At 46.2% G+C, this 71,413-nt stretch overlaps 1 protein-coding gene, 1 long non-coding RNA gene and 2 other non-coding genes across 5 annotated transcripts; all 4 read left to right on the forward strand.

The window, feature by feature from the left end:
• The first annotated feature begins 16,313 nt into the window (after nucleotides 1-16,313).
• KLF4 (KLF transcription factor 4) lies at nucleotides 16,314-21,305 on the forward strand. 2 transcript variants are annotated; one of them, XM_025888407.2, is made up of 5 exons: nucleotides 16,318-16,995; nucleotides 17,110-17,230; nucleotides 17,885-18,878; nucleotides 18,978-19,142; nucleotides 20,209-21,305. In XM_025888407.2, exons 1-5 carry the CDS (start codon nucleotides 16,991-16,993, stop codon nucleotides 20,382-20,384), a joined length of 1,461 nt encoding a protein of 486 aa, XP_025744192.1. In that variant the 5' UTR covers nucleotides 16,318-16,990; the 3' UTR covers nucleotides 20,385-21,305. The 2 variants fall into 2 exon arrangements, with proteins under 2 accessions (XP_025744191.1, XP_025744192.1); XM_025888406.2 differs by having other exon boundaries at nucleotides 16,314-16,995; nucleotides 17,885-19,142.
• Nucleotides 21,306-24,849: 3,544 nt separating this feature from the next.
• LOC141369966 (uncharacterized) lies at nucleotides 24,850-29,577 on the forward strand. The gene is made up of 3 exons (XR_012373572.1): nucleotides 24,850-24,921; nucleotides 25,114-25,186; nucleotides 29,526-29,577. It is a non-coding gene; the product is annotated as an uncharacterized lncRNA (long non-coding RNA).
• On the forward strand, nucleotides 28,122-28,229 carry LOC112836807 (U6 spliceosomal RNA). Its single transcript, XR_003211574.1, has one exon. It is a non-coding gene; the product is annotated as a U6 spliceosomal RNA (small nuclear RNA).
• Nucleotides 29,578-52,346: 22,769 nt separating the features above from the next.
• Nucleotides 52,347-52,419, forward strand: TRNAK-CUU (transfer RNA lysine (anticodon CUU)). Its single transcript has one exon. It is a non-coding gene; the product is annotated as a tRNA-Lys (tRNA).
• Nucleotides 52,420-71,413: the final 18,994 nt, after the last annotated feature.

The following is a 71,413-nucleotide window of genomic DNA, read 5'->3' on the forward strand; positions in this document are numbered from 1 at the left end:
CGCTTTGTGTTACAGTCTGTTGTTAAGCCAGGTCAGCCAAGCCCTCACTGATGTATGCTTTATTGTGAAGCCCTTGACCTTAATTAAAAGCCTTCGCAAGAGACAGCAGGCAGAAACTGGCATTTGTAGTTAAAGCTGTTGCCAAAAGTCTTTGCGTCTGACATTGTCCCTATGTGGGCTTTCAGGTGAGAAGTGGACTTGAGGCTTGGAGACCCAAAATCACAATAAGGCTTCTTCCTCTGTGATAATGAGAGCTATGGAACTCAGCTTGTTCCCTTTTTGCCTTGGCTACCAGGAAGCTGAGAAGCAGATCTGATGTTCAGTCATAGCCATTGCATTGCATGCTAGCTTCCTTCTTTTTTCACGAATTTGGTTTTCTATTTCTATATTAATGTTATAAAGGAAAAGAAAGCATATCATTCATTGTGAGTTACTTCAAAGTCTCTGCAGAGTGGCAGAGAAAAGTAAAAAGTAAACATAATAAGAAGCTATTCATGATGGTTTCATCCATAGAACAGATCTGATATTGAGGAGCAACAGGAAAAGGTTTTGCTTTTAATCTTAGATCTTTTTCATAAACTATTTGACTCTTACCATGTGCATGTTTTAGTTGATACAGATATAATTTTTTAAACTTAAAAATTAACTTGACTGTTAAAAACATAATCGTTTCAGTTCTAACCCTGCCTCCCGCCCCTCCCCCCCCCGCGCCAAGGAACACAGCCTTTGTCGTTCATATTCTCTGAATCTCCCTTCATATAGCGGGACATTTTGTACAGAACTGACATTACCAAACGTCTGTTAAGTGGATGAGGAACAAAGTTCACCCAAGTGAATTTAGAAGCCAAAGAGAGAGCCCCCAGGCTCTGGATCTGTAGACGGTCCTGAATACAAAGCCTGGCTCCAGCTGGCCATAGCCCTGAGGGCAGCCATTACTCAGCTCCATCTCAACCCCAGTTTCCCCATCTGTAAAGTGAAGCTTTAACTACTACTGTTTCAGGGTTGTTTTGAGGATTGTTTCAAAGAGAAGATGCTTAATTAGGGCAAATTCCCTACTGATGAGTATTTTACTTTTTTATGGGCAGAAAATACATTCTATATTTTTAAACAGGCAACTGACCACCAAAAGCTTCATCTCTGGGGAGTAGAAGAGGAGGTATGTGGACAGACCGTCATTGGATGGACAGGGCATGCTCTTCAGAACCAGATAAATGGGAGAAAATGAAATTTTTTTTTTTGAAGATTTTATTTATTTGACAGAGAGAGACACAACAAGAGAGGAAACACAAGCAGGGGGAGAGGGAGAGGGAGAAGCAGGCCTCCCGCGGAGCAGGGAGCCCGATGCGGGGCTCGATCCCAGGACCCTGGGACCATGACCTGAGCCGAAGGCAGACGCTTAACAACTGAGTCACCCAGTCACCCAGGCGCCCCAAAAATGAAAGTTTAAAAGCGAGAGAATCCAAGCCCAGAAGCAGAAGGATGAAATGGCCTTGAACTGCTAGTCAGAGAAACCAGTTTAGATAGAAAAGATTCTGCTCAGTTGCTGAATGTAATATGAGTGATGGGAGAAAGAAGTAAGCTTCAGTTTTTAAGATCTAAATTGCCCTAGAGTTAAGGCAGAACAGTTTTTATAAAAATGAAGTACAAGTACCACTCCCAGGACTCAAGAAGACTTTAAATGGCACACAGAGAAACACTGAACATTTTAATTGTTGTGCATTTATTGTATGATATGTTATAAAACATTGAGCTAGTACATCCAAATTGTGATACTACACCTATTATTATTAAATATGTTTTAAAGTTTTAAAAATGAGTGGGTTTAAAGAAAATATTAATCATACTATGACTGGTAGAATAAATCTATGACAAAAAATTTAACATAGTTCTAGGATCACTGAAAGCATATACAGTACAACTTTAACATGTGGGTCTTTTTTTTTTTAAGATTTTTTATTTATTTAACAGAGAGAGACACAGCAAGAGAGGGAACACAAGCAGAGGGAGTGGGAGAGGGAGAAGCAGGCTTCCCGTGGAGCAGGGAGCCCAACGTGGGGCTCAATCCCAGGACTCTGGGATCATGACCTGAGCCGAAGGCAGACGCTTAACGACTGAGCCACTCAGGCGCCCCAACATGTGGGTCTTGAGTAACCATCTGATTTAAGGGAAATCATGACACTGGGCCCCTCAATTTTTCCCCCCAAATGACTTTTCCTGAGATCACCAATCCCACCTATTCACTCCACTTTGCCTCCCCCCCGTCCCCAGATTTCACACCATTCCACCTACATACACTCTGCACAGTCGTCCCGTCACCATGCTTTGTGCTGCCTGAACCCCACTCGGGAGATGTGGGGTGCCCTCCCTGCCCGGGACACCTCAAGCAGAATCAGTCCCTCTCTCTTCTGGGCTCCCGGGCAACCTGTTGCATCCTGCCTACTATTATGACACTTTGCACCTTGTACTACAATTTCTTTCAGGGGTGTGTCTCCTAGGCAATGTCCTGTTCATCTCTGTGCCCTAAGTCCCTCGCCTGGGGCTTTAAATAACCTGAAAATTTAAATAATCTACAAATACCATTGAGGCCATGCTAGTTCTCGAAATTTAAGGCCTAAATACTTGGTCTTAACCATTCATCAGGGATCATAGTTCACAAGGAGAACATGACTTTCATCTACACTCCTTGGACACCCCAACCAGACCATCTGCCCCTCTTACAAGCTCTCCTACACCATGCATCCTCTTTCATCACGGTTTTCTACAGTTTGCCATTCCCTTTGTGATTATTTGATTAATGTATTTCTCCTGGCAATAGACTATAAGCTCTGTAAGCTCGCTCTGGGGAAGGGTCACATCTATCTTTGTTCACCCTTGAAGTTCCCAGTGCCCAGCGCTGAGCCAGACACATAGCTGGTGCTCCCTAAAAATCAGCTGTATGAAGGAGTGAATGAATTTTTCTCCCTACATACACACACACATACACACACACAGTTGGTCTTCTAGCACTTACATTGTTGGAGAGATCATTGAGTGGGCAGATGGTTGACACAGAGACCAGTGTAAACTCTCCTGTTTGTTTTTCAGGCAGATTACAGCGGAAACATGATGCTTGCCAGCGAGAAGGGGGAGAAATTCAAAATGGTAAACGGAGCAGTCTCCGCACAGGACTCTGTGAGGGCTCGACAAACAACACAGAGCCAAAATAAATTTTTTAAAAGTATACTCCAGCGAAAGAGTATTGACCGAGTGCTTTCAAGAATTTCCCCAGCCATCAAGAAGAAAAACTTTTAAGGACTGGAACTTCGGGAGGACGAAGGCAACCAGGGAATCCAGTCCACACACCGATAGCTTCGCGGAGCTGGGCAAACACCCGGGACCGCAGAAAGAAAGGAGAAGGAAAAAATCGGGGTTATGTGAAAATGAAGGCAAAGCGGCTCTAAGAACTGCTTTGGTTTGGGCAGACACCAGATGTTTTGAAAGATCAAAGTTCCTTTTCAGCAGGGCTGCGGGGAGAGTGAAGACGAAATGTCTCAGTCCTGAGAACTAGCAGGTTCCTTGCTTTTTTTTTTTTTTTTTTTTCATTTCTGAACATTGCAAATAGGTAAGGCTGAGGCCATCCAAAGTCAAGAGCAGATCCAACCCTCCAGGTTAATCCTGATGCTTTTGAGCCACAAGGGACTTGCCCCTTCCGGCCTTGGGGTTATAGCGGAAGAGGCCAAAGGCGCGGGCTGAGGGAATGACTGACCCAAGCTCATGAGTGTGGTAGCCGAGCCCAGACCAGAGGCCAGGCCCTCTCAGGGCTCACGCCCCTGCGCGCCCACCCTGCTCTGTGGTGACACAAGATGGAACATGGAGCCTCTGCCCCTCTTCAGCCAGTTTGCCAAACAAAGCTGACAGGCTGCAGGCTTTGCTTCCGGGTCAGCCACTTTAGCACCAAGCTTTAGCTCATCTATGGTCTATGATCTCTGCGTGGGTTTTCTATCCCTCAGGCATTCCTGAGGCATCTACAAATGGTGCCAATTTGGAAAACAAGCCAGGAGTCTCTTGGTACCACCTTTTCTTAAATATCAACTGGTTTCAGGCCACCTGAACTGATCCTGTCCCAGGGGCTCTTGAATACCAGACCAGAGCACTTTGGCTGGTCCTGGAGCTCTTTGAGGGCAGGAACCTCTTTTTATTTCTCCGGGGAGCCCCAGTGCCAAGGCTACCGTCTGGCTTACAGTAAAACAGCAAAATGGGAGGTTGTCCGCAATAAAAAAAAAAAAAAGAAAAGAAAAATGCGCAGAGTCTGAAATCGAAGCCAGAAAGAACTGTGGTAGACCCCTCGGCCAGAAGCTGGCAAAGGTGCCTAACCCTGCGGGCCTCAGTATCCTCCCCCAGAAAAGAACACAAATACCAACTACCCTCCAGAATGGCTACGAGGGCAGAATGAGATAGCACTGTGTGCAGAACCCCAAATGCAGGAAACGCCCTCCAATCACAGCCCTCCATCCATGTGGAGGCAAGGAAAGGATGAAGTCAGTCAAATGTTACGTTGGTTCTTTTCTAGGAGACAAGGGAGAAATAAAGAAAAGGGAACAACAAATGTAATCGCCCAGCCTCTGAGTGGTCAGACTTTCCTTGGCTCTTTATTGTCAGAGCTTCGAGCCCTGGGTGAGAGCCGGCCCAGCCTCATCCCCGACTTCTGCTTCATCTCCCAGTGAAGTCATAAAGATGGGCTTACTCTCTGTCTATTGACACAGAGAGCCTGTGAGTCACAAATTCAACAGGATGACTTTGCTGCAGAGTGATTGACTGGAAAATGTTCCCTCATCTGAACTTTTTTTTTTTTTTTCAAGCAAATGGACATGCTTATTTTTGCAACATGGAGTGCAGGCCCTTTATTTATTTGACGTTGGTCCCTGTGACATTCCAGCCAGCCCAGGGAGGGCTCACACGTTCATGATTTGCCTTATGAAGTGACATACATTTTCCTCCCTCCCTCTCCTTCTCCTTTCCTGCTGACTATTATATCTAAAGCAAACAGTCCCAGCACAATAGTTAGATTGCACTTGAATTTGGTGTTTACTTGACATTTACACACTGGCCATGCTGGACTGTTCAGTCGTTCCAGCACAGGGGCTCGGCCAGCAGGCATTGTGCTGGACTTGGGCTCAACCCTGGGCAACAACAGGATCCCGAAACAACAAGATGCCGCCTTGACAGTCGCTGATGCTGCCAGTCTTTACTCTTAGCCTGAATGAGCACTTGCTGTGGGGAGGAAGGATCAGAGGCTCTTCAGGCTTCCCAGGGAACATCCCCCTTCCCCACACAGGGCCCACTGGCCTCGCTGATACCACTCTTCCTCCCTTTAAACCTGACTCCCGTGCTGCCACAGTATTCACTCTAATGAATCTCATCTAGTCGCCAAGCTAAATCCCCTGGGACTAGGCACAGATTACTAATTTGATTAGCTGAATCTCTAGTTCTTCCATTTCCTTCTGGTGTAACGGAGTTAATAATACCTACACCTCATGGCATAATTGTGGGCATAACCTCTGCAAAGTACCTGGGGCAGGCTGAGGCTCTTAGAAGGTGCTCTGAAAATGCAATTTCCCATCCCTCGCCTGAGGTGCATGCTTCTGGCTTCAGAAGGGAAGGGGCTCTAGGAAGGGCAGGTTATGGTGTTCGTCTGTCCAAGCAGTCTGATCCAGGGAACACTTGGGCTTGGCCGGGAGTTGGGACAAGTGTTTTGGGGTCACAGATCTGCCGGTGTGTGGCATGGGCACGTCACCTCCACTCCCTAGGCCTCTGCTTCCATATGTGCACAGTGGAAGCCTCTGACGACATTCTAACACTGTACAATTTCCACACCTTCGGAATCTGAAGGAAACAACTAACTGCCAAGAGAGGCTGACTAGCCCCAAAGCTGGTATACGTCAATACCAGTGTTTAAAAGGAGTAGCAGAGGAATGAGATCCTAACACTCAGTGCTGCAAGCGTGTCAGGAAAGCAGTACCTTGCTACTTTGCAGATGGGAATATAAACTGCTGATGGGAATGGGCATTTTTTTTAAAGATTTTATTTATTTATTTGACAGAGAGAGAGTGAACACACAAGCATGGGGAGCAGTAGAGAGAGAGGGGGAAACAGGCTCCCCACTGAGCAGGGAGCCCGATGCAGGGCTCCATCCCAGGACCCTGGGACCATGACCCGAGCCAAAGGCAGACGCTCAACCATCTGAGCCACCCAGGTGCCCCTGGAATGGACATTTTTTGAGGAACAACTTGATAATATCTGATGATGTTAACCTAATGAAACAATTTCTACAAATTGAGCCTAAGGAAATAAGAGAGTATGTCTAAGGGTGCACCTAAGAATTTTGTAATAGTGAAAAAGTGGAAACAATCTAAATGCCCATCAAAAGGGGTTGATTAATACCAGTATTAGGAAAACTATGGTGTGTTTAAAAGTATAAGGTATATTTATATATTAACATGAATAGATATCTATGGTATATCGCTAAGTGAAAATCAAAGCAAATTTACAAAGCTGTGTGCAAATGATAACACATGTTTGAAAAATAAATTTTAGTATTTTTTATATAGGCATAAAAATTCTGAAAATGTGTACACCAAACTGTTAATCACAGTCATATCTGGATTGGTAGGATGTTTATTTTTGTTTTTTACTTGAAACACATTTATTGATTTTTTTAAATAGCAAGCATTAATTTTTGAGATCAGAAAAAAAAATCTAACTTTAAAAAAGTAAAATAATAAGAGGCACCTGGCTGGCTCAGTCAGTGGAGCATGCAACTCCTGACCTTGGGGTCTTGAGTTCCGGCCCCACGTAGGGCCAGGCGCTTACTTTAAAAAAAAAAAGTAAAATAGGGCACCTGGGTAGCTCAGTCATTAAGCGTCAGCCTTCAGCTCAGGTCATGATCCCAGGGTCCAGGGATGAAGCCCTGCATCGGACTCCTTGCTCAGTGGGAAGCCTGCTTCTCCCTCTCCCACTCCCCCTGCTTGTGTTCCCTCTCTTGCTGTGTCTCTCTCTGTCAAATAAATAAATATATATTTTAAAGATTTTATTTATTTATTTGAGAGAGAGAATGAGAGAGAGAGAGTACATGAGAGGGGGGAAGGTCAGAGGGAGAAGCAGACTCCCTGCTGAGCAGGGAGCCCGCCGCGGGACTTGATTCCGGGAGTCCAGGATCATGATCTGAGCCGAAGGCAGTCGCTTAACCAACTGAGCCACCCAGGTGCCCCTAGATATATTTTTTTTTTTTTCCTTTTTTTTATTGTTATGTTAATCACCATATATTACATCATTAGTTTTTGATGCAGTGTTCCATGATTCATTGTTTGTTCATAACACCCAGTGCACCATGCAAAACGTGCCCTCCTCAATACCCATCACCAGGCTAACCCATCCCCCCACCCCCCTACCCTCTAGAACCCTCAGTTTGTTTTTCAGAGTCCATCATCTCTCATGGTTCGTCTCCCCCTCTGACATACTCCCCTTTTCTTCCTCTCCTGTTATCTTCTTCTTTTCCTTTTTTCTTAAAATATGTTGCGTTATTTGTTTCAGAAGTACAGATCTGTGATTCAACAGTCTTGCACAATTCACAGCGCTCACCGTACCACATACCCTCCCCAATGTCTATCACCCAGCCACCCCCTCCCTCCCACCCCCAACCACCCCAGTAACACTCAGTTTGTTTCCTGAGATTAAGAATTCCTCATATCAGTGAGGTCATGTGATACATGTCTTTCTCTGATTGACTTATTTCACTCAGCATAACACCCTCCAGTTCCATCCACGTCATTGCAAATGGCAAGATCTCATTCCTTTTGATGGCTGCATAATATTCCATTGTGTATATATACCACATCTTCTTTATCCATTCATCTGTCGATGGGCATCTTGGCTCTTTCCACAGTTTGGCTATTGTGGACATTGCTGCTATAAACATTGGGGTACATGTACCCCTTCGGGTCCCTACATTTGTATCTTTGTGGTAAATACCCAGTAGTGCAATTGCTGGATCCAACGGTAGCTCTAATTTCAACTGTTTGAGGAACCTCCATACTGTTTTCCAGAGGGGTTGCACCAGCTTGCATTCCCACCAACAGTGTAGGAGGGTTCCCTTTTCTCCACATCCCCGCCAACATCTGTCGTTCCCGATATATATATATTTTTTAAAAAGGTAAAATAATAAAAGGAGCAAGGGATTTTTGGTTAAGTATGGCGTGCTAAACACGTTTTCTGATGCTCCCTCTGAAACCCCATTTAAGATACGCTAAAAGAATTGAAAAGGCAAAACCAACGAGGACAGAGGGTGGGAATTGGGAAGCAAATGGACAAGTGACCACAAATTTAGATCACAGAAAGTGGAAAATAAAGCAGACTGATTTCAAGGTACAGATCCCTTGGAAGGGTCAGGAAGTGGAGACACAAAGTTACTCAGAAAGTAAAGTGCATATGGGAATGAAAACAGAATTATTGCTTCGGGGGAAAAAAAAGGAATTATTTCTTGAAAGCCTATATAAGCAGCAGTTGGAAAATCCATCCACCTACCCACCTACCCATCCATCCTTCCATCTATCCAAGCAGTTAGGCCCTAAGATTCCTCCCTAACCCCGTGCAGCTGGGTAACTACTTTTCCCCCAACTTGGGCAGAAGATTAGAGGTTTACTCTCTGGAGAACTTGATGTAAGAACTCTGGATTCAGGGAAGCCCCACACAGCTGAGGACAGGAACAAACAAGGATGACTAAGGGGCAGGCTACATAGAGCCCTGATACCACAGGCCTCCTTCCCAGTGTGGGCTCTCAGAACACTGACTGTCTCACTTACTTAGCTGCATAACCCTGGGCTGGCTAGTCACTTAACCACTCTACACTGCACTGTCTAAAACTGCAAAATGGGATTCACTTATTAAACAAATGTGTATGGAGCACCTACGATGCATTTTATAACTGTACTATGTTCTGAAATCAGAGTAAGTCAGGCTGGGTCCTCGGCCCCGGGAAAGCCTACATACTAGAGCACCAGGGGCATCATCAGCCTCACAGGGGTGATGTGAGGGGGATATGACTTACTGTATAAACAGGCCTCGGCACAGTACTGGCTACGGTGTCTCACAGTTGTGATGTTAATTATTAATTTGAAAGTTGTTACTCCCTCTGAATCCTGAAGGGAGAACACAGAAGATCCTTCTAGTACTCTTCCAGGAAAGACAAGGTTAGAATTTTGCCAGCATTATCAGCCAGTACATAATTCTTCAATTATGAACTTGACCTTGAAACTCTCCTCTGCCCAATATAGCTCTTGCCTGGCTTATGAAGGGTCAACTGTCACTTGTCTTTCTAGATTTTACGCAGCCAAAGAAGCCCTTTGCAAGTAATGACGTGAACCCGTGCTGATACACGGCTCAACTTAACGACAGCATCTTTGTGAGGTTTCAGCTGAGGATGCTCCTTAGTTGTAGCATCTGCAGTGATGCTGGGCGATTTGGAGGGAAATAAGATACTGTGGGAAAAAAACATTTTAGTCTTTTTTTTTTTTTAAGGAATCTCTACGCCCAAGGTGGGGCTTGAACTCCGGACCCCGAGGTCGAGTCACGTGCACCACTGACTGAGCCAGCCAGGCGCCCCAGCGTTTTAGTTTTCAAATCAAGATAATGCATCAGCTCCCCATGTTGGGTATTGCAGAACCCATTTCAAGTTTATCAAACTGGGAGAACCGTGTCAGGTTTCATGGCCAGAGGGGAGAAACAAACACTCATGGTAGCTTTCATAACCAAATCCTCAGCTTTGTGAGGCAGGTATATTCACAGCCCCATGACACAGACCAGGAAAGTAGAGTGTAGCTGGGTGACATCACTCGCCCAAGGTCACGCAGCTAGGAGGCGGTAAGAGGCCTGGAACCCAAAATCTTGGGTGGCAGCCCCAACCATCTCCCCCAGAGTAGCTGCGCTCACTACTTTGAATTCAAGCCCTTCCTTCCTCTCCCATAACCCCGTGAATTCTGCCAAGCCACCCCGCTTCACTGAGTTATAGCAAGAAGGTGCAGAGAATTCAACTCAGATATTGACACTGTACTCTGCATCCAGATAGCCCAAAGATAGTGGCCAGTCCTTTAAGAAGCCCGAATGAGTTGCTATTTGAATGGAAAACTGAGTTTGCTGAATGAAACAGAGAACATTGAAATTCAACAGTTCAGTGTTTCCCATAAACACTTGGCTCTGAGAACTTTGTTGGGTAAATGTAGCAACCAGAAAAATTCATCAGTTAACTGACAACATAGATTGAACGCAGTCTGAATAGATTACCTTCTTGAATCTCTATTAAAATGCTGGGAATTCCTCTCAGGTTAGGTAACTATGCTAGGGTTTCCTCTTTCAAAAAGCTTCCGGTCATCCCTTGATAGAAGAGCATGTGTCTAGATTTGAGCTATCGACTGTGAAAAACGCATCAAACACAATGAGATACTTAATGCTGCCAGAAATTAATTTTGATCCTTTTATTTATTTATTTATTTTTAAAGATTTTATTTATTTGAGAGAGAGAGAGAGAATGAGAGATAGAAAGCACGAGAGGGAAGAGGGTCAGAGGGAGAAGCAGACTCCCTTGCCAAGGAGGGAGCCCGATGCGGGACTCGATCCCGGGACTCCAGGATCACGACCTGAGCCGAAGGCAGTCGCTCAACCAACTGAGCCGCCCAGGCGCCCCATCTTTTTTTTTTTTTTTTTTAACATTGGCACTAGCCATCCTCCTAGCACTATCCCCACCAGCCAGCCAGTACATTAAAATTGATTAACAAACACAATGTTTGTGAAAGAGAGTCAACCGCAGGGTAATGACATGCATTGTTATTATTATTATTATTTTTTAAATCATTTCCTTGGCTCAAAGTACATAATGTCAATTGGCAAAAATAACCTATCCTCTTGTCTGGCCCACAAACTGAGAAGAAAATTAAACACAGAATTGTTTCTTGTTTGCGTTTCTCAGGGTGTGAAGCAGTCATTATTGAACCCTCAAAATCCCTACACTTTCCATAATGCAAAATTTTTACCTCCATTCTGATTTAAGCCAGGGAACCATGTTTTTTGCAGAGAAACAACATTGTCCTACACTAAGAATCTGAGGTACTGAGCCTTTCAAATTAAGAAAATAGAACAATAGAATATTGAGACTATGTCTTAGTTTCTCTCAGTGCTAATTCTCTCCAGGAAAGAGTTTAACAAGCCAGGGAAATTTGGTGAACCAAGTCAAGGAGAAAATTCCAGCAATAGGTTTTTTCTGCTGATCTGCCTTGTTTGCTAGTTCTTTTACTTTTAGATGCTGTTTTTATTTTCAAATGCATATAGGATCAGAAGATTCTTCTGGTGGCCTTAAGAACAATCATGCTAGATGAAGAATGTAAACATTAGAACCTAATTTTTTTGTTAAGAAAAATATCACCACCATGTATTTTACTCTTAAAAGATATTTCTCGGTACTAAACAGAAATAACCTAAAAAGAGGCGGGTTTGTTTGTATCTCCTTAACGGCTCAGAACAAGAGGAGGACACTGAAAACCTGAATCTAGCCAACTGCCACCAGTTCAAACAGCTTTAAGATAATCCCATTAAGTTCAGAATTTCTTTTTGAATAGCTTAAAGACAGTAGAGCTTAAAATTTGGGGGCTAAAAATGTAACTTAAGTGATCAAACCTAAAGGTTCATGAGAAAGATTTTAAATTTCTGAGAATTGATTTTTAAATGTCTGTGACTCATTTTCTGCTCTAAAAACTTCAATACCCAATGTTTGGGTTTTGAAAGGCAATGGATTTGGCTACAGAAAAGAGTTGACTCTTTCTCCATTTGGTTTTGGTTTGGCTTTTGGTTATTTTTGTTTGTGTTTTCTAGTTTATTTTATTACAATGCCTTGGCCAGGACTGTTCTCTCCCTGTTTGTCTGTTTTGTGAGGGCAGAGTAATGAAGGACTTTATTTTCTGTCTCCTTCATAGCGCTTTTCAAAGGAAGAAAAGAAGGGGGTGGAGGGAAGAGAGGGATTGGAAAACAGAAAACCAAGCCAGTGAACTCTGAACCAGAGAGAAACGTTACGGACGAGATAGGAGAGAGCAGGGTTTCCAGATGAATCACTACCAAGGCAGCTTTGCTCCTTTGATTCGAAAATGCATACTCACTGGGCATTTGTCCTAAAGATGCCACAGTGGGGTAGGAGCCCCACGAACAAGTCACCAGATCACGGAGTCCCCTGGGTAAATGGCATAGCAGAGTCACCACCCAGCTTTATTGGAGCTCAGAGGGAAGAGGACTAACCTAGATGGGGACGGGCAGACCAAGGGACAATTAAGAGGGGCTCTGCAGTTTGAGGATGATGAGGGCCACCGAGGGAAGAAGCCGCCTTTCAGACAGAAAAAGAGCCAGTGGAGAAAAACACATTGTGTATTCAGACTTGAGAGAACATCCAGTTAAAGTTTAGGGAGGGTGGGGTCAGTCTCTAGAGATGAGTTTGCAAAGTTTGTCGAGGGCCCTAGTACGAGGAGTGTGGTACAGGAGACTAAGAAGGGATCTGGGATAAAAATGGATTCCGTCTAGCAGGGAAATTCCAGGAGGGCTCTGGGGGAGGCGGTGGAGAAAAGGGACGAGCAGGACAACAGCTGGGGGAAGCCACCGTAATGATTAAAAGCCATAAATGAGGAGGGCTTGAACCAAGGCGGCGCAATGTTGTCAAAGGCAGCGGCGTCATTTAGGAATGGAAGTGGTTGAGCTCTGGGGAAGCCTAAATGCCCAGGCCAAAGAAAATGAGGAGAATCTAGGTTTCTGGTTTGGGAAGCTGGGGAACGGTGATCAAACAACGGAGGAAAAATCAGGATAAGACTCTGGGTGGATGGAAGCTCTTGACAAAAAAGGGGATTCAGAAGCCTCCAAGGGAGAGTTGAAAAGAAAGACCACGTTCCTGCTAAAGTCCATTATTCATTCATTCAACAAACACAGAGCATTACTGTGTACCAGGCAGGTACTGTACCAGGACGTGGGGATATGGCAGTGAACAAGACAACAGCTCCTGCCCTCATGAAGCCTATGGTGCTCTGGAGAATACTGGTGACAGTAATACCTATCATTCACTGAGCGCCAGGGCCTGTGTTAAATACTTTACTTGGATAATTCCACTTATAATCCTCATCACTTTAAGAAGTAGGTACCATAACTATCCCCATTCTATAGAAGAAGAAACAGGAGCGGTCAAATAACCTGAACAGCTAAAAGCAGCAGAGCCAGAACACAAACCCAGCCAATTTCGTGCTAAAGCCCACTTTCTTAACATCTCACATGTGACCGAGGTGAAAAAGAGGCTGGTTTCCAAGGAAAGAAAGTGGAGGCTGAGAAAAGCCTTGCCACCTTCTGAAAAATAAAAAACAAACAAACAAAAACCCCAGCTATTCCTGAGTCCTGTGGCAGTTCTGCAGATACCCCAGGCCAGGGCGCAGCCAGGCCCCCGGAGGAGCTCTATTTGCCCAGATCTGGTGCTCAGTCCTGGGTGCAGAGTCCTTCGTTTGAAGCATGTTGAGCCTCTTCAGTCTATCACACCCCTCCAAGTCTCCATGCCAATCCCCTAACACTGACAGCTTCCATCACATCTTCCGCCAACTAATGCAGTTTGTGCTTGGAAAAAAAAAATTATTTTATAACTCCAAGGACATTAATAATTAACATCCATATCACAAAACTTGTAATATCAGTTTGCTGAAATAAAGTCCCCAGTAAGTATGTAATTCTTCTTTAAAGGGTGTCTTCTATTATTATTATTTTAGAGTGCAATTTAGTCATCAAAGGTTTACTCAGCCTCATGTTTATAAATTATACAGGGCAGGGATTTAACTCTTCTGGACCTACCTGTTCTGAAAAGAGGGAGGGTCATAACCCTGTTGTCACACCGGGCACCTGCCTTGAAAGGAGATGATTTGTGAACTTGAAGTTCCTTACCACTTTTAGAAATCCAGGGCAAATATAGAGATCTCACTTTATGATGCAATCAGAGTAATAACCAGATCGTTGCCTGCCACAAAGTGACACCGGCTTTACTCCTCCTGAAGGCTGTTTGGAAACTACAAGTTCATCTTTTTAATTGAATTTCAGAATCTTGTCTTGATTTGATGACATAAGAATAGTGTCTTTCCAATTCATCTGTGTAATACTGTTTTTTCACTGTGGTGGTTACCTTTGTTGAAGGGGAAGGGTTACTGCTTTAGAGAAAGAAGAGCAAAGCAGAAAAAAACCCCTCATGTACTCACTACTTAAGTTAGAAACTCCAAGTCCGGATTTAGGTGTTTACATGCCTAGGGAAATGGCTACCAATCAAGGCCTCATCCAAGTCCACTGGGGTTTAGGAACTTAGGCCGTGATGGAAAAGCGTATAACATTTTCATGCAATCCTTGAGTTCTAGCATACCAAGAAAATTTTTGCCATCACAATGAAAGGAGTGGGGGGAGGGGTAGCAGGTGTTTTCCTTTCTTGCTTTCTTCCTTTGAAAAGGGCAATGTTTTCAGAGTTAAAGTAACTGGTCTGCTCCTATGGAGTGAGGTTGAACCCTCCAGGTCGGGCTTTCCCTGCCAAAGCATCCCCCCCCCCCCACACCCCCCCCCAATGGAAGCCTTGGCTAGAGGATGGAAGTCATCTTCAAATTTGTCCAACTCTCTAGATCTAGAGGGATTCCTGTCGTTGGCAGAGAGGGCCGAGTGGATTCATCCGGGATGAGGTGCATTCCAAGAATGCTTCTGTGGTCGGCAAGAAGTGGAAATTCAGGGCTAACAAATACTCTTAGGAAACCTAATAGGTACCAGAATCGCACAACTCAAACAGGTGACAACGACTTAAAAGTATGAGGCAACTAGAGAGCTCAATGACAGTGAGCGGACACTCCGTCCAGTGTTGGGGCTTCGACCCTTTTCCTCCTCCCCTTGTCTTTCCTGGGATCGACAGCGTTTACTGGTGAGGAGGTTCCCTGGAAGAGCCTCCGTGGAGGCGGATGGAGCCCGGCTCTGTGCGCCTCAATCCAAACCAAACACCTCGCAAGCCTACGTTTAGCAGGTGATACCGAACACCACACTCACGTTTGGGAAAGAAAAAAAAAAAAAGTCACTGTTTGTAGAGATGAGGGCGAAAACATTTCCCGGCTGGAAAATTACTGATCACAAACTTAGGGGAGTGTGGGGGTGGGGAGGCAAAGTTGTAAGACTGAAATAACGATTGCCGTTTCCTCTTCTCTTCCCGGTGGGCAGGAACGACTGCCGCCGAGCTCGTTGTGCCTTTTTCGGGAACCGGGGTCCCACCGCACCGCTCCACTTCCTGGTATGTGGCCACTTTCCAGCTAAGTGCCTCTCGGTGGGCTTGACCGCTCGGAACCTGAGCCAAGGGAGCTAGCTCCCCGTCTGACCTTTACCTCGCCATTTCACCTTTTTATGACTCAGTTTGCCCATCCGTAAAGTGGAAAGGAGGGTGCGCGGCTTGTAAAGTGCTCGAGATTCCCTGGTTGAAAGGTGTCTGCGCCTCACGGCCCCTCTGCCCTCCTCCACCCCACAAAGTCAGTCTTGAGCTCTCTCACTCCCTTCCTGGCTCCCCGAAATATAAAAACCGTAACTCCGCTTCCCGCCCCAACATCTTTCCGCCCTTTCAGGCCTTCTCGGGCTCCCAGTCCCGCCACAGAGCCGGGCACCCACCTCTCCCTGCCTCCCACCCCCACCCCCACCCCACCCCAGCCCACCCAGCCGGAGAACCCACGAAGAACCCCGCGAGGCCAGGCCAAGCGCACGCACTGGCGCTCCGAGACCAGCGCCGGGCTGCTGCGTGCGCCGGAGAGGGACGGCAGGCTGGATGAGTCACGCGGATAATCGCGCTTTTCTCTGGCGCGCAGACGGCGCGGACGGGAGCGGGGGTGGGGGAGCGGAACCGACCCCTCAGCCCCTACCAGACTCCTCCGCCACGGGCTTCGAACCCACGGAGCTGACCACCGCGACGCAGGCTGCCCCGGTCGCATGGCGACCGCACTTGCGCCCAGTACCCCGCGCCCCGACCGCCGGCCGCCGCCGACGCCGCCGCGGCCGGCGTCAGCGCGGCTCCTGCCCGCCAGCTGCCGGGCTGGCGTCACGGCTCGGCCGGGCCCCGCCCGCGCCCCTCCCTCCCTCCCCCCCCGCCCCTCCCTCCCCCGCCCCCACGTGCGCCGAGTTTGTTTATTTAGCTGCCATGGCAACGCGCGGGGGGGCCCCAGGAGGGAGGGGAGAAGAAAGGGAGGGGCGGGGCCTGGCGGCGGGCCGTGGCGTACAGCGGGTAGGAGGCGGGGGTAGGGCGGGAGCCGAGAAGTTAAGTAAGGAGTGCGCGGCGGCCGCCGGCAGTTCCCCGGCCCGAGAGAGCGAGCGCGGCTGCGGGCGCGCGGGGAGCAGAGGCGGTGGCGGGCGGCGGCGGCGGCACCGGGAGCCGCCAAGTGCCCCTCCCCGCCCCTCAGGCCCCCCACCCACCTACCCGCCCGCGGCCAGCGCCCATGGCCGCGCGCGCCCCGCGCAGCCCCCCGGACTCCGCGCCCCGCGCCGCCGCCCAGTCCGCAGATCCGCGCCACCGCGGCCAGTCTCACCTGGCGGCGCCGCCCGCCCGCCAACCCGGCTACAGCCCCAGCGCCCACGGCGACAGCCGCGGCGACCGCGACAGTGGTGGAGGACGCTGCTGAGTCGAAGAGCGCGCAGCTCGGCCGCCGGACCTACTTACTCGCCTTGCTGATTGTCTGTTTTTACGAGTTTACAACTTTTCTAAGAACTTTTGTATACAAAGGAACTTTTTAAAAAGGCATCTCCCGTTTATATTTAGTCCAAAGAAGGATCTCGGGCAATTTGGGGTTTTTGGTTTTGGTTCGTTAAGTTTTTCTTTTTTCCCTCTTCGTTGACTTTGGGGTTTGGGTAGCCCCACTGCTTCGGACTCCCGAGGACCTTCTGGGCCCCCACATTAATGAGGTAGGTGCGGCGCGGGGCGCAGGGAGGGGTGAAGGCCGGAGGCCGGTGGGACGCGCCCGAGCGGCGGTCGAGTGGCCCCCTGACTTCTGCCTCTGTGCCCCGCCCGGCCCGCAGGCAGCCACCTGGCGAGTCTGACATGGCTGTCAGCGACGCACTGCTCCCGTCCTTCTCCACGTTCGCGTCCGGTCCGGCGGGAAGGGAGAAGACACTGCGTCCAGCAGGTGCCCCGAATAACGTGAGTATTGTCGCGAAAGGTCGGCAACGTCCAGGGGACTTCTGTGGGTGGGGTGAGGACGAACGGAGCCCAGGGGTCAACCCAAAACCACCCGGCGAGGGGAAGGAGTGGCCACCGCACTTGGCCCCGCAGTCTTCCTAGGATGGCTTCCGCGCCCTTGGCTTAGTTGTACATGCGTGTGGTCCGGACACTGCGGAGCCGCCGGGGGCGCACACCCGGTCGGCACACGTCTCCTAGCTCGCAGGCGGCAGGGCTGGCGCGGTGGCCATCGGGCGGGAGGTGGATGTGTCCCTGCACACGGGCTGGGCCCGAGTGAGCTTGGCGCGTAGGCGTACCCGCGGCGAGGGCGCATAGGGAGATCCTCGTGTCCCAATTCCAGGGGTGGCAGGAGCGTCCCCGGGATCTGGCTGGGGAAGGACCCGGGCTGTCGAGCCGTGGCCCTTGCTCACACGCCATCGGGCAGACAGAACATAACATCCTCCAAACCAACGCCGGGGGTGGGCCGAGATTGCAGCGCTGGCACCCGGAGTCCCCCGGCGCTTTGTCTGCCCAGTCCCGGTGCCTGGGCAGTATAGGCGCGGCCGGCCCGCCAGTATGTAGTGTTGGTAGCAGGGGACCGGCACCGACGGTCTCTCTCCCGTCCTGTTCCCGCAGCGCTGGCGGGAGGAGCTCTCCCACATGAAGCGACTTCCCCCGGTGCTTCCCGGCCGCCCCTATGACCTGGCGGCCGCGACCGTGGCCACCGACCTGGAAACTGGCGGAGTCGGCGCGGCTTGTGGCGGCAACAATCCTGCTCTCCTACCCCGGAGGGAGACGGAGGAGTTCAACGATCTCCTGGACCTGGACTTTATCCTCTCCAATTCCCTGTCCCATCCGGAGTCCGTAGCCGCCACCGTGTCCTCGTCGGCGTCAGCCTCATCCTCGTCCTCCCCATCGAGCAGCGGTCCTGCCAGCGCGCCCTCCACCTGCAGCTTCAGCTATCCGATCCGGCCCGGAGGGGACCCGGGCGTGGCGCCGGGCAGCACTGGCGGCGGCGGCCTCCTCTATGGCCGGGAGTCCGTGCCCCCTCCCACAGCTCCCTTCAACCTGGCGGACATCAACGACGTGAGCCCGTCGGGCGGCTTCGTGGCTGAGCTCCTTCGGCCCGAATTGGACCCAGTGTACATTCCGCCGCAGCAGCCGCAGCCGCCAGGTGGCGGGCTGATGGGCAAGTTTGTGTTGAAGGCGTCGCTGAGTGCCCCTGGCAGCGAATACGGCAGCCCGTCGGTCATCAGTGTTAGCAAAGGCAGCCCGGATGGCAGCCACCCGGTCGTGGTGGCGCCCTACAGCGGCGGGCCACCGCGCATGTGCCCCAAGATCAAGCAGGAGGCGGTCTCGTCGTGCACCGTTGGTCGGCCCCTAGAGGCCCACTTGGGCACTGGACCCCCTCTCAGCAATGGCCACCGGCCGCCAGCGCACGACTTCCCCCTGGGGCGGCAGCTCCCCAGCAGGACTACCCCGACCCTGGGTGCTGAGGAACTGCTGAGCAGCAGGGACTGTCACCCTGCCCTACCGCTCCCCCCGGGCTTTCATCCCCACCCGGGGCCCAACTACCCACCCTATTTGCCGGACCAGATGCAGCCACAGGTCCCACCGCTCCATTACCAAGGTCAGTCCTGGGGATTCATAGCTCGGGCTGGGGAGCCCTGCGTGTGCGGGCTCTCCGGGGCGCAGGGACCGATGCTGACCCCACCTTCTTCACCCCTAGAGCTCATGCCTCCCGGTTCCTGCATGCCAGAGGAGCCGAAACCAAAGAGGGGGAGAAGGTCGTGGCCCCGGAAAAGGACAGCCACTCATACTTGCGATTATGCAGGCTGCGGCAAAACCTACACGAAGAGCTCTCATCTCAAGGCGCACCTTCGAACCCACACAGGTAGAGCAGAAGCTGCGCGGGGCAGTGGGGGGGAGGGGGTTGGTGTGCAGCCCATTGGCTAACTGTGGGCACTTCTCAGGGCCTCCCTTGGGATGTGGGGCACAGTCTATCTCCTCCATCTCTTGGATCACAGGAGAGAACAGCAAACCAAACTGGCGCCTCCTTTTTTGCCTGAGAGCCTTTTGCTTGATGGATGGTATCAAGTGCTTGAATGTGCAGTTCTGTTAGGCTTTTGAAAGGCAGGGAGAGTCCAGGCCGCTTGTGGGCCTCTCCTCGTTTGAGCAAAACATTGCCCTTGTAATCAAGAAATTACACTTCGGGGGCGCCTGGCTGGCTCAGTGGAGGGTGCAACTCTATCACGAGTTTGTGGGTTCCGGCCCCAAGTTGGGTGTAGAGATTACTTAAAAATAAAATCTTAAATTACACGTTGCAGTGCAAAAGTATGTTAGGTCTTGTTATCAGTTTTTTAATTTTTAGGCAATTTTCACTGGTTGTTCCCAGATGCACACTCCCTTTTTTATTTTTAGTTCTAGCCTTCATAAGTAGGTTCTGTTTGAATTTCCAGAATTAAATGGTTATGATTGTGCTTTAAGATGGTCACTTGGAGAGAATTTTTCATGTCCTATAAGTATAGGTACATAAGGTCATTTAGGTGTAGGATTCATTAAAATAATAGAAATGTTGATGCAGAAAAAGTAGCCGCTTATGGCTTTTTCGACCCAGTTGTAGTGGGATATAGGATGTGATCACTTGGTTTGGACGGGAGAGACCGTTCTAAATTAACTTCCATCACCATGGTACTTCGGGTCAAAAGAATGAAAATGTTAGCGATATATAAGTGTAGGAAGTGTAGGTCTGTTCCCCCCCCCAAAAAAAAGGGCAAGAAATACTTTTAATATTCCTATTTATGATCTGAAATTGAAGATGGCCTTGAAGTGGTCTAAAAACGTGGCTGGCTCTTTTCAGAGTAGGGTGCTTGGGGAATTGGTTTGATATTCGGCCTCCAGTTTGGCCAGTTCTGCGTTAGGTAGCAATGGCTTCACCGCGGTTTCTTTTCCTCCCCCAGGTGAGAAACCCTACCACTGTGACTGGGACGGCTGTGGGTGGAAATTTGCCCGCTCCGACGAACTGACGAGGCACTATCGCAAACACACCGGGCACCGCCCCTTCCAGTGCCAGAAGTGCGACCGGGCCTTCTCCAGGTCGGACCACCTCGCCTTACACATGAAGAGGCACTTCTAAATCCCCAAACAGTGGATATGACCCACACTGCCAGAAGAGAATTCAGTATTTTTTTTTGACCTTTCACAGTCTTCCCCCCACCCCCCCGCCGCGGGCGGGGGTTGGGGGGAAGGAACCCAGCTGGAAAGCACTACAATCATGGTCAAGTTCCCAACAAGCCAACTTGTGAATGGATAATCAGGAGACACAAACCAGAAGACAAATCAAAGAACCGATGGGGTCTGTGACTGGATCTTCTATCATTCCAATGCTAAAGCCAACTTGAATATTCTTGGACTTACAAAACACCAAGGGGGTGACTGGAAGGTGTGGATATCAGGGTATAAATTAGATCCATGAGTTGGGGGGAGGGAAGACCAGAATTCCCTTGAATTGTGTTTCGATGCAATATAAGCATAAAGATCACCTTGTATTCTCTTTGCCTTCTAAAAGCCATTATTACGATATTAGAAGAAGAGGAAGAAATTCAGGTACAGAAAATGTGTTTTTAATAACCTAAACGATGGTGCTTGGTGAGTCTTGGTTCTAAAGGTACCAAATGAGGAAGCCAAAGTTCTCAAACTGCTGCATACTTTGACAAGGAAAATCTATTTTTGTCTTCCGATCTACATTTATGACCTAAGTCAGGTAAATACGCCTGGTTTATTTTAACATTTTTATGCAGACAGTCTGTTATGCACTGTGGTTTCAGATGTGCAATAATTTGTACAATGGTTTATTCCCAAGTATGCCTTAAGCAGAACAAATGTTTTTTTCTATATAGTTCCTTGCCTTAATAAATATGTAATATAAATTTAAGCAAACTTCTATTTTGTATATTTGTAAACTACAAAGTAAAAAATGAACATTTTGTGGAGTTTGTATTTTGCCTACTCAAGGTGAGAATTAAGTTTTAAATAAACCTATAATATTTTATCTGAACATTGCTTTTGTTCTATTTCTCCCCTGGAAAAGCATGTCATAGAAATTGCAGTTTAAAACACAGGGCACGTGAAAAGCACACTGAAAGGCCAAACTTTTATCTCAACAAGAGATTAAAAGACATTTTTAAGGCTAGTTTTACAGTGAGTACTATAAGAGTTGTGACACTAAAAGCTGAATATCGGAGATCATAGAAGTAAATGTCACCTGGTTGGTTGCTCATGAAAGCAATTTCCTTACCTGAATATGAATTTCCAGTTAGAAACTGCTCATTCTTCAGTATGCTCAGTTTTTTATAGGAAAGTATAAAATACACAACATTCCAATTTCATATTTTAAGAGATCCTTATGGTTTCTCTTTAAAATTAAATGAAAATATAAAAATCTTTCTCAGGGGCTGGGCCTTGCACTCAGAACAGTTGGAGGAACAAAAGAACCTTCCCACAGCAGAGAACCCTAAGAATGTAGTCCCACAGTGCCCTCCTGAGGATTAAAGTATTCATTTATGCTTCCTGTGTGCTACAGATATGTGCTGTAGTCCTCGAGGTTAGAACCAAATTTTCTGGCAGAATGTTTTAAAACTTCATCTGTCCTCTAGATTAAGCAGACTGAAACATGTTAGAAACCACTCAGTCACAAAACTTTTAATAAGTGTAAAGTAAATTTCAGTACATCTTTTAAGTGGTGTTTTTGTAAGCTGGTCGCATATTTCTTAAGTTACTCAGCTTTAAAACTGCACTGATCCTTTTTTGAGGTCAGTACACAAGAGTTTGAATTTTGTTTGTGGGGGTTACAAAATGGAAAAAGCATTTGTGACCCTTGTTGGCACTTGATACATTTGTAATGGTGATGTGGGTGACCAACATTGTCAAGCTGACATCTTTAGGCTGCTTATTAACTATCCATTATATGGAGTATCCAGAAGTGTGGGTGCATCTTATAAATAGAAAACAAATTCATAAGAGCCTCATGGTGGATCAACACAAAGTATTTTCCTTGGCTTTTAAGAGTCCAGCATGACGAAAACATGGCATGTGTCTTAGCTTAAAAGAAAACAGGTGCATCAATAGGATGGAATTTTATGTGGCCAAGAACATATTCAAGGCATATTTAATGACATGGAAAAATGCTCATGGTATGTTAAGTGGAAAAAGCAGGATCTAGGAGTATAAACATAATTCCAATTGTATAAGTTGGTGTGTGTGCATTGAAGGAGAGAGGGAAGCACCAGAAGCTTTGAAGAGGAAGGACTGGAAGGAAATGCCAAAATATTAATACTGGTTTTCTCCATTTAAATTTTCTACAGTTTCCAAATAAGTATTTAACATGGGAAAACTTTTTAAGAATGCAGGTGCAAATATTTAGGCTTGATTTTTTAAAAGAGCAATTAAAGCCATTTAAAAAGCCTACACTGGAATGCATTTTTGTGTTACCTTGTGGTTGTTGCTCTTGTAATCCACTTTTCTCTTAAACAGAGACTTCTGGCACACGGTTGTGTATGAAAAGTGTTTACTGAATGGCTGATACCATCTTCATGTTTGCCAAGTGCCTATTACCTCAAATAGGAGAAACATCCCTGAATACCAGAACGTATTAATTAAAATTTTTCTGATGTCATAGGGAAACATCACTTGCATTAACCTTTTCTAGCCTAAAAAAGCAAGCTTCAGTATTCACAATGAATAAGGAAGATTTTCTGAAAATGGTACAGGACAAAACTATCAACATGCACAAATAGCTAACACTATTTACTCTCGTACCTATCAGTTCTGAGTGCCGAGCTGTCCTGTCATTACCACATTACAGAGCCGTTTATACCGTATGATAAATAGCACCTAACAATTGAGATGCCTTCTTACTACATTTTCTTACGACATTTAATTTTATATGTCCTAGATTTTAACTTGTGCACAAACACACAAGATGAACAATAGTGTTTCCTACACATCAACAGACTTTTTCCAGTCTATCTCTTCTTGTCCAGCAAAATTCCCTTTCCAGCAAAATATTCTTTCTACCTGAAAGTCTGCTTAACTTCCTACAATTAATTGTTTCAGTTTGTTAAAACAGGAACCTTCACCATCTCAAGTACGATGGTTGAGGGAATAATTTTTTTCCATTCCAAAACTGTTCCAGTTTTTAGGAACATGCAATGTTATTTCATATTTGGAGATTAACAATTTTTACATATAATTGCTTTACATATAAGAAAGCCCAGGTGAGGCAGTCCTTTTGCCTTGGAAGCAAGTCCACAGGGAAACTATTAAAACAATCAGTGAGTGATGGTACCTGTTGTATTTTGATATATGGGAGTATCTAAATTTAACAGCGTATGTCAGCTACCTGTTCTATTGTATGTTCTGGCTTCTGAAGCCCCATTCAACACACCACCACACATACCTAAGTGAATTTGTAGTCCATATTCTAGTTTCTATGTGTTCTATTTCTTCATATTTTCTTAGCACCTTCTAGAGGCTAGTGTATAGTGATATGTTTTTTGGGTTTTTTTTTAAGATTTTATTTGTCAGAGAGTACAAGCAGGGGGAACGGCAGGCAGAGGGAGAAGCAGACTCCCCACTGAGCAGGGAGCCCGGATGAAGTACTCAATTCCAAGACTGTGGGATCATGACCTGAGCTGAAGGCAGACACTTAACTGACTGAGCCACCCAGACACCCATAGTGACATGTTTTTATAGGGCTAAACTGAATATGCTTCCTAAAGTTTGTTTATGAAACTATCATTCACTGTTCACGTGCAGAGTCATTCAACAATATTTCATATAAAACTACCAAGAGCTCTCTACCTAATGAATGCTGTGGAATATATCATGGAATGTTCTACCTGTGAAAATGCAAAGGAACTACTGTTAAATCAGAATGCTGTATGAAAATAAAGCCTCTTTTTTTTTTCATATTAAGTGAAACTAAAACGGAAGTTGGAAACAAACACCCTTCAGAAGCCTTTACCTTAGAACAAAAAAGTAAATCTTGAGTAAATTTCTTACCATCTCCTGAAAAACTAATCTTAAATCCTGATGAAGTTACCTAGAGCGTCAATGCCCTGGTTGCAGTCAAAACCCAGAGGAAACCAACTGCTGCCATGTTAGCATAAACACAGAAACTCTTTCGGGTTAATATCTAGGAGGATCCCAGAGCCAGTTAGCTTAGCCGGGCAGGAGGAGGGCACCTAGGGTAGGAGCATCAATCAAACCGCTTATCTGGAATCACGTACACTGGGAGTCCACCTTTTTAATTGTTTTCCACGATACCATTGATGCAATACTTCTTCGAATCGCTTCGGTCTTCTCCGGCACCCCAGACAACTCAGCATGTTGCAACCTGCCCTCCCAAATGTCCTCCACTTGTTCTTAAAGGAAAAGGAGGAAATAAATACAACCTCACAACAACAAAAAGTAACTTCACATTTCCAGGATCCCTTTGACATCTGATTATACCTAGCAGAGCTTTTCTCACTGATACCGCACAATTTTTATAATGATACCCTAAAGCGTGAGGACCATTTGTCATCCTTTTATGTTTCTTTTCATGTCCATCGTACATGATATCATCTAAACAGAACAAAAGACAAGAGAAACAGCTCTTTATGGAGACATAGGTAGGTAGGTAGGTAGGTAGATAGACAGACTAACCGATATATGGATGGAGCCTCAGGTGGAGGTTTGGCAATGATCTAAAGTCAATGAGGGCCAACAGTCAAACCTGTCCAGCCCAGGGGGGTTGAGTGGGGTTCTAAAACCCATGTCACCTATGATATTTGAATCTGTACTCACTGGCATTGGATCAACAGGTTACTGAATGGTGGCCAAACCACTGCGACACTCAGATGCTATATCTGCATACCCACTTAAAAGCTAAAATTGGTAAGTAATTTACAGAGATACTGAAGGAACTCTAGATACACTCGCTGAAAGCTAGGAGGTAAGTGAATCGGTGTCAGCCACAAGCAGAGTCCCCTAGACAGGACAGATGGAAGGGACTGTTTCAGGAAGCATGTCTCCTGTCTGATCAGGTCACTTTGCTGGTGTATAGTAACCCCTTCTGCACACCCTGGTGAGACCTCTGAAGCCTGTACACTCTCCTTTACTTCCAGCAGATACTCACGACGAAGGTAGGGATGAAAGGGGAAACTGAGGTTCCCTTTACGAGTTAGTGTTTGGTTTTTGTTTCTCATTCTTGCTGACATACTCAAGGCATTTTTCTCCTAATACTCCCGTCTTCAGCCTGCTGGGCAGGTAAGTTACAAGCAAAATGGATATTCCCCAATTTAGAAGGATTTGCCAATATCCAGGTTCTTCCAATAAACCCTCTAAAGAGTCAAAAAGGCCCAGACTTTCTGCCTCCCAACCAATGTGCTATTTCGAGGCAGACTAACAGGGAAGCCTGAGTTTCCCACAGATGTTTCTTTTTATTTTTTCTTTTTATTTTTTTTTAAAGATTTTATTTATTTATTTGAGAGAGAGAGAATGAGAGATAGAGAGCATGAGAGGGAAGAGGGTCAGAGGGAGAAGCAGACTCCCTGCTGAGCAGGGAGCCTGATGTGGGACTCGATCCCAGGACCCTGGGATCATGACCTGAGCCGAAGGCAGTCGCTTAACCAACTGAGCCACCCAGGCGCCCCCCACAGATGTTTCTTAAGCTGGTCACCATACCAGGAGCACAATCTATCCTTGGAGTTCGAGGTAGAAGAAAAAGTTCCTGTTTTGATCCCCAGCTCTGACCTAGCACACAGCTCTCCTGGTCAAACAGATCTGGCCACTCTGTCCCTTACTCCTTAACCTCCCATGGTCCCCAGTTCCTAGGGGATAAAGATTTAACATGGTCAACCTTCCAACTATGGCACCTACCTAGTGTCCAGTATTCTCTCCTTAAATATCCAATCACTCCTTAATTGACCCCCCAAAGCACCATGCCTATTTCAGCCTCTGAGCCTTTGCTTGCAGATGTGGGTCTCTGCTGCTTCTGGAAAAAACCATAGTCCCCTGACAGCTCCTATATATCCTTCAAAGCCCAGCTTTTTTTTTTTTAAAGATTTTTTTTTTTTTATTTGTTAGAGAGAGAGAGCGTGGGCAAGAGAGAGTGAGAGAGAGTACAAGCAGGGGGGAGCTGCAGGCAGAGGGAGAAGCAGGCTTCCCACGGAGCAGGGAGCCTGATGCAGGACTTGATCCCAGGGTACTGGGATCATGACCTGAGCCGAAAGGCAGACGCCCAACCGACTGAGCCACCCGGGCGACCCTCAAAGCCCAGCTTTTATTAAAAGTCTCCTTCATTTCAGTTGATCTAGATCTTTCATTAAACTCTTATCCTCACGTAGTACAAGGTTTCATGGGTCTGGCTCCTCCAATAGATACGAGTTCCTGGAGGGCACTGGAAACTTTCCTTATTTGCCCTTAAATACCCAAAGTTACTGGATTTAATTGAAAAAAATTAATCAGTTATTGAATAGTTAGCCCCCAATCCTAGCATCTCTTTTCAGAGGACTCTTTCTTGCCAGGTGAATTTCTGCATTGATTCTGGAAAGAATTTTGTTCATTTAGGGGGTTTGTTGTGGTTTGGGGGAGGCAGATGGGTGTCAGGTGACCCACAGGAAACAGGGGACCACTGGGCATGGCCTTCAGGAAGGCAGAATTTGGAAAAAGTCCCCAAAAAGGCAATGTTTTAGCCTCATCTTTGGAGGTCTATTGTGCGTCCTTTCAAGGGTAAAATTTAAGTGTCCTGTATGCCTATGACATGAAGGTTTTTTTTTAAAATCACACTTTAAAAGCTTAACAAAGGGATGCCTGGGTGGCTCAGTCAGTTAAGCGTCTGCCTTTGGCTCAGGTCATGATCCCAGGGTCCTGGGATGGAGCCCCGCATCGGGCTCCTTGCTCAGCAGGGAGTCTGTTTCTCCCTCTGCCTGCCTCTCCCCCTGCTTGTGCTCTCTCTCTCTCTCTGGCAAATTAATAAATAAAATCTTTAAAAAATAAAAAAAATAAAAAAAAATAAAAGCTTAACAAAGGCACTTTACACTGTAGGTTCCTAGGTGAGCCAGTCTACCTGAATAAGGAAGGGTCATCCATCTGTGGCTGTGAAACCACCACCCACCTGGTTTGCCACTCTTCAAGCTTGAAACTCTCCTTGCTGCTTGCATGACAGCAGTTTTCTGACTTCTGAACATGTCTAAGTAAACTGAATCTAGAAAACAGTGCATGAAGTTGACAAGTGCCTCCTCTCTGCCTCACAGAGGAATGGGGAACAGACTGCAAGCTATAAAGCTATAAAATTACATAGACATTGAAATAAATAAATAAATACATACATACATAAATAAATAAAATCACATAGACTTTCTGAGCAGGAAAGTGTCTTCAAGATCATTTAACTCCAGGGGCGCCTGGGTGGCTCAGTCCTTAAGCGTCTGCCTTCGGCTCCGGTCATGATCCCAGGGTCCTGGGATCCAGCCCTGCATCAGGCTCTCTGCTCTGTAGGAAGCCTGCTTCTCCCTCTCCAGCTCCCCCTGCTTGTGTTCCCTCTCTCGCTGTGTCTCTCTCTGTCAAATAAATAAAGAAAATCTTAAAAAAAAAATCCTTTTAAAAAAAAAAAGATCATTTAACTCCAGGAGAAAATGGAGGCCCATCTAAAAGACTAGCTTGCCCAAGGTCACATCAAGTTCAGATCAGAACACCAACCACTACCTCAGTCTCCGTTAACAGGCCAGCAGCTGACGGCTGTATCCTGAGAACCGAAGGGAAGATTAGAGGGGCATAAAGAATTTTAAAAAACACCATGCAAAAAGGATGGTTTTAAAGGAAAGTTCTGGTGCTTGCTTTGGCAGCCCATACATTAAAACTGGAACAAGACAAGAAGATTAGCTTGCCCCCCCCATGTGAGGATGACATGCAAATTCATGAAGTGTTTCATATAATAAAAAAAAAAAGAAAAAAGAAAGGAAGGAAGGAAGGAAGGAAAGAAGGAAGGAAGAAAAAAAACAGAGGGAATAAAAAACATTCTAAATTCAGAGTCGCATTGTGAGCTGATGTCCAAAAAAAGTATTTCATTGTTCTCTATAGTACTTCTATTAGTGTTGTGCTATCAGCCCTTAAGTCAGGTACTACAATACTTACCACTGTTCCCTTCTATGGAGAACATAGGAGCCATTCCATAAAAGTGTTAATATATATTTCTGGTTTTGTTCTGCTTCTTTCTCTTCCCCTGCAGTTCTGTTCAAACATATATAATCTGCTCAAAGACCTACTTGACCAGCCACTGCTGCAAAGGGCAGGGGAACCAAAGATGAATAAGAATATATAAATATGAAAGTCTGCAGATATTTTTTTCCTGGTATCCTTGCCCCATAGAGGGTATAAAATGTAACTTAAGTCAAAATCAGCATCCTAGCCAGTAAAAATTGTTTACCTCTCTTAGAAAGTGATCGGATAGTTCTCTGACAGACTCAACCAAATTAACTATAATGACATATACCCTTTTTTTCCCTACAATTTTCTTGATTGCTTATTATTTTAGATACATCCAACTTGTTTATCAGGTGCATGTTAAAGCATGTTAAAACGTGTTATTCAGGTTTAGCATGAAGGTTTCAGTCTTATTCAACAAAACATTTTGAACTTCTGTTGGAATTAATGATTCAGGCAAAATGAAACAATCTGCAAACCAAGACACCTTTCTATGGTTTTGGCGATTGTATATCTAGACCAGGGGGACAGGCTGATTTTGTTTTAGGCACAATTAACTTTATAGGTAGGGAGCATAACTGCCATCTAAGGCTCTTTTGGTGCCAAAGCTTGTAGAAACAGAGGAGTCTTTGCCTAAGGGATTCTTTGCATTAAAGACTTTGTTAGGCAAAGCCACTCTGGCATGGGAGTCTGATTTGCAATTTGTGCCTTTGTAAAAGGATTAGAATATCCCTATTGTTTAATGTTTGGATCTCAATTTGCATTTGGAAATGCATGACCTCTTCCAGGTTTAGAGTTCTTTATTTTCATTTTCTTGTCCTGATACACAATCGATACTATATGTTAAAAAATTGATAAAACTGGTTGGCTGAATGTTTGCACTAATTAAGGGAGTGTGATAGATTGATTTTCTCTATGAATGGTGGAGTCTACTTGGGCTCTGGCAATACTGATCGAGTAATCTATTTAGGAACTGACAAATAACTCATAGGTATAGGTACACACATATTTCATTTATTTCCTTAATCAGAATGCACGGGCACTTTGTTTAAAAACAGCCAACCAAAGAAGAAAGCGCTACCGTGGTCCAATCAGACTCTGGGTCTACAAAAGGAAATGACAAAAAAAAAAAAAAATCCCCTGGCCGCCTCGGGACACATTTGAACACGTCTGTCCAACGTCTTCTTTTATAAATAAAGGTTAGAGAAAAATTATTTTAGGTTTGTGATAACAATATTCTCCGCTGTACACACTATTTAATTACCTGTCCCTTGGTAAACAACTTTTAACTAATATTTGCTTTGACAATATTCCCAGATTGGCAACATAAAACCTAGAATAGAAACTGTGTGAGGGGGGATGATTTCTTAGGTTGTGGGTTTAGGATGCATGGTTTATTTGTTTGTTTTCTTTTTAACTCTTCAGCTTCTTGCTCCTTTATCATCATTGACCACAGGAAAACATTTCTTGTGCGTCAGGATGAATGTGCTTGGCACCTGGACTTGGAATTGCTGGTTGAATGAGCTGGAGGTTGATAAAAAGTATTCACATTCACTGAGCACCAATGATATGTCTGGAATTTTGCTAGATGTTTAAGAATTTGTTTTCGTACCCATTTTGTAGTAGAGAAGACTGAGACCCAGAGAAGTCAAATGACTTACCGAAGGTCACACCCTCCCCCGTGATCAGAACCCAGGTCTACTGGCTCCTATCCCCAGGCTCTTTCTGCCACATCACAACTGCCTCCCAGATAAAGTAAAGCTAATTTCATTTGGAGGATTATCTGCTCCTCACCTCCTTGGAATATGCTTATTTTTTAATCTAAACAGGGGATATGTTTGGTGCACAGGAAGCTACATGGACAAGACTGACCTAACCCATCCCTCTTGCTAATAGAAACAAGTAATCTTATCTGTCATTCTATTAAAAATACACCACATTCCTCTATGATCCAGTTTAGAGAATGACTCAAGAAAGGACAAACTGTTTCTGCATCACAGCACCCCCACAGCCTCTATAAAATCATCAAGAGTAAATAAGCCATTGCTTTTCCTCTCCAATATTTCATTCACCGATTCCAAAGCACTTTGTACATGTAATCAATTAGAATAAAGACTCGCAGCCCTCTTGATAGTCTGGCCACTTGGAGGTGAGCCTAAGAAAGTCTGTTGCTGGAGAGCACACACTCGGAGAACACGGGCAGACGGTGAGGTTAGCCGAGAGGAGGGGCCTGCTGCCTGCTGTGCTTTGAGCCCACCTTCTCAGTCTCCTCCCACGGGAGACACGCCCTCTTCGGCGTCTTCCACACTGCTCTGCCGGCATTCTCCTGATGCTCCCAATAGCTAAAGATAATCCCTTTTCCCCTAAACGGGATCGCAACCTAAAATAGATCTGAGTATGTGCCACAGGGCATGAGCAAATGACTCAGAGGGCCATTTCAGATCTCAGAGGCAGGGAAGACTCTTCAGAACACAGGGGCACAAGTCTGGAAGGTAGCTAGTAGTCAAGGAACAAACAAGGGACAGCTGGGAAGAAGAAGTTCCAAAGAATGTGTCACCGGCAGGCTTCTTTGCAGGAGGCAGACTGCTGAGGTCTAAGTACCCCACAGTTCTGTCACTGCACGCCCTCATTCTGGCCTGATTTCTCCAGGTCCTCGTCCTCAGCCTGCACATGAGGCCATAAATTGACCATAAATTAATAGACAAGACCCAGGGGTCCCCTAACCTAGGCATAGGTGGCAAATGGACAGATTTTTTAAAAACATTTTAAAATTTTAAATTCAATTAATTACCATATAATGTATTATTGGTCTGGGAGGTATAGGCCTGTGATTCATCAGTCTTATATAATACCCAATGCTCATTACATCACATGCCCTCCTTAATGTCCATCACCCAGTTACCCCATCCCTCAAATGGACAGATTTTTAATGGGTGGATGTGATTCAGCATCAGGGATGTCAGAAGGGAAATGAGTCTCTCCTAGAAAATGTGTTGAATTGGCACATTTTCTACATTCGAGTTTTGTTTTGTTGCTGTTTTATGTTTCTCCTTTTGTTCTTTCATATCATCTGACTTTGGTTTGTATTCAATTCCTAAGTGTCCAACAGTAGGGCAATAGTTAAGTAAGTCCTAGACTGGACTACCATGCTCCATTAAAATTATCTGGTAAACAATAATAAGTAAGAGCTAACATTTATTGAGGTTTACTGCATGCTGTTCCTATACTCAATATTTTACATACATTTTTTTCATTGAGCTCTCACAATAACCCTGTGAGATAGGCAGTATTATTCCTCTCATTCCTAGGCTGAGGAAGCTAAGGCAAAGAGAGTCCAGAATCACAAAACCATTGAGCAGTGAGGCTGGGATTTAAACCTGATTCTACTGAGTCCCATGTTCTTGAGGCATATATTATTCTACACACAAAGAAGAATGTTCTGAAGCTAATGAGATGGGAAACACTATATAGTGGGATCCAACTTGGTAAAACAGATTCACATTGGTGTGTTTTGGGGTATATTCCCATTGAGAAAACTCTAGAAGGACCACTCAAACATCAATTCCTTGGGGCAGCCTTCCCAGACCGTAAGAAAGCCACGCCACCCTGCCCCTGTTATTCTTTATCTCATTCACATACTCGATCTCTCCTCACGGCACTTATCATTACTTGAGATACACGCTGCATCCATTTATTGCCTAGCCCTCTAGAATGAGGGGTAGGACAATTTCTAGTAAAATGCCTGGCATGTTGCAGGTACTCAATAAGTATTTGTTGACTCGAATAAGAGTACCAAACCCTTAATGTTGGTGGTTTTTTCCTCTCACTGTCAAAGAGGAACAATTTAGATTCTCTTTTCTTTTTAAGTAGGCTCCGCACCCAATGTGGAGCTTGAACTCATGACCCTGAAATCAGGAGTACACGTTCTACCAACTGAGCTAGCCAGGCACCCCAGAACAATATAGGTTCTTGACGCTTAAATGGATTAGGCTTTTTGTTGTTGTTGTTGTTGTTTCAATTTAAATCCTCTGAGTAAAAAAGAAAACAAAATCATTCCACTTAAAGATCAAGAAGTTAAAATGGTCTTCTTCAAAGTGTAGAAAGTTGATCTCCCCCATAGTGGAAGGTTCTTTCAATTGCAGGAGGCCATTGGAAATCTCCTTAGATAAACTTGCTTTGAGTCAAAGGAGACTCATTAATGTTTCAACTGCTAATCCATTTAGTATCCTATTCACCTAGATGGCTTTTCTGAGCACCCCGCTGGTGGTTTTAGAAAGGTAAGCCTTCCAGTCACCAGGCTCAATTTGGCAAAAGCAAAGGACAATTGACTGCAGATGAAGGGACTGACTCAGTTCTTGAGATGAATGGATAGCCGCCTATCTGGCCAATGTGAAAATGAAAGGAACACTTGGAATGAACAGATACCAGTTGGTTACGTGTTATCCCAATTATAAGCTCTCCTTTCTCCTCTAAAAAGGATTAGGCCTCCTGTGAATGGGAATCTTGTCTTCAAGTCCTGTGGCCTTGACCTTCCTTTGTACTGTCCTACTGGTTTAAACCATGCGTGGCAGTTTGAGATTTTGCGTTCTCAACCCTGTCCTTCTGAAAGGCGAGTCTTGTCCCATCAGCAGCCCCACAAACCATCTCAAAGTCAGAAGCAAAGCATCCTTGCATTCCATGCTGAGGAGGGGGCTGTGTTGGCCAGCTTCCTTCTCCCTTCCCCAAACAGAACCAAGCTCCTATATAAAATTCACAAATTCCTGGCAGGAAAGAAATCCTCCCATTGGAAGGAACAGATGTTCTACAAGTAACTTTTGCCATTATACCCTGTTCCTAATAATCGTAGTTTTAAAGTGTGGGGGGATATTAACTTTTTTTTAATGTCAACATGTTCTAGGCAGCTTTTCCATCTCCATCTGTGGCATACACATCACCAATCCTCCTGCCGCCCCTTTTTAAATTTCCAGAGACTAGTTGGGAATTGGAAAGATATTTAAAAGTTGAAAGCGGAAAATTCACTTGAATAAGTATGCTAATGTATAACCTAATGCAGAAAGTAATATGATGTTTCCCTCCCAGTTGTAAATCTCAGAAACTTTCTTTCCCTTTGTCCTCTTAGAACTTGGAGGGGTCTACCAGACTTTTAACAAGGTAATTATGACCAATTAACATTCAGGGGTTATTACTGGTAACAGAGTTCCATGGGAGTGACCTATGCATAAAATTCCCTTTCTAAAGAAAGCCTCAGTCGGCCTTCAAATTCAAGAGGCTACTAGGCCATTTTCACTTCTTTATCACCTCGTTAAACTGCCCACCTTAAATGCCAGGGTCCCAGGTGACCGCGGGGAAGGGTCAAGGCCAGTGGATGATGCCTCCCAACTCGCCTGGGAGTCACTTCAGAAAGTGTGACCTCACCTTGGTTGGGCCCGGGCGGGGGGGGGGTCCCCTTCCCCAGGGACGGCGATGCCAGCTCGCAGTGATTTTTAGTGAGGCCCAGAGCTCCTGCTGGCTGTGGCCCAACCCAAACACTCCAGACTGCGTTTGGGTTCAAAGTCAGAATTCCATGAGCCGACTGCGTGGGGTGTGGACTCCACAGCAAAGAAGGAGAGGAGGTGACAGCATGGGCGGGGTGGGGTGGAGAAGCAGCGGACAGACATTCAAACGCTCGGGGGAATCCTCCCGGCGTCCCGGCTCTTTGGCCGGCTTCCCCCTCCTCCGCCCGGTGGGAGCCAGAGGCGTCTAAATCCCCAGATGCCGCGCAGGGCCCAGTGCCGGGAGCGCCACGTCCACCCCGGAAGACCCTGTCCCTGGAGCCTTCCCGTGCCCAAGTGGAGGTGGGAGCGCGAGCGCACGCTGGGCGGGGCGCGGGAACACCCACATGCGGCGCTGACCCGCGCTCGGGGTTCGGGGCTGGCGGGGGCGGGCTGGGGGCCCGAACGGCACGCACGGGCGCCGCGGCCCCGGGGCGCCTGGAGCTGGAGGCGGGCGCAGAGGCGAGCGCGGTCTGCAGTGCCCCCCGCCGGACGGCCGGGCGCAGGACGGCTCCCGGCAGCCGCTCCCGGCGCCGCGCCTCTGCGTGGGAGACCCGCGCCCCTCTGCCTCTGCCTCTGCGGAGGCTGACCCAGTGTTAAGAAAGTTAAAGTCAAGTCCAAGCGGATCATTGTTCTAGCTTTGTCACTTACTGGCTTCCTGCTCGCGGGAACTCTGGAGTGCTACCTCCCTTTAGCTAATGTGAATAAATAACCTGACAAAAAATTAAATTTGAGACCATGCACTCAAGTACCTGGGTATATAGTAAGTACTCAGTAAATGGCCGGCATATTATCATCACTCATCATCAGTAGCAGCTGGCTAGGCCTTGGATGGGGGGGGTCTCACTGAAGTTGGCTCTTCTATGGTGGGTTTGGGCAAGGAGAGGGAGGGACGGTTTCTTCTCTGAAGTGGAGAAGGAACCTGAGCACCCAGCTGGGATCCAGCCTTCCTGTGCCACTAACTTCCTTATAACTGTGCCCAGCGTCCCCTCTTTGAACCTAATGTCCTCATTGCAAAATAAGAATCATCATACCCAGCTCAACAGAGTTGCTGTGAGATAAGACAGGCAGAACTCCTGGCACATGGTGCATGCTCAGGGCAAACCTCACTTCTAGCTGGCAGCCAGCATGTGCCAGAACACCTGTCCCCGTAGCCCATGCTAGGTACAGCGCAAAACTCTTGTCCCCGTATACACAGGCAGCCAACACACCCAGAATCTCTTCTCTTACAACACATAGCACATAGTAGGTGCCCCGTGCAAGCTCCCCGCCCCCAGTCAGGCAGTATGCCATTTACTGAGTACTTACTATGTACCTGTCTGACCCAGCCAGCTTGGGCTGCAGGAGACTTTAACTGCTGGGGTCCCTCTACTTCATCGCCCCTGGAAACCCCCTTCCAGAGGCGCCTCATATCCTTTCCGGAAATGTGTAGTGTGAGAAATAAGAATGCACACTCCTGACCATGGAGTAATAGAATGTACAGTCAGAGGACCTGGCTGTCAAGGGTGGCTCTGCCAGCCCCTGGCTATCTTTATCCTGCAACCTCCCTGAGGCTCAGTTACCTCAGCTTCAACAACTGAGGCAACAACACATTCTGGAATAGACCATTGTGAGGTTGAACAGCTATGTGTGTATGATGTGTATAATAGGTGTTCAGCAAATACTGATTTATGATTATTTGTCTCAAGCATCAAGCAGGTGCCCCATGAGCGTTCATTGCATTGAACTGAGCTCCCTTCTTTCCAGAGTTCTGTACCTGGAAAATCTTCCCTTCAGGAGTCTTCCCTGTCCTCCACTTTGTCAAATGTCATGCCCTGTGACCTGCCTTTCCCACCTGCTTTCTAGAGTTTGGTGCCTTGCATATAGGAAGAGGGATGGATCTTTCCAGAGTTCAAAGCCTGGTATTGCCTCTCTCAAGCCTGTTCTGAAACCTATTGTGTCCCATTTTCCAAACGGGAACAAAAACAAAAACACAGCGTCCAATCTTTACCGGGGTCTTGGCAGTCACATTGCTCTATTGTGTCTGTTGTATCATTTCATCTGTAGCACAGTTCATTTTCCAGACGGACCCCATGGAGGTGGAGGGACTGACGCAGCGCTCATTTCCACAACACAGAGCTGCCTCTTGGTCCTGCCACATTTCTGCGCTGCTCTCCTGGACTATGATGTGGGGCTGCTCACTGGCCATCTGAGCAAGCATTCTTAGAGGCTCTTTAGAAATGACTGGATATGGGGTGCCTGGCTGGCTCAGTCGGTAGAGCATGTGACTCTTGATCTTAGGGTTGTGAGTTCAAGCCCCACATTGAGTGTGTAGCCTACTTTAAAAAGAAATAGAGGGGCGCCTGGGTGGCTCAGTTGTTAAGCATCTGCCCTCGGCTCAGGTCATGATCCCAGGGTCCTGGGATCGAGCCCAGCATCAGGCTCCCTGCTCAGTGGGGAATCTGCTTCTCCCTCTCCCACTCCCCCCATTGTGTTCCCTCTCTTGCTGTCTCTCTCTGTCAAATAAACAAATAAAATCTTAAAAAAAAAAAGGAAATAGAAACGATAGGACATGAACTTTACTAATACATAGCACTAGGCAAATTAGAGTCTTCCCATATTGTGACAAGGTGTGTTGAAAGCTGTTGCTTTACCAAAACTATTCATTATGGGGCCCTTTGTTTAAAGGCTGTCCTGGTGCTTGGGGACAGTGTCTTTGGCTCTCTGACTCCCAGGAAGCAAAAATAAGTTACTATCAGGTGATGCTCATACTTAGAAGCCAAACTAAAAATGAGAAGGTTTGTCATCCTTGAGAAGGGGGCAGCTGGCTGCACCTCCAAACTAGGAAGTGCCAGGTTGCTCAAAATTTAAGCTTTTCTTCGTGTCAGGCATTAAAAAAAAAAATTCTATTTACCAAGCATTTGTTAAATAATTACGGTGTGCCAATTTCTATGCTGGGCAACACACGAAAGGATATTACGTGGTTTCTGTCAGCCCGTGTTTCAGTCTGGTAGGAGAGATGCATATAGTAAGTGACCTCTCTGCCAAGCAGGGATAATCCCAGCAATCGCTTGATGGGGGCTTGTGAGGTCAGGCCATGGAAGGCTTGGGTGAGGGTGAGAGGCAGTTGCTGAGGGCCTGCCCCAGGCAGGTGCTCACATAGTTTTGTTAGCCTCGTTTTCAGAGAGAGAAGCTGAGGCTCTGAGAGCAGAGGAGATTCAAATTCAGGGATCCAATTCAAAGCAATTTCGTATGTCTTCTTCCAGCCCTGGGCTGGACTGAACTGAAAGCAGCTTTCCACATTTGGAAAGTCTTGTCTCTAACTGGTCTCTGTGTGGAGTAGGAATTAAAGGTTGCCCCGGTGTATACTAGCTCTTTGGGTTATTAGGTTTCTAAACCATGTCCAGTGCAACTCCATCCTCTCCTGGTTTTGGTTTTCCGTAGAGTTCTCTTGGAAGAGAAGTATGACTTCCGGTCTCTGTTTTTATGCTGGAAGTTGAATGAAACAACTTCTCTCACTTGCTCCCCAAAGGATTGATTTTATTTAGCAAACAAATACATCAGGTGTCTCAAGCTCTTTGGGGACAAAACAAGTTTTTTTGGTTGTTGTTTCTTATTCTGTTTTATTGAGATATTATTATGCACCAAAAACTGCATATATTTAATGTATAAAATTTGATGAGTTGGACATATGCATACATCCATGATTCCATCAACACAGTCAAGGTAATAAACACATCCATCACCTTCAAAAGTTTCCTTGTGCCCCTGTGTGTTTGTGTGTGTGTGTGTGTGTGTGTGTGTGTGTATGATGTTGTTTTTGTGACAAGAATAGTTAACAGTACGGTGTTGTGTACTTCAAAATTTGTGAACAGTGTAGGTCTCATGTTAACTCTAGGCACTATGCTATAGAGCAGATCTCTAGAACTTACTCATTTTGCATAACTAAAACTTTATACCCATTGAGCAACAACTCCCCATTTCCTCCTCTCCCAGCCCTTGTTGGCAACCACCACTCTATTTTCTGCTTCTATGTTTGACTAATTTAGATACCTCATATAAGTGGAATCATGCAGGATTCATCCTTTTGTGACTGGCTTATTTCACTTGGTATGATGTCCTTCAAATTCATCCATATTGTCACAATTGTTAGAATTTCCTTCTTTCCTTTAAGGCTGAATAATATCTCATTCTATGCATATAACACATTTTCTTTATCTATTCATCTGTTGGTAGACATTGGGTTGTTTCCATATCTTGGCTATTGGGAATAATGCTGCAATGAACATGGGAGGGTGGATATAGATTTTTTGTGGAACCTCTACACTGGTTTCCATAATGGCTGTACCATTTTACATTCCTATCAACAGTATACAAGGGTTTCAATTTCTCCACATCCTTGCCAACACTTGTTATCTTTTGTTTTGTTGAGTTTGGTTTTGTTTTTGGTAATAACCACCCTAACAGGTGTGAGGCGGTATCTCCTTGTGATTTTGATTTTATTTCTCCAATGATGAGTGATGTTGAGCACCTTTTTTTTTTTTTTAAGATTTTATTTATTTTTGACAGAGCGAGAGAGAGCACAAACAGAGGGAACAACAGAGGGAAAGGGAGAAGCAGACTCCCTGCTGAGCAGGGAGCCCGATGCAGGGCTTGATCCCAGGACCCCAGGATCATGACCTGAGCCAAAGGCAGGATGCTTAATGACTGAGCCACCCAGGCACCCCCATTATCATGACCTGAACTGAAAGCAGCTGTTTAACCAACTGAGCCACCCAGGCGCCCCATAAATTGAAGGTCTCTTATCATTTAGTTCTCACAAGTCCTTGGATAGGAGGTATTATCTCTCCTAGAACTCAGGGAACTGAGGCTAAGGGGGCAGGGCAAGCCTGAGGTTCCAATCTCTGCTCTGTATCAGAACTAGGTGGGGATTCTAAACAGATATGGACCCCACGGCTGCCTGGTGACCCATAGCATGAGCTTTCTGGGGGATGTGGCCTATGTTCTGTTGTTCTGCCGGCAGACCTATACCAGTCCATTGCAGTCACTGAGGCTCAGGTTCCACTCCCCTACCCTCCAGTTATTAATGTCATGAATAGAGGAGATAAAAGATGAAAAAATTAATGGCATTACGACTCTTCTATTTGTTTTTTTGCAGTTGTGTTTGGCATTTCATAAACTCAAACATAAGAAGAGTTATGTATTGTTACCTCGGTTCATTACTTTATCAGCATCCAGAACAGTGCCTGGCATGTAATAGATGCTTAATAAATATTTGGAAGGGGTGGGTGAATAACTAAGGGCACCAGTATAGGAGAATCCATTGTCTCAGCAGTTTCTCACTTTGATTGAACTCAGCCCTCTTGCGAATGTGCCCCAACCAAGCCCACCACGAGAAAGCGATTTCTCCCTAATATTGGCCTCAGCTGCTGACTATTGCTGATGGTGGCAGCTAGTACATGAAGAGCTGATCTGTTATAGGTGAGATAATCTGAAAACTTCAGGACTTGGGAGCACTAGTAACCACTGTCCTGTTCTAGTATATAGGAAGTAGCATTTTTTAAAAAAAGATTTCTTTATTTGAGAAGAGAGAGAACATGTGTTCAAGAGCATGAGCAGGGGGAGGGGCAGAGGGAGAAGCAGACTCCCTACTGAGCAGGGAGCCCAATGCGGAGCTGTATCCCAGGACCCTGGGGTCATGACCTGAGCCAAAAGCGGACGTTTAACAGACTGAGCCAGGGCGCCTGGGTGGCTCAGTTGGTTAACAGACTGAGCCACCCAGGCACTGCCAGGAAGTACAATTTAGATCAGCAGGTGGCTTTTTCAAATTCGTCCAGGTAACATAGCTGTTCTGACTTTCTTTACAAAACACTGTGCATTCTGAAATCCCTAAATATATCATTTTATGCTTGCTCACGTATCATCTGCCTGCTTGGGTAGCAGAATTTTAAACATGGCAGGCAAGGACAACTCTCCACTCAATCGGGGTGTGGAGCCTGCTCAGGATTCTCTGTCTCCGTTTCCCTCTGCCCCTCCCACTCCCTCTCTAAGCGGGGGTGGGGGAGTTGGGGGGGTGTAAAATCTCCACTCAGTCAGAATAGCCATGGGACCCTGTAGAATTCACTGAACAACTCTGAGCCTTATGTTCATCCTTTTTCAAATGGGCAGGTGGAGGGACAATGGGAAACACCTGGCTGTTAAGAATATGAATTCTGGAACATATTTGAGAAGCCCTACCTGACCTTCTCCAACTCCTCCAAAATCCGGACCCCCAAAGGCCCTTGGTGCTCACTGCCGCCTTCCTCCTGGAACTGTGGTTAAAGAACCTCGACACCAGAAGCCTAGAATCAAGTGCTGATGTACCTTCTTTCTAAGGGCTCCCGGGAACTTGGTTAGGTAACTTAACCTGGCTAAGCCTCAGTTGAATCACCTGTAAAATGGGGAGGATAATAGGGCCTGTTAACAGTAAGATTGTTACTAAGAATTAATGGGATAATGCATATAAAGTGTTTAACATCGTGTCTGCCTCATAGTAAGCATGCCATAAGTGTCGCCTATTTTTATCAGTGTAATTATTAACCGGGTCAAATTTCTTGGGTGTTGGGAGAAGGAATGCAAGCTGAGGTTCAGTCACTAATGCTGGTAAGACCATCTTTTAGAAGATCTCTTAGGAGTGAAGCTTTTCAGGCCCTAGATATTTCATGATTTCTGGCTCTGGGTCCTCTGCCCATTTGCTCCATGCCCTTAGGGTCTAAGACCTCCTCCCCGATCTTTAGGCCTTAGTCTTCCCCTCCCCTCACTGGTCATTTGAAAGAACTGGTCTAGATCTCTAACAGCGCTGAGTATAGTCTTTGCTGCAATTTGAAGGATCACATCCAAAAATTCATTTTTCTTCTATCCAATTCCAATTCCTTACCCCGAAAGCAGAAAGGAATCCAAATTATACTCACCATGGCTGCTAGTTGTGTGTGCATCCCAAGGACTCCATATAGTCAAAACCTCTTACAAATTGACTGACACAACTTGGAATATGGACGGTACAGAAGACAAAAGTCCTATATCAGGGTAAATATATGAAGTCAATCACTGAAGTTGAATGGAGTTGAGTGTCCTTAACCTAGTAATTATGTGCTGAAGTGCTTAGGGGTACAAAGCCGTCATGCATGTAACTCACTCTGAAATAGAGTCAAATCTTAATAATAGGTGAATCTGAGTAAAGGGTAAATTAGGTGATTTGTACTGTTTTTTTTTTCCTGCAACTTTCTGTAAGTTGGAAATGATTTCCAAATAAAAATTTAAAAATAAAAACCCAATAAGGGACAAGAAACCCCTGAATGTTTTGTTAATCCTTTCCCAGCTAACGTGAGTGCTATAAAGCAAACAGATGAGGTCCTGGAGTAAAGGTTTGCAAGCAAATACTCCATTATAAAATCCTAACTTTCCAGGAGTATGCAAATCCCATTCAAGTCAATCACCCTATGGGCTTTTATGCAGTGTCTTCTATTTCTGCTACTAATAGTTGCCAGGTATAATTGAATTAACCTCTAGGGGCTCACACACTAAATGGCTGTTCAAGGTCACACAACCAGCATGTGGTGGACCCTTACTTTGGGTCTGGAGACATCTGTCTTCGAACCCTCATGCCGTTGCCCCCATTCCCCACCACGTGCCAACGTGGGCCCTGCCCTTTGGGAATTTACTAAGTTTCCAGGGGATAGTACATACCTACATAAAAAAGAGACCAGATCTTGCATATAAATCATGTATGGGATTGTAGAAACAGCTGTAAAAATAATGGGATCACTATAGGAGGATTAAAATGGGGTGCATTTCAGTCACAGAACAGGCTTTTGAGCTTTTAGCAGTAACTCTGCAGACTGTATCTGCAATTAAAAGGAAACCCCTAGATGTTTTATAAACGATGTGTTTCAAAACCAAAACACAGGAGGAAAAAAATATGTTGGCATTTGTTACCACATTTACCACTTTGTATCTTATCTTCCCAAACACTGTTATATTGCTACATCATTGTTTTGCCTGCTCCTTTGTTCCCAGCAAACTCGCTGGGCCTTTTCATGATCCCTACACCTGTTGGCTGACAACTGATTCCAAGTTTCCCTTTCCTGGGAATTCAGACCCCCTCTGGACAAATGATGGATGGGCCATCTTAATCCTGTTTGGCTCAAAAAGGACCATCCAGGGCGCCTGGGTGACTCAGTTGGTTAAGCGTCTGCCTTCAGCTCAGGTCATGATCCCAGGGTCCTGGGATCGAATCCCACATTGGGCTCCTTGCTCAGCGGGGAGTCTGCTTCTCCCTCTGCCTGACACTCCCCCTGCTTGTGCGCACTCTCTCTCTCGGTCAAATAAATAAATAAATAAAATCTTAAAAAAAAAAAAAGGACCATCCAGCTGAAGAGAGGCTGGAGCTGACTTCTAGAGACTGACAGAAATGACATTGTCCATTCAGGTCCTCTCACCAGAAACTTGCTTTTATTTATTTATTAATTATTATTATTATTATTATTATTATTATTTTACCAGAAGCTTTTAAACAGGATCATCCACATTTCATAAGACTAAATCTCTGGCACAAGAGCAAATGAAAAGTCTTCTAAGGAAGTTCTTATGGGCAAATTCTCTGATCCTCACTTTCCTTCCCATAAGTCGGGGTTAATAATATGCTCCCGGCCAGTTTCCTGCAAAGACTCCGTGAGGTAGTGGATATGGGAGGATCCGCACTGAATACAGCAAGCGCCCAGCAATAGGACCTGTCGTAAGAGTGATAAGAGTACTAGCAATAATACCCTTTCCTTGAACACTTACTCTGTGCCAGGTACTGTGTGGAGCATCTGTCACACCCTGTTAGGGAGACACTAGAGAAAAGCCTGGCTGAATGTGGCTTCTAGAGTTAGCCTGGGTCTTAGTATTGGATCTGTCATTTACTAGCTATGATCTGGAGCAAAGATGTCAACCCATCTCTACCTTGGTTTCCTGTTTGTAAAATGGGGAGCAGCGTGGCCAGGTCAGCCATCTAAAGTACTTAGTACAGTGTCAGGTGCCCTGTAGAGTGGGGAGTTACTTGCTACTGTGAGCTTATTTACCCCAGCAACCCTTGGAGATCAGGACTATTACCACTTTCATTCACAGAGGAGAGAGCTGAAGGCCTGGGGTGTCATGGCTTGTCTTCCACAGAACTCCAGTCCAGCCTCAACTCTGGCCAACTCCAAATTCCCTGCCTGTTCTTGACCGCCTCACCTACCCCTGGCATTGCAGAACACCAGCGCCCATTATCATCGTATTCTGTGTACCTCTGGAGGACCAGCACCTCCATGACATCTTCAGATGAGCAGCCTGAACAAGTAACAAGCATCTTCGTGAAAACAGCATATGCACATGGTGACGACTATAGCCCAAAGCCGCAATCTCCTTCCTTCCGTCATCGTTCCCCAACAGGTGAAAATGTTAATGCACCCTCCCCATTATGTACCCAAACTTGTATTTATATTGTAAGACCCTATGTGCATTTACATACATTCAAACCTTTACTCTTGTGCACGGGGCCATACGTATAGTGTATACGCCCATACAGTATTTGTAAATTATAGACACCAACTCTTGTACTAATACAGCATGTACCTTATGAAATGCATAGATATTATTAAAGAATGACATGATAGTAAGCAGAAATTGGAGTTCAGGTGCTTTTTTTCCAGCCCCAGAGGGGGTCAGGCAAACCTTCTGGATCACTGCTCCAGAGCAGCAAGGGGCCACGTGGCAGGCAGAATGGTCAGCATCAGATCACCCAAAAGGGCTTATTACAGATGTCCATTCACGACCAGCACCCCCAGGCAGGATCTCTGCAGAGGGACTAGGACTTAGCTTGTAAAAGGTGCCCCCAGGTGATTCTTAAGTTTAGGAAATTTGAGTAGATTTCCAAGGCCTTAGGTCTAAAACATGCATATAAATTTCAGACCATGTATCTTCTCGAAGCCTCAGTTTGCTCATGTGTAATGAGGATAACAATCCGCATTCTCAAGGGAGATGTGGGTAAAGATGATCCTGTGGAGTTGTGGGTAAAGGTGCATGCAATGTTTTTCAAACTTTAAAAAATGTGGCCTGTGGTAGGGAATACATTTTGCATCATAACCAGTACACGCATCGACAAATGTGTGTCTGTGCATGTGTGTGTAAATGCAACAGATACCATGAAACAATACTCGCAGCCTTACTTCGGGCAATGCCTTCTGAGAGTTTCCGATTGAGTAGATTCTGATTTCATTTAAGAAAAAATGCTGGTAGAGATCCTGGGTGGCTTTTCTGAATAACGTATGACCTTTATAAAGTTCTCGTGCGTGCGTGATTTGTGTGTCCTTCGGATGTTCGCAATGACCCTGTGAGGTGAAAGATATGTTGGTAGTCGAGGAAACAGGAGAAAGTACTAACAGTTTGGGTCTAGGGACTTCCCTTCAGCTCACATGACTCTATGCTGTCCCCAGTGTCATCGCAGCCAAGCCTCCCGGATGGTCCCCACAGGGCTTTTTGGAGACTGAGGCTAAGATTATTCTCATTCTTGAGGTCCTGATTTACTTTAAAAAAATGAAGAAGTGCCAAAAGAGGAGGAGAACTATCATATTTAACAAATCAATGCCCTGAACATACAAATATAACAACAGCAATGACTGCATGTATTACCCTTATTTGGAGATTATATCAGAAGCCTCTGTTTGAGGCCATTTATGATGTGGGACCCTATTCAAATAACCTTCCTATGCCCCTCCCTCTTGACTGGGGAGAGGTCCTCATGGCCAAACATGTTTTGCATGAATTTCCCTTGATGGAGGTGGTTGGTACCTTGCTGGGACAGGTTCCCTGCAGGCTGGGGATGGAAGCCAGCCATCAGTGAGCCAAGGAATGAGAGGAGCTGAAGTCATGGACAAAGTGAGTAAAAATGCTTTCCCAAAGCTCGGCTCTAAAAGGCAGGAGTGAACCAGGATAGTAATTGTAGCACTGGCTGCTTGAAGGAGCGTTTATATGAGACGAGACAGATTGAGCACATAGAAAATGATGGGAGGATCTAGCTAATGGACAGGTTGAACTTGAAGACACAACAGAAGAAATTAAAGTGGGGAAAGATGGGGAAATATGCAGATGCAGGCTGGGAGGAATCAGCCTCTTATATAAAAAGGCACCTACTTCCCCTGCAGACTCAGATGTGATAGGTGAACCGCATCATCATACAACCAATTGACAGATGAAGGAAAGTGTCTCCTTATAAGATTTTTCAAATAAAGTATGAAAATAAAATACTGGAATTAGAATATCATCATTTTGCATCCCCTGGTGGATTAATAGACATAGGCATTGAGCATTAGTGGCTGTTGACATCAAAAAAAGAAATGAAAACAAGACATTATGTGTCCCCTGATGAAAGAATGCAGTGTCCCCTATAAGATTGCCAAAGGGATCACTTCTGTGTCTGATGAAGACTTTGGGGCCAGCTACCACTTTGCAAGGAATACAGGGGATGGAGGGAAATGTTGAGCTGCACCAAGAGTATGCAACCAGCAAAATTCAGATTGTGAGAAACCACAGGTCAGTCTCTAGAGTTCTTCAAAATGTAAAGCATATGGAAAGGAAAATGATGAAGGGGAAACCCACAGAGGGAGATAGACCTAAGAGTTATATCAAGTTTTTTAAAAAGCAAAAATTGTTATACTGTTTAAATATGCCTAATTAGATGATAAATTCAAGGAAGTGGCTATTTTTAGAGGGAAGGTCAGGGCTGTGCTTAGGATAAAGCATGTAGAGAGCTTCTAGGGGGGATGGCAAAGGTCTTTTTTTTTTAAAGATTTATTTGAGAGAGAGAGAAAACGCGTGCAAGTCGGGGGAAGGGCAGAGGGACAGAATCTTTTTTTTTTTTTTTTTTTTTAAAGATTTTGTTTATTTAACAGAGAGAGCACAAGCAGAGGGAGAGAGAAGGAGAAGCAGGCTCCCTGTTGAGCAAGGAGCCCGATGTGGGACTCAATCCCAGGATGCTGGGATCATGACCTGGGCAGAAGGCAGCCACTTAACTGGCTGAGCCACCCAGGCATCCCTAGAATCTTCCAATCTGACTCCCCACTGAGCGCGGAGGAGCAGAACTCGGGGCTCTATCTCACGACCCTGAGATCATGACCTGAGCCGAAACCAAGAGTCAGACGCTTAACCAACTAGCCACCCAGGCACCCCACAAAGTTCTGTTTCTTGACTCTGGTGGAGTTTAAGAAGATGTGTGCCTTATTGGAGGCTTGATAAAAATGAAATACAATTTCTAAGGTCTTGGGTGCTAACAACACAGATGGCAGAGGGATTGTGTTTATAAAGAGAGACAAATGTCTGGGATTTATCTTACAATAACACAGGAGAGGGGTCAGAGGATGGTGGTATGGCAGGCCATGGGGTGGTGATTCTTGGGGTTGCTTGATGGGCCCATGGGTGTTCATTATGATACCATTCTATCTATTCTGGCAAGGTTTTTAATTCTCTAAATTCTCTAAAATAAAAAAATTAAAATTAAAAAAAGATGTGTGCCTTATAATAATTCACTAAGCTGTCCATCCGTGTGGTTTTCTGTACCTGAGCTTTATTATTTACAAGGTTGTAAATATCGGAGGCAGTGTCCTCCAGTTTTATGTGCATGTGGCTTTAAGCCCTGGCACCCAATGCAACAATTAAGGTGTCAATGACAGCAGTTCTTCAAAACCCTCACAATTCTGCAGCTGTCTTCCTTCTCACAGCACCAATAAGAAGCAGAACTTGTAGCCCAACACAAGAGAAATAACAGAGGATTTGGAATTAGATAGACCTGGACTAAAGCCTCCTGTCTACACGGTTCACTTGCTGTCTTCTACCGAATAGTTGCGCAATGTCATGTAAGCTCCCCGATCCAGTGGAGCTTTGATTTCCTCAGGTATCAAACAGGAATAATGTATTGTTGTGAGGGTTAGGTAAGTGTGTGCAATGGTATACAGTAGATGCTCAAGTGATGCTATTCCTATAATTATTTTTATGAGTCAGAGAACAGGCTGGCCAGGTTCTAGGACCTGGAAAGTGTGTGAGTCCACTACCATGTTGGGTAGTCATTCTCATCATTCCCATAGTTGCTCTAAGCCCACTGGTCGCTTCTCTCCCTGTCTTCTGCTTTCTCATGAGGACAGGCCCGAGCAGGGAAGCATAGAGTCATACCTTTGAGTGCTGGGAGCATGTGATGCTCCCTGAGGACATTATATAAGGAATCAGTGAGTCACCCTTTCAGTAACAAAGTCAATGACAAAAAACACCTTCACTGACTATTCCTTTCCATCTGGGCTTCTGGACTTGGGAGGTATGGGCCCATCTGTAGGAAGCCATCTACTTAAGCTCCTGGGCCCGTCTTGAGCCAACACTGCTGAGGCTACCAGGACCTGTCTGACACTCCACCTCTTCAAAGATAAATCTGGTTGACATCTTGCTCCTCCAGGGGACATTTGGCAATTTCTGGAGACTTTTGGTTGTCATAATTGGGAAGATGCTACTGGCATCTACTGGGTGGAGACTAGGGATGCTGCTAAACATTCTACATCACTCAAGACAAATTCTTGCAGCAAAGAAATATCAGGCCCAAATTGTCAATAATGCCAAGGTTGAGAAACCTGATCTGGAGGGAAGTGGGCAAGGAGGCTGGTGGCCTGCAACCTCCAGGTCCTGCCCCAGACACGTTGGCCTGTGCCCAGTTTACAGACAGAATGCTTGAGGCTTTGACAGGTTATATGGTTTGCCCAAAGTCACTGAGCGGCTGGGGAGATGGTCTCCTGACTCTAAGGCTCCTTCTCTGTTAGAGATCGCCTCCTCAAGATTTCCTGATCATTGAGCTTTATGGCAATCCCTTAAAATATGACCTTCAAAGGACAACCTGAGCCCCAAGAAGGAAGTGGAACCTTCCTTAGGAGTTGCTCATAAAACAAACTCTCACTGGTTTCCCATTCCCGGCTCTGAGATGATCCAGCCCAGCTTCTGAGTGAGGTACACAAGCCCTTTCAAGTTCGGTTCCCATCACAATTCCCACAGCTCCCGCTTGCTCTTTCGAGGCTTCCTCCACCCCCTACAGTCTTACAGCCACGCCTTTGTTCTCTGTTGGCCAAATCGGTACCCATTCCACCTGAGGATACCAGCTGATTTTAGGGGCATAAAGGGATGACTGTTTTTCACTTGAATACGTAGGTATTTGTTTTCATGTGTATTAGGAGAAAAGAAACCAGCAAGCAACCCCATGATACAGTGTTTGGTTTTTTAAAAGATTTTATTTATTTATTTGAGAGAGTGATAGAGACCACGATCCGGGTAGAGGGGCAGAGGAAGAGGGAGAAGCAGACTCTCCGCTGAGCAGGGATCCCGACACGGGCTTCGATCCTAGGACCCCGGGATCATGACCTGAGCTGAAGTCAGACGCTTAACTGACTAAGACACCCAGGCGCCCCCAGTGTGTGGTTTTTGAATGAATGCATTTACACCTAGAAATTGTACAGGTGGTGGTAAAAATCATGAAGGTGGTGTGAATAGACCCGAACTGTGTCTTTACACAAGCTCTTTTTCAGTCCTGATGCCTCTCCCCTACCTGCTCCCCAGCTTGCCTCCCTGCCTCCTAACCCATCACGCTGCATGCCCAGCTCCTGCCTCCTCAGGCTGGAAGACCCAGCTGAGGCTTTTATTCCTCCAGAAGCCTTTCTGATGATCCCCATACCACTTCTGGCCCCGGCTTGGTCAAGTGTTTCCTTTGTGAATTCCAAGAGGCAGGACACACAGCTGCATAGTGCAGCCTGAGACGGAGCGGAGGGGACTTGGAGCAATTGCGGACCAGTAGGCACAAAGCACGGCTTTTTACCGTGAGGTTCCCACCTCCAGTTCAGGCAGAAATGAGCTCCTGTCCAGAACAGAACCTTAGCGACAAGCCAGGGCTCCGGAGCATTTCAACGTCATGTCCTCATTCATCCGAACAGGGACCGAGCATTGGGTAACGTTGTACCCCAATCGAGTCTACACAGCCTGTTGCCGTGTGCCAGAGAGTCTCTGAACTCGGGCTTGGGAGACCTCGTTCTGTTTGCATTTGGCCAAATCAGTTTTTCCCCTCTGAGCCTCAGTGTCCCCATCCATAAAATGGGACAGGGAAGGAATACTCATTTCCCAAGGTTGCCGTGAGTTTTGACCTGAGTGAACGGCTGTGGAAGCATTTTGTAAACCATAAGCACTTTTGAGTGAATGGAAGGGGTTGTTATTTTTAAACTCCTAAACGAGGACAGCCTGGTGCTCTGGGGTTTTCAGTGTGATGCTGTGTAACTAGAATAACCGGATTGCATGTTCGTGCATCTATACGTGCGTGCGTGCACACACCCTGCTTACAGAATGTGGTTTTGAGGCCTCTTTGAGATCCAGCAAATGTAAGCAGCTCAGAGAAGACAATAAGGACACACATTCACCAGCTCTTGCTTGAGTCGCTCCTCTGAGCCGGGCCCTGGCAACATGGACATTAGGATGTGTCTCTGCCCTGGACAATCATCTACTCCAGCAGGGAGGACCCGAGAGTGAAGAAGCACTTCCATGCTGAGGGATGAGGACCAGGACTCACAACACACAGGGTCCTGCAGGAATTCCCAGATGTAGCCCCAAATCCTGGGAAGCCAGAAAGACAGATGAGAGAAACTTTAAGATGAAAGAAATGCAATACTACTTTACTGATCATCTTAGACACAAGTCCCCAGAAAAATATGTCTTTATTTTTCAGAGGCGTTTTTTAAATTGCCTAAGTGTTTGGGGAGTGGAACAGATTGGCACTGAGAGGCACAGCTTCGTCCTGAGCCATCCTGAGGCCTGGAGCCTGGGTCTGGTACTTCCCAGCATGGCCCCAGTGGCGAGCAGAATGTTCAATACCAACACTCGAGGCTGCACATAAATGCACGGTCGACATCAGCACATGCTGACGGCCAGCCAACACTGCCTGGCCGAGTCCTGTGTGGGGCTTGGGGGCCGGAGGAGGGCGGGAGGGTGCGTGCTGGCTACGCATCAGCAAGTCAGACCACGAAGGGGGAACAGTGTGATGATACCTGATGCCGAGAGTGACGAGGGAGGCCTGCCCAGAGGATGAGGTCCATGCCAGCAATGAAAGCTGCTCCCTGCCTGCCAGTCATGGCTTCCTCTGAAGCACACCCTGGGGGCCACCGTCTGGGGGCCGGACAAGCCAGCGCCCCATGCCACAACTTTGTGGGTCCCTACTGTTCACATCCTCCCAACTCTGGGCTCCTCTAGACCAAGGAGCGACACATTATCTCCAAGTCCTTGGCACAGTGTAGGGACTCTGAGAATGGTTGTTGAATGAATGCGAGATTGGAACGGCATTACAAATGGATAGAAGAGCTGTGAGGGAGAACACCACTGCCCTGAAGCCTTGCATTCTCAAGAGTTACAAGTGGCTCTAATTTAAAACTCCTTCATTTAATTTATCTGAGCATTTTCATTAGGCATTTCTGCCTTTTCTTGTTAAAAGTACTAACAGTATTAGGATGCAAGATCTATATACTACAAGTAAATTATGAAATGTAATTTAAAAATGAATACCCTTAAACCACCAGCCAACTCAAGAACTGGACCATTTCTAGTATTTATGTGTCCACCGGGGCGAGTCTCTCCTAACTCCGCCCCTTGCAGACCCTCACAGCCCATCTCTTAACAGCCACTGTCCTCAACTTTCTGTTGGTTATTCCGTTTATGATTTCTTGGCTTCACTCCAAATGTATATAGAAGAAAATCTATTATTGGGTTTATTTTGTTTCACTTGTTTTGAGCTTCATAAAAAGGAATAATACTCTTGAAATCTTATGCACCTTGCTTTCTTTACTCATTAGTTCCATGTAATTGAATGTGGCTATAATTCATTCATGCTCACCTCTGAATAGTATTCCATTGTGTAAATATACCATCATTCATTCACTCATTCATTCATTCATCTACTGATGCACATTTTGCTTGTTTCCAGTTGTTTGCCATTATTTACAATGCTGCTGTGAACTTCTGTGTGTATTCTCTGGTGTACACGATTAGGGCTTCATCTCAGGTATAATACCAAGAAGGAGATTGCTGGAATGTTTCAGAAGGTTTAGGAGCTGGTGAAGGATATTCATGACCTGACCTTCAGAGCTGTCTGAGACCTGGTCCAGAATACTCTCCAGCCTTGCTGTGTGCCACCTCCGCGGCCGCCCTCCATGCACCGTTCCCGGGAAGCTGATTTGCCCTGCTCGTCATTGGCTCTAGGACTTTGACCCTGCCTGGAGCACCTTTCCTGCGCCTCCTCCATCTCCTCTCTTCTCTCAAAGTTCAGCTCAAAGCCTCACTTCAGGGAGGAAACATCCACTGCTAAGCCCCAGCTCTGTCGAATCATGGAATTGTGATTTTAGAAAGTTTTTTCATCTCTGAACCACCGCTCCACACCCCTAAAACAGAGGGATCATGCCATGACTACTGAATATTTACTGAGGCCAGGCTTACTTTTTTTACATGCATTCCGCAATTAACACAATGTGGTATCATGTTGTCATTAGGGTCATACGCTCTGGAATTAGATCATCCTGGGCTTGAGGATTAAGTGAGTCAACGTATATAAAAGACTCAGCACAATGCCTGGCACATAGAAAATGTGCAGTAATTTCTAGCTGTGGTTAGTACTCACGCCCTCATAAAGGAGTCACTTATGAAGGAGTCACTATTTTTGTTCCCAGTTTACAGAATAGGAAACTGAGGCGTGCAGAGATTATATAGGTTGCCTGAGGTACACGGTTGAGTTAGGATTTAAACTTTAACAACAAGCCTAAGCCCCCTAATGACTTTCCATAACTACAGTTTGAAGATGAGAGGCTAAAAAGAAAGTATTAAGATCAGAAAGTATTTTCTCCTTTCCTGCCTGTTGAATATTTGGCTAAACTCCTCTGGCTGGTGCTCAAGTGTGTATTTTCTCTCTTTAAAAATGAAAACTTTCGAACAGAGAAGCCTGGCTATTTTTGCATCTGGTACCTTCCTGGTATAGCCAGGGCAGGGCAAAAGGATGCATTTTAAACTGTCACAATGGTTCATTCAGGGAGAACCTCCTTGCTAGGAGTCACTGCTGCTTTCTGTCTTTCTCTCACTTAAAAAAAAAAAAAAGTTTATGAAGCAATAAGCCAACACTATAAACATGTTTTCCAATTCACTACCAGCTGTCTGGTGAATCATAAAGCTCCTGGAAACGAGTGTGAATGAGGACCATCCCAACAGTGAAAAGATTAGGAGGCTTTAGGGGCGCCTGGCTGGCTCAGTCAGTAGAGCGTGTGACTCTTGATCTCAGGGTCGTGAGTTCAAGCCCCACGTTGGGCATGGAGCCTACCAAAAAAAACAAAAAACAATAAAACAAGACTAGGATACTTCAGGTTTTATTTATTTATTTTTTATTTTATTTGCAAGAGAGAGAATGAGAGAGAGAGAGAGAGCACGAGAGGGAAGAGGGTCCGAGGGAGAAGCAGACCGCCCGCCGAGCGGGGAGCCCGACGCGGGACTCGATCCCGGGACTCCAGGATCATGACCTGAGCCGAAGGCAGTCGCTTAACCAACTGAGCCACCCAGGCGCCCAGGAAACTTCAGGTTTTAAAGTGGTACATAAACTGGTAACCAGAAGCCTTCAGACCATTTAGATCTTTTAAAGAATAAACACTCTGCCTGGGGCTTCCCTGGACTTTTCATCCAGGTATTCTAAGCACTTTTCCACAGGATTTGGTGTTTGGGGTGTTTCTGCCCACAGATGGGTGTGGGGGAAACCGTAAAGTGCCTCCTCTCAAAATTCTGACTGTGGCCTCCCTGGAGGACGAGGCTAGGCAGAGGGAGTAGTGAGGACACAGCTGGGAAGAGGAGCGGAGTGGCCCAGAGGGCCGCCGAGAAGCGGACCAAGGCCTGAGGATACACACTTAGGCTCGGCCTCCAGCAGAACTCTCTAGCAACCACACTGTTCAATGGTGCAGAGGGAGCGGGAGGGGGCCCCCAGCTGCTGGGAGAGTGTGAGCAGTCCTTTGAGAGGACTCAGGGGCTGCACCCAGCAGCCTGGCGGTCACATTTCATGAGGCCTTGGTCCACCGGGTGCTGAGACTTTGACCCTATAACTTGATCAGAGCTGGGGTTCTCTGACGGCAAGCTCAGGGCTCCCTGTGCCAAACTTTGCTGCCCCTGAGCTCCCAACTTCCATCTTGCGCACTTGAAGGGGCAAGGATTTTTTTGTTCCTTATTTTTAATTGTGATAAAATACACGCAACCTAAAATGTACCATCTTAACCATGTTGATGTGTCCAGTTCCGCAGCATTAAGGACATTCACATTGTCGTGCGGCCACCACCACCAGCCATCTCCAGAACGTCTTCACCTTATCATACGGACACTCTACACCCATCAGTCATGAACTCCCCATTTCCTGCTCCCTCCCAGCCCCTCATAACCACCATTCCACTTTCTGTTCCTAGGACTTTGACTACTCTAGCTATCCCATACAAGTGGAATTGCAGTCTTTTTCTTTCTTGTGGCTGGCTGATTTTACTGAGCATGATGTCCCCAGGCTCACTCATGTTGTCCCATATGTCAGAATTCCCTTCCTTTTTTAAGGTTGAGTAATCTTTTGCTTATCCACTCATCCTTTGTTGGGCACTTAGGTTGTGCCCATCTCTTGGCTACCATGAATAGTGATGCTATGAACATGGGTGCACAGTATCTGTTTGAGATCTGATTTCAGTTCTTTTAGGTATATACCCAGAACTGGAATTATGGGATCATATGGTAAATCCAGGTTTAATTTTTTGAAGAACCACCATACTGTTTGCCATAACGGCTACACCATTTTATGTTCTTACTAATAGTGCGAAAGTGTTCTAATTACTTCAGATCCTCACGAATACTTGTCATTTTCTATTTTTGTTTGTTTGTTTTTTTATGGTAGCCATCTTAATGGGTGTGAGGTGGTATCTCATTGTGGTTTTGAAGACACGAAGTCTTAGTCATCTCTTGTGCTAGCCCAGGCCCTCCACCAATGGAAGATGGGATTAAACCCGGAGAGATTTTCTTAGGAGAAACACCTGTGAGGGAAAACCCACAGGGAGCGGTGGGAGGATAGGGGAGCTCCGGGGGTGGAAGGGGGAACAGAGAGGTCTGTGGAGTCCTCTCAAGAGGCAGAACAAGGGTGGCTGCAAGTCTGACCCCAAGGGACGGAGACAAGGAAGGAAGTTGGGTAGAAGCATCCTAGACTGCCATGCAGTCTCAGGAAGGTTCAGCAAGGTCATTGGGAAGACCTTGAGCCAGTGTCACCTCGCAGAGGAGTCCAGCGTCTCCCAGGATCAGGGCTGCCCTGGTATGCCTGCCACACTCAGTCAATGGCTAGGAGCAGCCCATGGAAAGTGCAGCCAGTCCCAACACAGTGAAGGGTTTCAGAGCAGCTTGGGGTCAATTATGGTGAATGACTCTTTTCCATCATTGGAAGTTTAAGTTAAATAAGGTCCTACTAGAGTAGGGTGGGCCTCTAATCCAACATGGCTGGCGTTTTTATAAAATGGGGGAATTTGGACACAGACTCACATCCAGGGACAATGCCATATGAACATGAAGACAGAGACAGGTGATGCTCCTACAAGCCAAAGAATGTCAGAGATTGCTAGCAATTGCTAGCAAGACACCAGAAGCAAGGCAAGGGACATGGAACAGATTCTCCCTCAAGGCCCTCGGAAGGAACCAGCCCCACCAACACTTGGATCTCAGACGTCTGGTCTCCAGAACTATGAGACAAGCCATCTCTGTTGTGCAAGCCACTCAGTTTGCCGTATTTTGTATGGCAGCCCTGGGAGATTGATTAGAGAAGAGGAGGAAGAAACAAGGTTATCATGGTAATCATATTGGATACTTATTTTTAAGGAGCTCTACCCTACTATATGATGACATTAGAGAAAATGATGTTACTAGAAAAAAATAACTGCTTATCAGGAGATTATTCTGATGTGGCAATACACAAATGTTTTCAAACAGCCGGTACCTTGTAAAAGGAGGCTCTTGTAAACAGGATATTCCTGTTGGCATGGGACTGCATATTTGCTTAAAAAAACAGTGCCCTGTTTCTGCAACAGTCAACCAACGCAAACAAGGAAATATAGCTGGAGAAATTAGAAAATGCATACATCGTAGAAAATCCCCTGGACATGAATATAGGCAAGGCCAGCTGAAGAGTGACCAAAGATGTCTGGCAAACACAGAAGCTTGCCCTTTGAAATGTTTGACATTTTCCTGGAAAAGTCACACTCAGGTATATTGAAAAGAAAAAGCATAGAATGTCAAAGTGGGAAGGAAGCTTAGAGATAATCTCATCTCTCTACAAAATTTTACTGGTTGAAAGAACTGAGGCCCAGAGAGGGGAAGGGACTTGCCCAAGGTCACACAGCCAGCAAGTGGCTGCTGGGACCCCCAAAGCCAGCTTTTCTGACTCCAGGTCGAGGAGTCCTGCCCTCTCTGCCATCATTTCCTCTTTCTTTTTTCTGCCCCTTGCTCTGTGCCTGGTTCCTAACTAAGTTAAATCCATAGGGGGGAAAAAAGAGCACTTTCACCTGGCACGTGAGCTCTTCTCATCGTTCCCCTTGTTCCCGGATGGTGGCAGGGCTGGCTCAGCGCTTTCACCCACTGACCTGGGAGCTTCAGAGAATTATTCCAAGTTATGACCGTGGAGCGGATGGGCAGGGTGACACCCTTCTCCCCCAGTGCCTGACTTATTGCTCCGGGGGATAAACCCAATGCCCGGCAGAGTCCTCCCTCGCTGGCTCCCTCCAACCCCATAAGGACTTGCAAGAAGACCCTTTACCTTGTTGCAACTGGGAAGGAGGGTTTGGCAGGCAACTACATCACAGCGTTCAGCACTTACAACACAACACGCTCCCAACACACACAGCCACAAAGCCCCTGGAGGAAAGAGGCAAGCTCCTAAAGAGTCTAGACATGGGGAAATGTGGAGTGGTAGAAAGAGAATGGGCTTCACCTTTGGGTTTGCTTCTGGCTCTGTCCTACCCTAGGCAGGTTCCCAGAACCCCGAGCTTCCACTGCAGCATCTAACCACAGGCTGTCAGGAGGATTTGAGGAGATGATGCTTACTGCTGACTGCCGGATGAGTGCTTGTTCGTGTTGCTATTTTTATAGGAACTGCTGCTTGTCGCGGTTTCTGATGACTTCCCACTGCCGGGACCCTGGCTACCAATAAGACGAAGGCTAGTGGGATCTGACAGGCTGGTTGTGACAGCCTCCTACCTCACCCCTCTGCCTCCTTTCTCTCTTCCCCACTCCACCTGCCCTCTGAAGTAATCTTGCTGAAGTGCCAATCTGCTCACGTTCTTCCCTCCGCGAGAAAACCTCCTTTGGCTGCCCTTCATTTCCGGGATCAAGTCCAAACTCCAAGGCTTGGCACCCGAGTCCATCATCATTGGCACCTGGCAACCCACCATGCCCGAGCCTCACAGATTTGCTCTTCACTCTCTAAACATCTGTTGCTTTTCACCCCTCCGGTCCCTGCACAGCTTCCCCGGCCTCCTGGCATGCCCTTTCTCCTCTTCTTGATCTAGCTCAGTGGTTCTCAAAGTCTGGTCCCTGGATGACAAGCAGCTGCATCACCAGGGAGCCCGCTGAGTAGGCCAATGTTTGTGTCTTACCCTTGACCTCCTGAATCAGAAACACAGGATATGGGGACCAGCAGCCTGAGTTTTAACAAGTCCTCCAGGGGATTCGGATGCATGCCTAAGTTTGAGAACCACTGTCTAGTGAAAATGTACTCAGCTGAGTTCAGGTGTTGCTTTTTTTTTTTTTTAAGATTTTATTTATTTATTTGAGAGAGATAGAGCACAAGCAGGGAGGAGCAGCAGAGGGAGAGGGAGAAGAGGGAGAAGCAGGCTCCCCGCTAAGCAGGGAGCCTGACACGGGGCTCGATCCCAGAACCCCGAGATCACGACCTGAGCCGAAAGCAGATTTTTAACCAACTGAGCTACCCAGGTCCCTGCCAGTTTTTTTTTTTTTTTTTTTTAAATTTTGGTGAAATACACAGAACATGAAATTGACCATCTTAACCATTTCTAAGCGTCCAGTGGTGTCAAGTATTCTCACTTTGTGACAGTTTTCATGGGAAAAAAAAGGATGATTCAAATTACTCGAAAACAAGCAAAATTGGCAATCCAAAAATGATTCATCACATCCACACTGAGATTTGGAACTCCCCAAGAGGCATGCTTGCCCCACTTGGAGCATAAGAATCACAGCTAACATTTGCTGAATGCTTACTAGGTCCTGGGGAACCAGACTAAGTGCTTTCAAACATATTTTACTCAATATAGGCACCAACTCTAGGAAGCAGATATTACTACTATCTCCACATCACAAAAGAAGACACTAATGCACAGAGAAACAGAATAGCTTGCTAAGGAGCCGTGGATCCCTGGATTCAGATTCCAGAGCTGCCCCAAGTTTAGGTCCTAGCTTTCTAGAGATAGCATCGCTCAGGGGAATAATGGTTCCTTCTGCCTCCCAGGTCTATTCTCCATTAGCTGGCCTTTTCATCGGTGCCATAAATAGCCCACACAGTCTTCTCCTCCATCAGGGCCATCTCGCTGTCATCCAGGCTCAGCCTCTGCTCAGTCCCATGGAGTCACAGTCCCTTACTTGAGACCAGACCAGGGCTGGGGTCCTCCATGTGCTTTGGTGCCTCTGTGGTCTAAGACGATTTGCTTCTTTTGCTCAGTTTCAGTTTTCTCACTTGGAAAATGGGAATAATCCAGGGTCACAATCTCCTACCTCAAAACCCTCTGGGCCAGGTGTCGCAGTATTCAGCATTTTTCAGACTTTAGACAGACAACACACATCCATACAGTGTATTACATAACACCCCGCTGGAGTCTGAGAGGCACGCCCAAATTGAACACGTGACTATTTTTTGCAGCAAAAGTATAAATATTCGCATGGAGTGGGATGGAGACGCATGTTCTTTCAAATTAACTTTTACCACCGGAGATGTGACAAAAGTGTTTTCGTTTTGAGGGGGCTCTCTGGAATTTGGAATTGAGATTATGGATTTGGACCTGCCCCAGAAGCTTACCGCAAGGACCCCACACCCTCGAAGTACACGCAAGCGCTCTTGAGTGCAGGCTTGGCCACTGGAGGAACAGAGGTACACAGCATGAGGCAGGCGCCCTGTCCAAACCCAACACTCCCCACAGACCCCTTCCAAACTGTCTTCTTTGGTTTTCCTGTTCATGACCCACCTCCTGCATGGGCTCTTCTCAGCCCCAGACTTGCTTTTTCATCTCCCGAACTGGACTCTCTCCAGACATGTACCGTCAATGGGTCTCTTCCTCCACCTTGGAAATGTCCAACTGTAGGCCCATCTGTGAGCTGGCCTTTGTCTTTGTACGAGGGCCGTTTGAAGGAAGCTACTCGTAAAGTTGAGTGCTTTCTTACAAAAGCATGGTCACAAGCAACCCAGGTCTTACTAGAAATATGAACACAACCGCCCCACCCTGCCAGAAAGCCCACCCCAAACAGCCTTTCTCTGCCTGACACTCGTCGGAGGGAGGGGACCCCAGAGGTGGTGAAGCAGCTGGGCTAGTCTCTTAGTCCTCTAGGGATCAGCCAACTCCAGGTCCCTCTAGGGTCTAGCACTTCCCGGTAGTCAGGGTGTTACCACACGGTGTTGCCAGAACACCACTGGCTTGCACAGAGATGTGGGGAGGGCAGAGGGTAGGCCTTCACGGTGCCTTCACATCAGCTCCTGGAGCGCTGTGGTTGGTTGCCATTATGATGATATTGCACCACAGAATGGGAAAGCCTCGCCCCTGGTCTGAGCCATTACTATGTGGGTCCTATTCTGGCCACAGACACCACGTGGCTAGTCAGGCCTCTGCTGTTATTCCAGGCCCAGGGATGAAAACATCCGAACAGTGGAATCTTTTTTGTTCCTGGCTCCAGCTTGGAATGCAGACTTTGGATTCACCGTTGTTTGTCTCCACCTATGACCACGCCAAACAGAAGGGCCTTCTGACGCCCGTCTACTCTCCCTCCTCCTGAGGCTGGCCTGTTCTCCGTGGCCCCCAAGCCACCATCTTGGCCGGGGCCCAAGACCCAGAAAATCAAGGAACCTAGGCCACCACTGGGGACACGTCCGGCTAGGTTAGGGGTGAGGCTGGCGGAAGGAACATCGGGATGGGAAGTGGGATCTCTGCTGGGCTAGCCAGCATGGGGTCCACGTAGGGAAGGAGGGAAGGCCACGCCGCCTCAGGGACTGGGGAGCAGCCAGAGGGGCCTTATCAGCTTGTGTCCCTCGTGGCGGCCGCAGGTCCCAGCTTACTTATTGCTACTTAGCTGGTTTTGGTGAGGCCTGGAGGGAGAAGGCTTCTTCAGAAGAATGCAGACCTGTCCGTACCCGAAAGCCAAAACCGAGTCCAAGGGGCGGGGCTGGGCGGCTGGCGGAGAAGCCCCACCTCACCTGGGCGGACACTGGCATCTGGAATGAGGTCTGGCCCAGTGGGTCCCTGGAGGTGGCTCCAGGCCCAGGGCCAGCCACACTGCTTTCCCATGTGAGCAGGGGTTGGCCTCCCCCAAACCAGACTGGGGTGGGGGGCAGAGAAGGAGCCTCCCAGGAGAGGAAACCTGGGGCTTTCCCCTCTGTGTGCACCGACCTGCACCAGGACACAGCTGCTCCAAAGAGGCAGACTGGGCCTTTGGCAGGGATTCTCGGGATTAGTCCTGAGATGTTCAGAATCCTTAGAACCCCTCAGTTCTGATCCCTGGCTTGAAGCACTCCCTAAGCTCCTGTCACCACCCACCGACCTGTCCAATACTAGCTACTAGGTACCTGTGGCATTGAGCACCCGAGCTGTGCTCCTAATCCATACCAGATGTCAGAGACTTGGTACGAATGAGAGAATGTAAATATCTTATTAATAATTTTTGGGGGGGGGCACCTAGGTGGTTCAGTGGGTTGAGCTCTGGACTCTCGATTTTAGTTCAGGTCATGATCTCAGGGTCTTGAGATCTAGCCCCCAGTCGGCTCCTTGCTCAGCACAGAGTCTGCTTGGGGATTCTCTCTTCCTCTCCTTCTGCCCCTCCCCCACTTGCATTTTTTTTCTCTCTCAAATAAATAAATCTTCTAAAAAATATTTCTTTTGGCTATTGAGTTAAACAGCATATATTAAAATTAATTTTACCTGTTTCTTTTCATGTTTTAAGAATGCAGCTACTAGAAAATTTACACACATGGCTCGCATTTAATTTGTTGGGAGCACAGTATGCCAAGCTTCCTTCTGGCCCCGGGGTCTTTGTACTTGTCCTTCTCTTTGCCTGGAGTGCTTTCCTCTTAGCATGACTTTCTTCTTTCTTTATCCAGATCTCAATTTCAATTTTCCAGATCTGACTACTAAAGGGTCCCCTCCACCTCCCTTTCATCCGATGAAGATAATCCAATTTTACTGTCTTCATAACACTCAATATTCTTATATATATATATATCCTGTTCACGGCTGCCCCCCCCCCCCCCGCCCAGCCCAAGTCTCTCTCATCCTTAGAGGGTAAACTCCTTGAGAGCTGAGACCTTGAACATGCTGGTCACTGTGGTCTCCCTGGTGCCCACAGTCAATATTTGCTGAATGAATGTTGAGGCACCCCTCTGATGTGGATACAGGGATCCTTTGAGTGCTTTCATTTGCCTTCAAAATTCTAAGTCAACAAAAGTCAAAATTCTAGTCTCTGTGCTTGACGTGGACATTCTCATGGATCCTTTGTTTTGCCTTTTCTGCTCCCTTGTCCTGGGATATGGGAAAGCCAATGTGGATTTGTATGACTGTAATAGTCCATTCTTTTGCTGGTTTGCAACTGAGCCTCAAGGGTGAGGGTTCAGTCTTTAGACACCAAAGGTTCTGGTCTTGGTTCTGCCAATCAGTCCTGTGACTCTGGCCTGGTCACTGCCTTCTTGGAGCTTTGGCATCCTTGAAGTGCTGATCTTGAGGGGTTCTTCTCGCCCAAAGGTGAGAATTTGGCTGTTTGGACTTAGGCAACCACCAAGGGCAGTTCACCCTGTTTTGAACTCCAAAGTCACTTGGCTGGTATGGCAGGGTCTCCATTAACCAACTAGCCAGAGTGCTTGGGGCAAGAGGTGTCCTTAACTTCCTGGCTAAGGGTCAACTAACTAGAACCTCCTTCCTGAAAATATGAATAGCGTATGAATCCATTTCCCAGCTCTAGAAGGTCATGGCATTGAATACAATGACATATTCTTAGAAAGGATAGTAAGGTGGCATTGCTGTTTTCTTCTCAAACTTAAAATGGAGTGCTGGGGCTGAGTCAGAGAGACGCTTCGGGGGTCCCCCGCTCTGTTAAGCACAACTGTGTGACTTTAGGCCAGGCAAGGCCTTAACCTTCAGGGTATCTGTGTCCCTGTGGGGAAAATGGGGGTGATATTACCCAGCTTCCAGGGAAGATGTGAAATGAAAGTGGGTAACACATGGAGAGTGCTTAGCACAGTGTCTGTGTTAGCATTGTTTGCAATGTTTCTGGCCACTGCAATGCACTGAGCCACATATGTCATCAAAGGTGGGCAAGTGCCATGGGCCCTGGGAGACCCCCACCACTCCCGGGCCTGGGCTTCCTCTCAGGTAAGATGAGGCTGCGGCTTAGTCTCTGATTTTCACACCAGAGCCCAAGCTGCCGGTCTTGGGACGTCTTGGGGTCTTTTCATCTGTCAAGCTTGTGTCTCGGCCTGGCTCCAGAAGGCTGAGCCCTCCGGACTGGCTCCTTCCAGGGACCTCCCCAGGTTCTGGCTTCCAGCCCAGCCCAACTGCTGTTCTCAACCCTTCTGCTTGCAGCCCTGGTGAGTGCATTGGCCCCCACCCTGGAAAAGCGGTCCTGTGACGCCCTCTGGAGGACGCAGTCTTCCTTCCGCCTCCAGGTGCTCAACCCTGAATCCTGGGCCCCAGGCATCTGACCCTGGCCTCTGCTGGAGAAACCAGAAAAAAAAAAAAGAAAGTTAGGCCTGCAAATGCATGCCGACTGGCATGCCCGTATTCTTTGTAATCTTGCGTCTCTTTAATCTTGCCCCTGCAGGGGCTCCTCTCTGGGCTCCTCGCCCCCAAACTCTCCCACTAATGCCCTCCTAGTCTGCCCACCAGCCCCTGCTTAAAATCCTCAAGGCTTCTTGGGGCCAAGCTCCCCACAGAACAGCCAAGACCCCCTGGGGTGGCAACTCCCAGCGTTTCTAGGCTCCTTTCTCTCAGGGACCCACTCTCCAGGACTGACTCATCAATCAGGTACTGGAGATGCGGCTACAAAAAGCTTTCTTTCCAGAGCCTCCCTTTCTGTATAGGTGTACATTCTCCAAAAATTCTAAAACAAGAAGGCTGCCAAGTTTACAACATGTGAAATGAAATGTCTGCAAACTGTGACATTCTGTCGGCTGTCTTTGCAGCTGGTCTCAACTGTTAGACAGCTATATATTACTCATATTTAATATGCAATGTGGGTGAATTTTCATATGCACGATGTGATGTGGGGGTGGGGCCATGGAAAATAACAGTGCCTGGGGCCGCCAAGGTCTAAAGCCATGCCTGCCCTTCACACCCTCCGCTGCAGCCACTCCAAGACACTTGCTGTCCCTCCCACTCACTTTCCCTAGATTCCAGGCCTCGGCACCTGCCGTTCCCCTGCTCTGGATGCTCTCTCTTTTCCTTCCCCACCCTTCACCTTCTCCACCTTGCTTGGCTAATTCTGATGAATTTCTCAATAGACATCTCAGGATCCACTCCTCAGCACCTATGTTATAGTGTCTTCTCACTGAATGGCTGGTGGATGGCCAAGGAGAAGGGTGAGAGATGGATGGGTGGATGGATGGAAAGTTCTACCATCAGGACAGTGTAGGAAGGGAGTTCCACAATCTGGTGTCCGAATTTCCTCTTGGACGTCTCTGCCAACTAGCAGTGTAGGCTCTGCTGGGTGTCTTCAGAGGGCAGAAAACTTCAGGTTCGTCTGCTCAGTGTGTGATATTGGCCATGCTGCTCTCCTTCTCTAAGCCTGTCTTTTCCTCTGTAAAAGGGTTTCATGATCCCTAGACCATAGATCACATGGGGTTGAATAAGACAAGTTGTATAAACTGTAAAGTCATTCTGACATCTGAGTTTTTATTATTGCCCTGGTAAAAATTCTATTCAGCCGCTATAAGAAGCTTCTTCCTTAAGTTGATTTAAAACTTTCTTCCCCATACTCTACCTGCTCACTCGCCACTCTGTTCTCTGGAGTCCCACTTGCTGAGGATGGCCAGCCCACTTCGGTGGCAAGTGTGGTCAGGGCGCTGATGCAGAGGGGGGAAGAAGAGAAAAGAGCACTGCCCATTTCCTTGAACTAATGACCCTCTCCTTGTCTGAGCACTGGATGTCCCCACTGGACCAAAGGCACCAAAGAACCAGCCTCAGAGTTTAGTGACATCTTGGAGCTGCAATCAGCAATCTCCAGAATGTGGCTAACTCTAGATAATAGGACAATACTTGCAAGGGAAAAACAAACAAATTGCAAGAGGAAGAAAAAGGCGGGGAAGGAAACTTTATTATTTATTTATTTTAAAGACTGATTTATTTATATGAGAGAGAGAGCCTGCGCGTGCATGCAGGGGTGAGAAGCAGAGGGGGAGGGAGAGGAGAGAGAGAATCTCAAGGAGACTCTGCACTTTACGGAGCTTGACACGGGGCTCAGTCCCACAACCATGAGATCATGACCTGAGCTGAAATCAAGAGTCGGATGCCGAGCTGACTGAGCGATCCAGGTGCCCCTGGAGAAGGAAACTTTAGACTGAAAAGATATAGCAACCAAGTGCTATATGTGGATTTTGTTTGTATCCTGATTGGAAAAAAAACAACTATTTAAAACAATAATGATACAATCAGGAAAAGGTAAACACTGACTGTCAATAAAAAATAATAAAATTATTTTTATTTTTTAGGTGTGATTATGGTTTTGTATGCATATGTGTGTTTATTCTTATCTTTTGGAGATATCTACTGAAATATTTATCCATGAAATGATTTGAGATTCGTTCAAAATGATCCTATATGTACAGGGAGTGGCAGGTAGGGAATGTAGAGATGACATAAATTTGTCCCTGAAGTGATACCGCCCAGAGCTGGGTCCTTGAAGGTTTATCATACATACCATTCCTTCTAGTTTTGTGTGTGTTTGAGATTTCCCCTAATAAATACTTTTTTTTAAAACTTCAGGAACTGTTCTGATTCCTGTAGATGCCTTGAATGCATTCACACCAGAATGACTAGAGAATCCTTTGAGAGTGCTGGATGTAAAGAGTCACCATCCTGAGGAGGTTCGGGCATGGTTGTTGGGGGTGGGGGGCAGAAAGGCGGATATGTGCTTGAGCACCGTGTTAGTCCACCCCAGTGTCTGGCCCTGGACAGGCCACCACTCTTGATCTCCTGCAATGTGCCAGCCACAGTCCTAAGCACCCTCCATTCTGTTGTCTCGATTCATCTTGTAGGGAGTTTGTTTTCCTCACAGGTGAGAAAACTGATGGTCAGGGGATTCACATAACTTGCCCCAATTCACAAAATTCAAAAGTGTCCAAATTCTACCAGCATGGCAGGGAGACAAAAAGGAAACGGAATAGCAAAAGGGAGGAGAAAACAACAACAAAAAAGACATGGGAATCCACGAACAGTGCAATCACCCCAGGAAAGCAGTGAAGAAACTCCCAGACAACAGTGGGCTTGAAGACGCAAGACCAGATTGGTGCAGAATGAAAAATCCCCAAAGTGAGCTTTCTGGAAACACCTGAAGGAACGAACACATGATTACATACAGAGTTTGGAAACACTTGATGTCATATTTCTTGCAAAGAGTATAAGAAATAATGAATTTAAAAGTTAGGGGGAGAAAAACCCTGTAAATGTTCTAGAATAAAATATGAGATAACATGTTTTTTTAAATCGCAGCTAGAAAGGCACATGTTCACAAAACCAAAATATCATTTCTTTTTTTTAAAAAAGGGGGGGTTGATAGATTCAATGATATGAAAACTAATTTCTCCCCCTCCATGGCCAAAATTAACATACCAAAATCAAAACCCAAGTTGTACACTGGAAAAATTATTTGAACACATAAATCAATAAATAGCTAATTTTAGTAATATATATAATGTAAACGTTTTTAAAATTTAATAAGAAGGAGACTGATGATCCAATAGAAAAGTGAGCAAAGAACTTGGATAGACAATTCACAGAAAAGGAAAATGTGCTTAGAAGCATATGAAAAGGTGCTTGCCCTTTCCCATAAGAGAAATGCTAATTAAAACTACAGTGAGACACTCCGAGATTCACACTAAAGCATTTGATAATACCCCTGCTGGAAATGCTGTGGGGCATGCAAGAAGCACTCTTACGCATTGTTGTAGTGAGTGTCAGTTGCCCCAGACTCCGTAGATGCTCCTGCAATGACATCTACCAAAATTAAGAGTGCATATGCCCTTTAACCTAAAAACTCCACTTGTAGGAATTTACCCCATAGATACACTCAAACATGCACAAAACAATTACATATATAAGTATTCATCACACCTCGGTTATAACAGAGAAAGCTTGGAAATGACAAATCTCCATAGAGAAAACTTGCTGACTAGAGGATGGTCATCTGTACACTGGAATAAAATGCAGCTATGTTAAAAAAACAAAGGAAGGGGTTAAATGTGCTGATATCAGATTATTTTCAAGATTAAAATAATTTTTGGGGGCGCCTGGGTGGCTCAGTCGTTAAGCATCTGCCTGTGGCTCAGGTCATGCTTTCAGGGTCCCGGGATCGAGCCCCGCATCGAGCCCCGCATCGAGCTCCCTGCTCAGCAGGGAGCCTGCTTCTCCCTCCCCCACACCCCCTGCTTGTGTTCCCTCTCTCGCTGTGTCTCTCTGTCAAATAAATAAATAAAATCTTAAAAAAAAAGATTAAAAGAATTTTTTTAAAGCAGGAGAAAAAGGATACAGGAAGGAGGCCAGTGTGGGTACTCTGCAGAGGTGAAAGGTACATCATCTTCATTATCGGCCTTTTTGTACTTGAAACATTTTATTCCATGTGTAAATGTTACCTTTTATAAAATTAAGCAATTAAATTGAAAAGGCATCCTGAAGCCACAGGAAAATTTTTTAAAACTCTAAGAGACAGGAAATGACATCAAAGAGATCACTAGCTTAGCATCAGGCAATATTTATATAGCCACTATATTGTAAGAGCTCCTTATTGATTTTTTTTAAATATATTTTTTAACTTTATTTTTTTAATGAGATCAATTCACATATCATAAAAGTTACTCCTTTAAAGGGTCCAATTCAGGGGTTTTTAGTACATTCACAATGTTCTGCAACTATCACCACTATCTAATTCCAGAACATTTTCATCACCCCCCCAAAAAACTCTGCACTAATTAGTAGTTGCTCCCCAATCCCTTTTCTTCAGCCTCTGGGAACCACTCCTCTACTCTCTGTCCCTGTGGGTTTACCTATGCTGGGCATTTTCTGTAAGTGGAATCATCCAAAATGTGCTTGGAGTCTCTGATGTCAGGGAAGGTCTGGGCCCCTTTTAAAGGGTCTATTTGAGCCGAAGGCAGATGCCCGACGACAAAAAAAAAAAAAAAAAAAAAAAAGTACTTATTAGATTAGGCCAAGGCCATCTAAGAAATTATCCTTTTTGACTAACTCAAAGTCAACTGATTAGGGACCTTAATTACATCTGTCAGCCCCTGTTACCTTGGCCATGTAATATGAAGTAATTAAGGAGGGCTACCCTCTATCGGCTTTACCATATTCTATAGGCTGGAAGCAGGTCACAGGCCCTACCCATACGCAAGGAGTTGGGGATTCTAGAGGGCAGAACTCCAGGGGGGAGGAGATCATGGGTGGGTCTTAGAATTCCAGCCACACTCTTCCTGTCAAAGATAGGCTGTGGTCAGAATTTCTATACTTGCACATTTACAACGTAGCATGTCAGTGAGGATCAATAAGCTCCTTGGAACCCTCAATTTTTATATACGTAAGAACAGGTACTTAGTGCCTTGGACCTGAGCCAAGGAAACCGTGGTTCTGATCCCGGGTTCACCATGAACTCATTGCCGCAATTTAGATGAATTCTTTCCTCTCTCTGAGCTGACTTTCTTATCTGATTATGGGGACGGTTGAGAGTCATGCCTGCCTCTCAGAGTTGGCGGGAGGATTTCGGGTGAGAACTCTCATAAACACGCACTCCCCACTCTGCGCCCCCCCGACCACGCTGGAACTCACACCCACCCTCTTAACCACAGAGTGGTCTCAGCCCACATGCCCCTCTCCCAGAGCCACCGGACAGGCCTCTACAGTCACACTCGTTCCCTCAAAACCACCCAAGAGCCTCGGCTCTCCCGTCCCAGCCACCCAGCCGGCCTCCCCCATCCCTGGGCAGTGGGCATGCCAGCCATAGGCAGTTCCGCCTCTGCATTAACACGGGCATGTGGATTTAACATATGGCTGTTTCCTAAGAAGGAGGGAGAAAAAGCAAAAGAGAAAACCATGACCTTCTACGGGAAAATGAGCACAGCATACACCTGTCACGTTGAATGCGAATTCCTGCCCTCCTGACAGCCACCAGAACAGGAACAAAGAGCTGCACTCAGCCCCACTAAAGGTATCATTAGCTTGTATTCCCTCTGGATTTATGATGACGGTGGGTTCGGAGTGGCACAGAACCAGGTTTAACGCCTGCTGTAAAACTTTGTTCACATGAGTCCATCCATTAAAACGTGGCTGGAGCACCAGATGAAAGCCCAGGGCCTTTGGGGGCGATTCTGGCTTCCTCTGTCCCACCACAGGGCCAGCACAGTGGCCTTCTCTGCCCCGAGTAACGCCCATCTCCCTTTTTCACTTTTTAAAAAAGGTATAGTAAAATACATATAACAATTACCTTTTTAACCATTGTCAAATGTGCAGTCCAGTGGCATTAAGTTCATTCACACTGTTGTGCAACCATCATAAATATCCATCTCCAGAACGTTTTCATCTTCCCAAACTGAAACTTAGTACCCATTAAACAGTAAGTCCCCCTTACTCCCTCCCTCCAGTCCCTGCTACTCACTTTTGGACTTTCTGTCTCTATGAATGTGTTCAAGGTATGTAGTATAAGTGGGATCGTACAATATTTGTCCTTCTGTGTCTGTTTTTTTTTTAAAGATTTTATTTCTTTATTTGAGAGAGAGAAAATGAGAGAGAGCATGAGAGGGAAGAGGGTCAGAGGGAGAAGCAGACTCCCTGCTGAGCAGGGAGCCCGATGCGGGACTCGATCCTGGGACTCCAGGATCATGACCTGAGCCGAAGGCAGTCGCTTAACCAACTGAGGCACCCAGGTGCCCCTCTTCTGTGTCTGGTTAATTTCTCTTAGCATAATGCCTTCCAGGTTCATTCATGTCGTAGCAGGTTCCGAATTTCCTTTCTTTTTAGGCTATAGAATATTCCATTGCGTGTATAGACCACATTTCGTTGATCCATTATCTGTTGATTGACATCTATATTCCTTCTACCTTTTGGCCATTGCTGTGAACATGGTATACAAAACACTGGGGTACAAATATCTGTTGGAGTCTCTGCTTTCAATTCATTTGGAAATATGCACAGAGGTGGAATTTCTGGGTCATATGGTAATTCTACGTTTAGTTTTTTGAGGAGCAGCCTACGGTTTTCCCCAGATGCTCTCCTGTTGTATGTTCCCACCAGCAAGGCACAAGGGTTCCCATTTCTCCACATCCTTGCCAACACTTACTATTTTCTGCTTTTGTTTGTTTGTTTTGTTTGTTTGTTGTTGTTTATCATGGCCATCCTCGTGGGCATGAAGTCCTATCTCATTGAAGTTTGGATTGGGTTTCTAACACCCCTCTTGACCCAATCAAAATCTGGTCCCTCTGCTCTGATTGAGCCTCGTCTCTAGGGGCAGCATGTCCCCTGGGCTTGTTCTGTGAGGGACCCGGGCCATCCTTGAGATACCAGGTCACCGCTCGCCCAGAGACCCTGCACGTCTACGAGCAGCACGTCCCTCCTCGGCCAATTCACCGCAGTACCCAAGTCCCGGTCTTGTCTTGGCCGGCGTGGATCAGAGGCTCCTGCCAGATGTGGGAATGCCGCAGCCAGAGCCTTCATGGGCCTGCCTCACTTGGAGCCAGGCATCTGTCTAGAGGTGGAGGGGCTAGCAGCCGCCAAGGCTTCAGGGCTCAGCCTCTGAGGAAACGGGAAGACTCAGCCCTGCAGAGCAATGCCCTCGGAGTGCTATTTTCATTGGGCTGTCATTACACCCTTTGGAGCTGAGATGGAACACTTGGATGAATTTCCCTCATGCTCTGAGCCCACGAGAATTTATGTTGGTCAGATGTGATACATTATGGAGCCCTGTTTGGGGACATGGAGTCTTCCAGAGGATATTTTTGGTAAATTTGATGTATCCCTGATACACAGTTGCTTCGAAACCGCAATTTGTATGAGGTATACAGTGACTGTACTTTTCGAACCTGAAATCAGAAGACTAAGTCTGGCAAGAATGAGTGCATTTATAGGAATACAACACATTTAAAATTGGAACTCTACCACCAAAACCCAGAGGTATGGACTCCTTGGAAAGGCATGACATACTAACGAAGCTTGCAAACAGAATGTGATTCAGGGTGATTGATTTCTCCACATTCACAGTCTTGATCTCAGGAACATCCTTCTGCATAGAGCAGGAATTGTATTTTTCATTTGATTTCAAGAACCCAAACAAAACATAAGTAAACTCTCACTAGAAAAAAAATTAAATTAATACTAATAAAGCCAGTGTATTCATTGACTGTTATCTCCAATGGGCATCTCATTTCAGCAGTAATCACTGCTGTAAGTTTGATGCATTGTCTTCTTGAGCCTTTTCTATCAGTTTACAGACATGTATCTATTTGTAAATATGTTATTTGGATTTTAAACATAAATTGCATTGCATTTTTATATTAGCTTGCAACTCAACTATTTTCACTTAATATATGTTAGAGATTTCTAAAAGTCTGAACATACAGTGCTATCTTATTATTACGATTATTGATTTTATGGCTGCATAGTACTCTATGAAGTGGAGGTCCATGGCTGACTTAGCCATCCCAGGAAGTAGGCATTCATATGATTCATTAGTATAACAAATGCTGTAATGAATATTTAATGATGCTACTTAGGACACATGTGAAAATGTTTCCTTAGGACAAATGTTCAAAAGTGATATTCAAAAATGAAGGCATTTTCTAGAAAGTCAACTTACCTGTTGGGAGTGCGTTTTACCTTGGTCCTGGCTGAAAATGAACTGTTTACACACAAGAGAGACCCCACTGAATGGAGCACTGGTGGTGAACCCTAATGCCCATAGGGACCAGGTATCAGATATAAATGAGGTAAGCCAGATGAGTCAAGAGTGGTGAGGAACGTGGTGAACAGCAGAACAGCTATGCCCCCGTATCTGGAATAGCCTCTACACAGCTCCAGCTAACTCTTGGCATATGGGAATGAAAACTTGGTATTGATAGATATTCCATAAGAACCTGGATTTTTATTTTTTGTTATTTTTTTTTTAGATTATTTATTTATTTGTCAGAGAGAGCACGCACACAAGCAGGGGGAGTAGCAGACAGAGGGAGAAGCAGGCTCCCCGCTGAGCAAGGATCCCATTGCAGGACTCGATCTCAGGACCCCAGGATCATGACCTGAGCAGAAGCAGATGCTTAACCGACTAAGCCACCAGGCATCTCAAGAACCCGGATTTTTAAAATGTGAAATCTCCTCATTTTTCAATGTTGTCACTAATTCCACTTATAAAAAACACTGTGAGGTAAAAGACAAAACAAAACAAAAACCAAAAACCAAAAACCCCAAAACCCACACCTGCCAACAGATTCAGTGCTCTGTGGGCTGGCTGCCCAGCATCTGACCTCTAGGGAGTGGGCACCACGGGGAATGGCTACTCTGGACCCAATTTTGACCAGTGGGGAGGGATTGCCTCGTGCAAGGGAAAGAGCAAGCGGCTTTGGCACAGAGTGACTCTCCTCCAGGGATCCAGGGAGGAGTGTGCCAATCAGACTGTCCATGGCTCAGAATTCAGAAACCACGCTCAAACACTTCAGAAAAGGCTCCAGTCAGGTTCCTGGGAGGAAGCTCCCCACTTCAAAGAGTATGCAGAGAGAGGCTGGCTCTCCACCCGGCAGGGATATTGCTGCTGAGATTTTGGCCTTAGGTGCAGCTGGACCAGAAGACAAAGTTCT

Source organism: Callorhinus ursinus, unplaced genomic scaffold (genome assembly GCF_003265705.2).
Source record: "Callorhinus ursinus isolate GAN/ISIS: 27379988/994484 unplaced genomic scaffold, GSC_fseal_2.0 scaffold24, whole genome shotgun sequence".
In the NCBI taxonomy this organism is placed as follows: domain Eukaryota; kingdom Metazoa; phylum Chordata; class Mammalia; order Carnivora; family Otariidae; genus Callorhinus; species Callorhinus ursinus.

Coding starts and splice junctions, on each gene's coding strand:
- KLF4 (XM_025888406.2), top strand. Junction 17,231..17,884: donor CAGCAGGTGCCCCGAATAAC/GTGAGTATTGTC, acceptor CTGTTCCCGCAG/CGCTGGCGGGAGGAGCTCTC. Junction 19,143..20,208: donor GCACCTTCGAACCCACACAG/GTAGAGCAGAAG, acceptor TTCCTCCCCCAG/GTGAGAAACCCTACCACTGT.